At 33.8% G+C, this 72089-nt stretch overlaps 1 non-coding gene across 1 annotated transcript; it reads left to right on the forward strand.

Annotated features, from left to right (window-relative positions):
- Positions 1-30330: 30330 nt before the first annotated feature.
- On the forward strand, positions 30331-30403 carry LOC118152611 (small nucleolar RNA SNORD65). Its single transcript, XR_004741351.1, has one exon. It is a non-coding gene; the product is annotated as a small nucleolar RNA SNORD65 (small nucleolar RNA).
- The last annotated feature ends 41686 nt before the right edge of the window (positions 30404-72089 follow it).

Here is a 72089-nt window from a genome sequence, read left to right on the forward strand (position 1 = left end):
TTCTGATTCCTTTTTTGCTTTTTTAATATACCTTTTTCCTCTGATATATGTGTTGATCTTTCTTTGTTAATATCCCTTATTCACTCTATTATTTTTTTTCTCCTAAGGTGTTTTTGATACACCTCTCAATTTCAATAATTTTTTCAGTGTTATATTTTGATGTGCAAGGAGTGAAAATGCCTGCCCCCTTTAATATTATGATTATAAAATATAATCAGACTTTATGCAAATTTTAAGTGTTTTGCAATGACTTTGATTCTTTTAAATTGGTTTATACTGTATCAGTCCATTTTCTATGTAATGTTAATTGGTGGGAAAATAAGTTTGGTTTAATGTCATCCAGGTTAGTTGAAAATTTGAGAGAAAAACAGACTTCAATATTTAGGTAATCAAAATACTGGTTATTTTTCTGTCTCTAGTATGCCTTTTGAACAGTAGTAATCAAAAAAGTTCTGTTTCATTTCATGTAAATTATTTTATTATGTTCATTGTCTTAATCAATAAATGCTTATTTAACACCTAATTTGTGTCAGCATACACAGTACACACTGTTTCACTTTAAGGAGTGTGAGGACTATGGTATGATAGGGGGACATTAAGAAAAAATTGTAGGATAGTAGAGTCTGAAATATGGTTTATCTCAATTAATCCTTACCAAAAACATATTTGACTGGAAGGAGGATTATTATGATCAATTTTTTAAAATTTCATTAAGACAGAATGTTAGATAATTTATGAATTTCCACTAGAGCAAGAAATCAATGCAGCAATTTCTATATTAGATCAAATTATCGTTATTCCACTTGAAAAATAGTAGAAACAATTCATATTTATGGTCTGTCATCTTCAAATGTCACCCAGTACTCTAAGAGGTTTTAAATAAAATGTTAAAATCAGAATTGATAGTATATTAATAGAGGTTAACTGTATTATTCTAGTACATCTTGGAAGGGCATTTACTTCTTTAAATATATGTATAATGCATTAACTTTATTGTGTGATGAGGCTTGTAACAAAAATCTTAAAAATTTGGCTATTTTTATGATTAAAGAAGTAACTTTAAATTTAATTTCAAATGTCATATGAATACATGTTTTAATATACAATTTACATTTTGGAAATTAAATAATCTTAATTGATACTTTTTGTGGATAGAGTGTTGGTTGCTATTTCAGGAATATTCAATAAGTTAAATGCTAAACCTTTAATCAAAATTGGAATGGACTCATTATGTAAGATCATACACCTTCATAAATTTAAAAATAGCAGTTTAATAATTTGAACTGTTGATTTTAAAATAGAATGAAAATGTAAGTTTCATAGACTTACCAATATTTTCATTGATTTTTTTTTTCTTTCTTTATGTAGTCTTTTTAGCCTAATACATCTCATTTCACATGACAGGTGCTCAGGAAATATTTCTTAAATATAAGAAAGAGAAGAACAGCCCCTTACATTCAAGAGTTGTCCTGATCATAGCAGCCAGGCCTTGATTTGAGCTGGCACAGCTCTCACAGTTAGGCCTTTGTGTTCCCCTGCTGAACATAAACTATTGTCCAGAATATCAGTATCAGATAAGGCCACTTTGTTGCTATGAAGAATTAAGGCAAAATCAAGATAATGTAGTCATGTGTGAACTCAGAAAAGAAAACATTAAAACCACAAATATAACCAAGTGAACCCCTTGCTGGATAATATGAGTGATTCATGCTTCTTTACCATTTACAGCTTTCCCTTTATTCTACTCTTCCTTCCTTCTAGATAAGATTAATTAAGACAGCCAATTGTACTGTTTTCTTTGCTTTCTGACAAAATCCAATTTAGAGCAAAGCCTAGTTCCTCAAATCATTAGTAAAATCACCCACTAGAAGCACAAATCACATAGTATGTCCTTTCTAACACACTTTTACTGAGACATACCCTTTTCCGCCATATTGTATGGTATCCCTTTGCATAAGAAGCAAGAAATTCCACTTGTTAAGCTACAGATGTGTTCTGGGTGTTTTTTGGCTTAGCTAGAGAAGAATAATAAAATGTGCTTTTAGGTGTTAGACACTGCTATATATTTATGGATGCTCTTATTTTCTCTTCATTTTCTTCTCTCCATTTCTCCTTGTTTCTCTCTTGCAGTCTCCCTGGACATACCTATGTAAACAAACAATGCAACCACATAAAAATTCGCATGAAAAATAGACTTCTAAAAATGTTCATCAACTTCACCCACTCTATCATAGAGCTACCACTTTTAAATATAACTATGTGCTCCAAGAGAAAGATCAATAGTATTAAATTGTAAACAGTGATGTGTTGTTAGCAACAACACATGCCTTCAGTTTGATTAACTATTGCCACTTGTAACTCATTTCTAAAAAGTAAATGGTAACTTAGGGAACATCTGGCTCCAAAGGGCAGTCACAGCAAGTGCTCATGAGCAGATACATGAAGTCAATCAGGAACTATGCTTCAGAGTGTGAAATAAGCATGCAATTACTCATTTAAAAGCGATGGCAAGAAGATGAAAGGGATGCCACCTCACATTACATATGTCCTGAGGAGGAAAATGAGAATAGTTTATGAGAGTTGTCACTTTTTACTACGATATCATGTGTGGTGATTATTGTAATTTGTGAAGACAATTTATAGAGCTGTTTTTTTTTTCTCACCTCTGCACTTTTTCGTGCCACCGCCCTGCCATCCTACTTTCAAATTTGTTTCTTGTGTAATGTTTTTTGGTATATATGGCAAAAGTTGAGAGTAAAATATGCTGAAGTGTCTACCCAAGCATTTTGATAATTTTTAGAAAATAGGAGAAATATTTCTAACTGAAGTATTTCACAATGCAACCAAAAATAAATCTGAAAGTATTTCATAAAAAGAAAGTTGTTGTAAATAGTTTTTCCCCCACATATGTTAATTGGATAACAAATAAATCTTACTACTTCCCACAGTCACACCATTTTATTAAAGTTAATTTGAAAATGAAAAGCAGCCTTTGGTGATAAATCATTCATTACATATGATGAATGCTCTCTGATGTGGAATCTTCCTTCTTGTTCAATTTAAATATAAACAATCATGTTAGTGTACACTTTTACCTAATGTCTTACTTGAAGTTATTTCTCCTTTTTTTTTTCATAACTGAGAAAACGAGTTGCAGGTAAAAACCCAGGGTGAAATGTGCCACAGTGGAAAATAATCTATTTTATTTATGCATTTTTCTTAAAAGCCCATGTCTGTCTGGACATTTTCTGTGGAAGAATGTGCTATTTTTTTTCTCGTGATTTCTATTTATCATCGAGCTGTGGGACACCACCGGCAATTTAGAGAAGACTAATGTCCTACAGGTTAGAGACCCACAGCAGGAGTTGCTCCCATAAAGATAAATGTTCTAAAGATTTATCTGTTTACCTACATAATTTTTCCCTCTTTAAGATGCCTAGGGATTTTTGTGCATCATTTGGCACTGATTTGTAAGATACTGTTGTCAGGATAGAAAAAAAAAGAATGTTAAATTTTTCTCATAGAAAAGACCTCATTTTCTAGACATTTAAAGAGGAGTAGAACATTTTTATTTCTTGCTTCTGAATTCCAAATTGATACCACTAAAAGCTAATTATCTTTGAGAATCTAAGCAAATACATTAATAACTTTGTTCTAGATTTGCCACTGAGAAAACATCAGGTTTGATATTGATAGAGGCAAGAGACAGAGAAATTCTAGGCCTACAAGGGCAGGTCTTTGGCGATGTCTCATCTTCCAGCCAAAAGTGGCCTGAAACCCGCAGCCCAAAGTGAGAACTTTTATTCTTGTTTGTCCACTCTCTCCTAGTTGGTTATTTCAGAATAATGTCTTTTTACCAATTGAATGTTGTATTTTCCAAAACCACCTACGATCGATCTGCCCTGCCCTACCATCCCAAGCCTATAAAGACCTCAGATTCAGCTGTTAATGAGCAGAAATGGCTGGATATTGGTAGAGGCAACTTGACTTTAGAGGTGAAGGGGCTGGATGTAGGAGAAGGGCAATTTGACTTTGGAAGGGAGAGAGACAACTTGACTTCAGGGGAGAGTGGCCTGTCTTTCCTGTCCCCTTTTCAGCTCTCCTCTTCAATGAGAGCACTTTCATGGCTCAATAGTATTCTCCACATTCACCATCCTTCAATTTGTTCATGTGACTTCATTCTTCTTGAGAACTGGACAATTTGAGACTCACCATGTGTGAGTACCCAAAAAGGCTGTCACACTGGCTCTTTGCCCTTACTGGGGTTGGGCAGCCGCCACACACAGAGTCAAGGTGCCCACTGAGCTGATAACACACTGCTGTCTGCAGATGGTAGAGCTAGGAAAGCGTCGTAACACACCCTCTGGGGCCTTGGGATTGCAGGCACCACAACCTGGATGCCGCCACAGGGCCTGCGGGAAGTTTGCTCCTGCTGGTGTCAAAGCGGCTGGCTGGTTCCGGTATTCACTGGCCTGCATGCTCCCTCCCATGAGGGGTGGGGTGTGGCAGGCCTGAGCAAATGGAGTTTGCTCCTGCTGGACAAACTAGAAGCAGCTCTCTAATTCCCACACTCATTCCCTCATGTGCTCCCTCACCCAAAAGGTCAAGCACCACAGGCTACGTACTGGGACACCCCTGTCACGAATCTCACGAAGCGGTCAAGAAAACATATTGCATCAATATCATTTCAGTATTAATTCAAAATTTGAAAATCCTTTACATTTTTTATGTATAAATGACAAATCATATTGAAATAGATACTATATAAATTTGCAGTTTTTGAAAATCAGTTATATGAATTGACATGAAATACACTAGACTTTTTTTAAAATCATGGTATAAATAATTGGCACAAATTATAAATAATTTACCCTCTCACTTCCGAAGAAAACACATAATTATCAAAATGATTTAAATAATTTCTGCCATCACATGTACTTAAATACATGAAGTGTGTCATACTGCAACATCAATACTTGCATTTAAAAAATAATCACATTGAATTAATTGAATTTAATACTGAAATACATAGTGATGTTCCAGGAATAGTGGTTATGGCCCATTAACTCCTCATAGGAATAACGTTGGCTGGGCGTGGTAGCTCACACCTGTAATCCCAGTACTTTGAGAGATTGAGGCAGGCAGATCACTTGAGGTCAGGAGTTCAAGAACAGCCTGACAAACATGGTAAAACCGTATCTTTGCTAAAAATTCAAAAAATAGCCAGGACTGGTGGCACATGTCTGCAGTCCCAGCTACTTGGGAGACTGAGGCAGGATAATTGCTTGGACCCGGGAGTCAGAGGTTTCAGCGAGCCAAGATCATGCCACTGCACTCCAGCCTGGGTGACAGAGCAAGATCCTGTCCCAAAACAAACAAGCAAACAAACAAACAAAAACAAAACAACAACAAAAACAGTAATGTGCATAAGAATCTTGAACTAAGACATGGAAAATTGTTTTTATTTATAGTAAATGTAGTTCTTTAAAAATAGTATTATAAAACCTACAGTAATCCTTCCCTTCTAAAAAAGTAGGACAATAGAGCCTTTACATTGATTTAGTGTAAGAACTTCTCTAGTTCCATGTGTATATCTATTTTTGAGGCAATTAGCTATTATCTCCCTAATAAAAAGTTATCTATTTGATTGTTCTTATTTGGAAGATTTCAATGAAAAATAGAGAAAATGTCTTCATAAAGAAATAATTTTTCTCTCTCTGCTCTCTTTTATTCTCACCTCTGACTATTTTATTATGGAAGAGATGATCTTTCCATAGTTGGATGGCATCTCGACCAAGTGGGAAGGTACTTACAAGTCCACATTCCTACCTTTAATGGCATATATGAAGCTTTTTATGCTCCATGGAAGAAAGGCCTGCTGTGCACTGAAGGTAGCATGATTGTTATTACACCCAGGGCACTTGTTTAAAGATCTGTCTTTAAGCAACTATAAGGCCCATTGAAAACTCACTTTAGTTATGAACATACTTACAATTTAATTTGGGATTACCCAAATCACCAGTGTACTATTTGTATGATATAGTTCCAATCTACACAGATAATTATTGACATCTAAAAATAGTTCAAAGAGATGTGAACTTTGGTCAGTATATGGTTAAATGAATCAAAAGATACAGTCATCAAGTAAAGAAGGAAACACTTTAATTCAATCAGACCCTTAAATATCAAGAAAAATAAAGATGAAACTATTTGCCTTGTATACTACAGTTACAACAATTGTAAACAGTATAAAAATAGTTCCTTGCACTCTAAAATAAAGGTTTTAAGTTGAAATCCATCACAAAGATTCAAGGAGTTCATGAAGTGAAATATAAGAAATAAACCTTTGTGCTTTTATAAAATGTTCATTTTGTTTTCTGCTGGAGGGGATCTAGAGTTTTAATCAAATCTCAAAGGTAACTATAGCTCTGAAATGTTTATATTCATGAATATAAATGGAGAATGTCCTCGTGACAATCATTACAATTTACTAGAATAGTAATTGAAATTTAACATCCTTATAGCTATAGATCAAAAATATTTTTTGCAACTCTAGACTGTTAAAAAGTTACCACATCTCTAACCCCAACTTACCTATGTAAAATCACAACTGGAAATGGAAGCACATATTAATATTTAACATGTTTTCATGTGTTCCTGTAAAACTCAGGTTGTGACCTACTTGACAATATGATTTGCAATTTCTTTTGGCTACATCTAACTCCCCCTATCTCTACCTAGAACACTGTATAATAACTGTGCATTATCTATTATATGTCAGACATCAAGGGCACGGTTATGAAGTAGCAACACAGACCCTGTTCACATTGAACACAGAGCCTAGCGCAAAAAAAAATTAAACAATTTCCAAATAATATTAAATAGGTTGTAAAAAATGACATAAAGAAGAAATATAAAATTTTATACCAGTACATAATAGAGTCTTACTATGCTAAGAGTGGAATGATCTCAGCATATGGGAATAAGTTTAGGTAAGAAAGAACATGGTTTAATGACATTATGTGTAAGCTCAAGTAAGCTGAAAAATTGTTCAAATTCTCACCTAATTAATTTAAAATATATTTTCATTTATACAATTACTATGTCAAAGTACCATCCAATGTCACCTTCCCACTGGCTGATGGACTCATTCATGATGTCTTTGTCAGACAGTGCATTTCTTTCTGTTTGATTTCTAGAATATTGGCATTATGATTACTATAATACCTTCTATATCCTTCAATAGTCATCTGTAACTATATGTATCTTCTTATTTTTCCTTCTTAATCTAATTTACATTTTATACTGTTGCTAAGAGACTGTAGTCAAGAGTACTTTTTAATTAAGAAGTCTCAAACTCCTTGACCTACTGCCTTGAAATAAAAAGTTATGTAAAAATATCTAGAAATGTAATGATTGTTATTCCATATTTTGAAATATTTAGATTTAATATTTATGCAACTGTTCAGTGTTGAAAAGTTAATGGAGACCGTATTGTCTTTATGAGTAAATTCCATGCTACAAAGGCCACAAAATGACATTATCTATCTGAAATGCACCTTTATCTTGTTTGCACTTAAAGGACTATGTTGGCCCCAATAGCTTTTCTAAAAGCCTGGGGTATACTGTACAATATACCAAGACATTGTGCATTTTTTATCAATACATTGTACATTTTTTGTGGCTTTGATATTTATAAATGATGCAGACACTGAGACAGTTTTTGTGTTTCCAAATGCAATATACTAAATGAGTAATTTGGACACTGAAAAGAAATGGTCATGCCAAAAACCGCTAAATAGAACAAAACCATAATCTTACAATGTATAGCTTTTCCAAAAATGTTGAAATTATTAACAAAGACCAGCATGGTGGCTCACACCTGTAATCCCACTACTTTGGGAGGCTCAGGCCAAGAGATCGAGACCAGCCTGGCCAACAGGGTGAACCCCCGTCTCCATTAAATATATCAAAATTGGCCGGGCGCGGTGGCTCACGCCTGTAATCCCAGCACTTTGGGAAGCCAAGGCGGGTGGATCACTAGGTCAAGTGATCGAGAACATCCTGGTCAACATGGTGAAACCCCGTCTCTACTAAAAATACAAAAAATTAGCTGGGCATGGTGGCGCGTGCCTGTAATCCCAGCTACTTGGGAGGCTGAGGCAGGAGAATTGCCTGAACCCAGGAGGCAGAGGTTCCGGTGAGCCGAGATTGCACCATTGCACCAGCCTGGGTAACAAGAGTGAAACTCCATCTCAAAAAAAAAAATCTAAATTATCCAGACTTGTTGGTGGCCACCTGTAATCTCAGCTACTTGGGAAGCTGAGGTGCCAGATTTGCTTGAACCCAGGAGGCAAAGTTTGCAATGAGCTGAGATTGTGTCACGATATTCCAGCCTGGGTGACAGAGGGAGACTCTGTCTCAAAAAAAGGGGGGGGGGGGAAGAAAAGAAATTCTTAACAGATATAAATCCTTTTAAATAATAGTTATAAAATTTTTCTAAAGAAACAACCAACCAATGTTAGCATTTCTGAGACTTTAATTACAACTTGTGATCATATGCATACATTTTTCACTCAAATTTTGACTGGCTAGTCACCTTTGCTTAAAGAAAACAAGCATAGTTTTAATTTTAATCCAATGAAAGATAGAAGCTTGAATGTTGAGGAATCCTGCTTGTCTAAGTACTTTATCAAATGCACATTGTGCTTCAAATGAATGAAATAACATGGTATTTCTCAAGGGCAATGAACTTAAGAAAGTTGAGAACATAAGAAATGACAAGATTTTTTTTTTCTCTCTCCTTTTCTAGCATTTTTTTGTGGGAGCTTTCTTCTTCGAAGTATAGTGTGAAATAATTGATGTCTTACCGATTTGTGCCAGGGATTCTGCACATTCTATGACCTAGATTCACAGATGTCTCAGGAGACAATCTCTCCTCAGAATTGTTGAAAACCCTATTGTGCAATTATCTGGAGGGTGAGTGACAGAACTAAAATAATGCTTTATTAAACATTCCTATCATATCTCACAGTTACTCAGACTCCCATCAGCTTTTTCTGCAAAATGGGAATAAAAATTGTGTTTATTTCCTAGAGTAGATATGAGGTTAAATAAAGGAATCTGTGTAAAACAATTGGCATAATGATTGGTGAAGAAGTCTAATAAATCACCTATTTATATTATCGTCCATGTTGTCACTTTTTCTACATTGATGCCACCCCACTTTGAAATTCATGTAACTTTGTTTATAAAAAATCAGCAAAATCTCATTTTAAGCTATCGTGTATATTAAAGATAAATCAAATACTTTAGATCTGTTATGTAAATATAAAAATGGTATTAAGTTGTACAAAACTCACTTTGCAAAGGGAAATAGTTTTGATCTACCAGGTTTATTTACCTAATATTCTTTAAGCACCTGGTATGAAAACAAGATTAGTGTGTTAAGAAAACTAGAGTGAATATTAGATACTGTTTTTTATCAAAGATTCTCACACAAAGCTTTGTGTTACCTTCTCATCCAAGTTTTCAGACAATGTCTGCTCATATATTTAACTCTCACTTTTTATACATTTCTGGACATTGAAAAGAAACTCAAGATTTCTGGATCCTTGTCTTTATTTCAGTTTTTTTTTTTTCCTTTTTTTTTAAATTTTCTTGAGAGTGGGCCTTGCTCTGTTGTCCAAGTTAGAGAGCAGTGACTCAATTAACGCTCACCTCAGCCTTGACATCCTGTGCTAAAGGAATCCTCCCATCTCAGCCTCCCAAGTAGCTGGGAACACAGGCATACGCCACCATGCCTGGCCTATTTCAATTCTTCATATGGATATACTTTAGTAATCTGAGATGCCTGATATTAATTTTCTTTTAATGTAATGTATTAATTTTGAATGAGTGATTTTTCCTACTGAAGTATCATTATATGTGCACATATATGTAAGCATATATATTATTATTAACTATTACTTGTCAATTGTGCAGAATAATAGGTAAATTTTGCTTTGAAAAGGAATTTCAACTTATGAAAAACCACCATATCTGTTATTAAGACACTAGACTAACAAACCATAAACATAATAATCATTTAAGATTGCAAATGAATTTTAAAAGCCTGTTTTGTTTATTTATTTATTTTTTGAGTGGAAGAACCATATTGCAGTTAACTCATTCAACCTTGCACTGCACAGCACAGGGATTGTACATAGCAATTTCCTAGTAAAATTAAATAAACAAATCTCTGTTCTCCACACCATTGCCTGCCTCTACCATAGGACAAGTCTTAGCATTGTTTTACTTCATATTCTCTTTCTTCCTATCTTGTTTCTTTCTGCCAACATAATATTTATGACCCTATTTTAGACAGCATTCTAAAACATTATTCTGATTATAGCAGTTCAGTAATTAAAAATCCTTCATGTCTCCAAAATTTCTCAGCATGTTGTGATAGATTACTTATATTATTGGCATAATTATAAATACTTTTCTTGTTACTCTCCCTCTGTAATTCAGAATTCCATTCTCTCAGAATGCCTTAGATTCTACTCTTCACCAGGCATTCTCCATTTGAGAAATAAAAAACTTATATTCCAGTTGTTCATATCAGAAAGGTGGAATTAATTTCAATTCCTCTCCTTCCTTCACACCTGAAAAGCCAATCTATCTTCATGTACCGTGGGCTTGATTTCAATATGTATTATAAATTAAAATACTTTACCACCTTTGTTGCCACCATTTTATTCCAAAACCTCATCATTTTAACTTTTGATGTAAACTACTATGATAACCTTTCCTAGGTAGGAAGCAGGAACCTCCTACTTCCATTCTTCCTCTTTTGAAATATATTTTCCATACAGAGTCCAAGTAATCCTTGCTCTACACAAATTCGATGCCATTCCAATGTGCTTGCTCTAACATCCAAGGCCTTGTTTTGGCTTGCTCTGTTACGTCTTCTCTGATATCACTTCCTCTGCTCCATGGCACTCCAATAATACTACCTTTTATCAGTTAAATAGAGCAAAGATCTTCCTGCCTCAAAACCATTGCCCTAGTGTCCCCATAGCTGGAACAATCATCTCTCAGATAGAGATTCATTTTTTCTCTTAAGTTTCTGCTTAATTATCACCATCTTAAAGATTATATATGTATATATATATAGTGATATATATAGATGTATAGATGGTCTCTTTGTATGTTTATAATATATGAGTGTATAAAACACATATATTAGCACATATATATGTATGTGTATGGACACATATATACAGAAACATATATAAATATATTTAAATTATGGTGTATAACTCTTAAAATAGATTTAATTTGTATTGTCTAGTTTTGTGCTTCTAAAACCCAGCACAGTGAATTGGTAAAGTTTAAATGTTTCATAAAGGAATGGGTGACAGAAATTTTAAAATGTAAAGAAAGGAAAGTCGACAAAAAGAAAGATTATATTTATTATGTGCATGTGTGTTCACTGAATTTCTAAAAATTTGTAATCTCCCTTGGACCAGAAATTCCTTTGCTTATTTTCCTACCTGACTCCTGGCTAACTTCCACGCACCTTTCATGGCCCCAGTCTAATGTTAGTTCCTTTGAAAAGCAATTTCTAACATGAATCGTCACAATCTAAGTGTCCTTGTATCTGTTTTCCCACCGCACTTGTTTATTTTTTTATTTTTATTTTTGAGACAGAGTCTTGCTTTGTCACCCAGGTTGGAGTGCAGTGACACGATCATGGCTCACTGCAACCTCCACTTCTGGGGTTCAAGCGATCTTCTGCCTCAGCTTCCTGAGTAGCTGGGACTACAGGTATACACCACCACCCCCAGCTAATTTTTAGTAGAGAGGAGGTTTCAACATATTGGCCAGGCTGGTCTCGAACTCTTGACCTTTTGATCCACCCGTCTCGGCCTCTCAACGTGCTGGGATTACAGGTATGAGCAACCGTGCCAGGCCTTGTTTATATTTATATTGCACTGAATTACATATATGTCTGAGTTCTGGTTCCTTTCCCTCTAGAAAGTTGACTTTTGAAAATTTAGGATGCCATGTTCTCTTTATCACCTTCCTGCCGGATGGCACCTCTCACAATGAAAGTGATCAATTATCGGTCAGAGAGATTATGAGAATTGAGGTCCTTGCTTATCTTTTTTAAAGATAAAATCAAAATATATTCTGGTTGTTTTCCTTGTGACTCTTTTTTATTTAACTACTTCTGCACACAGGAGAACAGAAAAGCACAGTAAAATGAAAATCAAATCAACCTCAAATATGTAATTTGTTGTTTTTCCAACCAAGAAGATGTAAAAACCTTGAATAAATTTTCAAGGACACAAACAGATTTATATAAATACATAAACATTTAAACTCACATATTTAGAAATATTGCTTTTCTCTAATTTTCCTTAATGAAACATATTTTCCAAGCTTTTAAGATGTACTTTAGTATCGGCGTCCATTGTCTCTAGTGCCACTCCTTGAGTCATCTAACACCATTTATGGGAACATTATATTTGTCAGGAGTTCCGCTGGGCAGGGAAGAGCTGAGCTGCCAGGTGTTGGGCGGTTTGTTAAGAAAACACCTAACATGCAAAGGAAAGGTCAGGCTTTTGTCACTCAGTGTGACAAAGGCCAAGCTGAAGAAAGCATCAACCCCTGACACCCACTCCACTCCATTTTCTCCTCAGACAACGGTACCAATGGAGAGCCACGTGGGTTCTCAGGACTAAAAGTAAAGAAAGTGTTTATTTTTCCAACGAAATAGGTCTATCAAAATGTGAAACCAGATTCACCTTTTTGAGTTTTGGTTTTTGATTTCTGATCATGAGTCATTATTGTGAATCATCTACCCTGTCTACAATTTGAATGTTCTATAAATATATTTTACTGAAATAGAACAGTGGTTCCTGAGCTAGTCGTAATAGTAGGTTTTATTCATGAGGTTTTTTTTTTTTATTGCATTTTAGGTTTTGGGGTACATGTGCAGAACGTGCAAGACATTTGCATAGGTACACACATGGCAGTGTGTTTTGCTTCCTTTCTCCCCTTCACCCACATTTGTCATTTTTCCCCAGGCTATCCCTCCCCAGCTGGCCCTCCCCTTTCCCCCTCAATAGACCCCAGTGTTTAGTACTCCCCTCCCTGTGTCCATGTGTTCTTTTTTTTTTTTTTTTAATATTTACGAGCAGCATGTTTGGTATTTTTACAAACACTGGATTAACTCATTAGATATTATAATAACCACATCTGATAGGTACAATTTTTATTGACAGTTTCAGACAAGAAAAAGCCAAAGAGTTAATAGTTACCTGTTTTACAAAGATTATTGACTAATGCTAGTTTTAGTAAGTGTTCAAATGCTAATGTTAAGTTGTCTGTATATTTGTCTACTATGAAATAATAATTTAAAGTAATGTCTATCTGCAGTGACAGAAACTGTTCAATAGTATATAAATTCAAATTTCCCCACAAAGCTCTACAATAATGCATACCAATTTTTGTCCCCTTACTCCTATCCCATTTAGTGAAATGAATAAAAGTCAGATTTAATTTTTTAAATCTTCCATTCCCTAGAGTATTTGATTCTGTCCCCGCTCCCCTCCACCACAGCAGAAACTTTTTTTTCAAATAGTAAGGATGCCATAAATATTGTAGAGTATTTATGTCAAGTACAGCCAAGCATTCTGTGCTGACATCTCTATCTGCCATAGAGTGTTTAAAAAGATTTACACAGAGTTACCTATTTTCTATAAATGTCAAAAGATAATGTCCACTATTGGTTTTCAAAATATTGAAGTCTGTAATGTAAAATAATGGTTTCTCTATAATTTTTGACAAATAGTAACATTTCTTGATCTAGTTGAAGCCCTAGTGCTCTGTTTTAGAAGCGATTGATAATCTACATTTTCTGGTCAGACTGAACACTAGATTGCATACGATTTTCTGGCTATTTAGCTAATGGGAGAATGGAATAAACTATGTAGCAGGTAATTTAAGTCCTCTTTCTTGTTGGGAAAAATGATAAATTTTGAGAATTGAATTCTTGTTATTGTAGTATTTCATTATTTTGATACTATTAAGTTGTAGTGAGTGTTTTGAAATATTTCCAGAAGATACTTAGTGATATTACAAACACTACTGGTAATAGACCATGATACTAAGAAAATAGAAGAGAAGGTGGCTGAAAGTCATAGAACTGTAAATAACATGGTCTTACCAGAAAAGTCATCCATCCATCCACTTTCTCATTTGTAAAGTGCCTGATGCCACTATAATATATTACTATAATGGGATGCCATACCAGAATTCTTAAAGAATGTGGGTCCCAAGGTTTTGCAGAGGCATCTCAGTAATGCAAAGAACAGGGGTAGCAGTGTAGACACCAGGCATATATTGAAAATCAAGTAATTTTCAGACACTATAATCTTTTAGAAATACCCCAGTCTTTGAACTCATTGCCCCGTGGTAAATGGATAAAAATATTTCAACAATACTATGAGTAAGAGGTCAGATAAAGTGTTTTGAGAATTTCAAGGATAAGATTTAGAAGAAATGCCTAGAACAGGAATCCTTTATCCAAGGTTCTATTCATAGAAACAAGGTCTAATTATTTCATGTCTCTCAGTATTCATTGTTAAGATTGATATGTGAGATGTCAAATAAAGAAAATATAGAATCTAATTTATGTTTTTTCGGATTGTCAGCTTATACCAGAATACATAGATCTATGTTAAGAAAACTCAAAAAGAAAAAAAAAAGTTATTCATGAAGGTCGTCTAAGTACTTATTAATAGGCAACATTTCTTTTTTTTGAGACAAAGTTTCGCTCTTGCTACCCAGGATGGAGTGCAATGGCGCGATCTCGGCTTACCGCAACCTCCACCTCCTGGGTTCAGGCAGTTCTCCTGCCTCAGCCTCCTGAGTAGCTGGGATTACAGGCACGTGCCACCGTGCTCAGCTAATTTTTTGTATTTTTAGTAGAAACGGGGTTTCACCATGTTGACCAGGATGGTCTCGATCTCTTGACCTCATGATCCACCTGCCTCAGCCTCCCAAAGTGCTGGGATTACAGGCGTGAGCCACCGCGCCCGGCCAATAGGCAACATTTCTATATGATATCTGACTACTGATCCTTTCAGTACATTTTGGTTTTTCAATTTCCATTCATAGAAACAGACAAAAGAGGACAAAAAATAGAATTACACGAAGTGGAATTGAATAAAAAAATAGATATACAAAAGATGATGATAGATGTACTCAGTATCAGAGACTATTAATGGTAGCATCAATTTTCTAAAAGCCAGTAAAGAAAAACAAAACAAAAGAAAAAACATGCTTTCTGTGATCAGATGGAGGAAAATGTACTCTTCCCTTTTGTTAAATATATTTTTAATTCAAGTATAACATAAACATAGAAAAGTTAACAGATCTTTGACTTTTCATTGAAGGTACACGCATGTGTAACTCGCTAAGAATCAAACCCTTGAAAATCCCATGATGTCCCCTTCCTGTTACACATTCAGAGCTAATGCTCTTGCTTTTACATCATGTACTGATCTTGGAATCACATGGCAAACACCCCATGCCTAGGCCTAGATTCTTTCATTCAGCATTGTATTTGTAAGAAGAATCCATGTCAAGGCATGCAGTTCTATTGACATTGTTTTCATTGCTGGAGCACTGGCTCTTTCTGAAGCACAAACTCGTCTCTGTTCCATCATTATGTGGATGGGTCACATGGGCAGGAGAGCCAGACTAGCCCAGCCATGAAGAGCACAGGCTCTGCTGAGTGTGTTTGCCCTGCTCCTTACCATCTACATGTTCCTGAACAAATTAATTTTTTGTGGTTAAGATTTTCTTCTCTAGAATGGGAATAGTACTGTTAGCACATTGGTTTTAGGGGAACTGATTGACAAAAAAATCACAATGAAAGCATGTTTCTATTCAAGGCAGTCTGCCAAAGATGACTAGCCGCATCAGGGTAAGGACAAACCCCATTAATAGCTGTGTGTAAAAATTAGGTGGTCTATTCCATTAACTGGTACTTCAGCACAAACTTATGTCACAGCTTCATTTTCTATCACATTTTTATAGAGACATAGAAAGTGAAATGTGTGCTATTAATAATGAAATTAATTTTCTTCTTTTAAAATTCCTTAATGATTTCCCAAAGTAAAATAAGCTGAAATCCTTTGCCCAATTCTTTAAAATAAACCATAGAGCCATTGAGATATTTAGAATTATTTTCTTTTTAACTTGATTTTTCTCTTTAATTTCAATATACAATTAATACTGACTGCCTTTATCATCAATTTTTTTAACAACAAAAATAATTCAAATATTATGTCTAGTCGTCATTTCCTGTTCCCACTCTGAATCATCCCATGAAAGCTATTCATTTATCCATATAGACCTTCAGTGTGTTTATATATGTGTGTGGATATATACACACAATACTTAGCATTAACAAATACATTTTTATCCATTGTATATATTTTTAGTATATATGACATGGAGAGTCAAATTTCCCTTTTTTAAAATTTTATCAATGAAAGAGAGACAGGGAGAAAGAGAAACAAAAAGATCAAAATTTTGTGCTAGGCAAAAATCTGCTATGGCCCCCAAATTCTTGCTCTCTAGTGTACATATACCTTCTATTTATTCTGTCAAATAGTGATTGGGTTGTTCTATGTGTGTGAAAAGCTGTTAAAACATAATCAATCTGTGGTAATTTTGTATGCAGAAATAGAAAAATAATACAATCTATGTCTAGGTAATTTCTTTTCATTTCAAAATGTAGAAAATGTAAAAGCGTATTTAAATGAAAAGCTGTTCTCCATCCAGGTCTTTGTCCCACATGATAACTCTTCCCCAGACTATGTCCAGACAAAAACTATGTACACACACTACCCATTACCATTGAAACAACAGGTACCAGTAGAACACATTTTGCAATTTTAAGAAGTTTTATTTATGCATTGGCAATAACTGCATAGCAAAATATAATCAACCTCTCTATTGTGGAGGTTATATTTGCTTCCAGATTTTTACTGTCGCAACAAGTATGCAATCATAAACTTTCTGTTGCTACAATTTAATTGTGAGATAATCCTTTTATAGTTTTCGGGAATTAGCAGTCATTTGCTCTACAGTTGTTTTCCCTAACCATGATTTCACTTTGTACTGTTTCAGTTACCTGTGGTTAACTGTGTTCTGAAAACATTAAATAAAAAATTCCAGAAGTAAACAACTCATAATTTATAAATTGTGTACAATGCTCAGTAGAGAGGTGAAATCTTGTGTTTTCCAACTCTGTTCGGAGACATGAATCATCCCTTTCTCCAGAGATTCCATACTGCAGATGCTCCCTTCTGATTAGCCATTTAGAAACCCAAGCACAAGAGTTGTGATGCTGGCAAGAAAGATATAATAAAGAGAAGCTATAAGGGGTTCCCCCTAAGTAAAAAGTGGAACATTGCTTTTTGCTTGTTTGTTTCCTTTCTTTCCTTTTCTGAGACAGGGTCTTCCTTTGTCACCCAGGCTGGAGTATAGTGGTTCATTCACAGCTCATTGCAGCCTCAATCTCCCAGGCTCAAATGATTGTCCTGCCTCAGCCTCCGGGGTATCTGGGACTACAGTAGTGCACTCTCTGGCCCAGCTAATATTCTGTAGAGATGGGGTTTTGCCATGTTGCCCAGGCTGGTCTCCAACTCCTGGACTCACCCAATCCACCCACATCAGCCTCCCAAAGTGCTAGGATTAAAAGTATGTGCTGTTGTGTCAAGCTGAAAGTTCTTGATTTAACAAGAAAAGAAAAAAAGTTGTATGCCAGGTTGCTAAAACCTACTGTAAGAACAAATCTATCCATGATGGTGTGAAAAAAAAGAAAAAAGGTGTGCTAGTTCTGCTGTTGTACAACAAACTGCAAAAGTTACAGCTACAGTGCATGATAAGTGCATGGTTAACATGGAATGGGCATTAAATTTGTGAGTGGAAGACATGATGATTTAATTGACAGCATTCAGATTCGGTATCTAAACATATCTAAACACAGAAAAAGTTCAGTAAAAATACAGTATTAAGACTAAAAAATGTTACACCTATATAGGGTAGCTCTAATTATAGCAAAATAAATGTATATCCAGTGCATATTTGACAGAGGCATCATTATGTGATGCATGTCTGTATTTTTTTTAATCTAAAATGGGGATACTTAATGTCAAATTGATTTGTCTCACATAAATTAATCTAAAAATGTTATCTCTGCTTAAACCCAGGAGTCCCAGGCTGAAGTAAGCAATGATTGCGATACCGCACTCTAGCCTGGACAACAGGTAGACCTTGTCTCTAAATACTGTATTTAAAATGTCTCATTGATGAAGTAAATAAAAAATGGTAAAGCATCTGATTGGGAAAATAGCGAACAGAAATAAAAAGTGATAGAATGGTCTTCCTTAGCCATTTGAAATACGTTCCAAAATCCCTAGTGAGTGACAGTGCTGGGGATGGTAGAATGAACCTGACTGCCTCCTATCAGAATGTATTTCTGTTCATGTCTTTCACCCACAAATTGAAGCCTTTTCAACTGATCATGTAACATGCACCATGACCATAACATTTGCAGTTTGAGGTGCAACAGCAGAACTAGCACAGATTTTTTTCTCCTTATTCACAATTTCATGGATAGAAGATTTGTTCTTAGGGTAAATTTTGGCAAGCTCGGTATACATTTTTTCTTTATTTCTTATTAAATGGAGAACTTTCACCTTTTCACCTAAAGGAATCACTTTATACTTTCTCTTTAACCACTTTTTGTTTCATATCTCAACTGCCAGTATCATTATTCTTGTGCTTTGGGCCATTATTAAGTAAAATACGAGTTCCTTTAACACATGTGCTTGATTCTGGGACAATGGATCTGATAACCAAGAGGGTTACTGAGTGGCTAATGGACAGGCAGAGTGGAGATGCTGGACAAAGAGAGAATTCATGTTCTGAGCGGGACTAAGTGAGATTTCCTCATGCTACTTAGAACATTTATCAATTTAAAATTTATCCGTTGCTTATTTTTGGAACTTCCCATTCAGTATTTTCTAACTGTGGTTGACCTCAGGTAACTGAAAACCCAGAAAATGAAACTGTGGAAAAGAGAGGACTACTGTACACTTTATATAAAGTTTTGTCTCCTTTATTTCTAAAGCTGCTTATAGAGCTAGAAGAGTGACTGTGTAGCCCTCATGTTATTCTGATAGCCAAATGAGAAAATCCAGGCCAAGATATGTGACCTCGTGACGGTTTTGTACTGTGTTTTTGTTGTTAATCTTCTTTATAAAGCTAGAGGGCTCTTAGGCACTATGGTTAGTAGCTTATATTTTCAAAATATTATGTCTGTTACAGTTGTGTAGATATTAACATATATCAATTTAATAAAGTAATTTGATTTAGATTTAAAATTGTAGTCACATTTTAATATCAAATAATTTAACCAGTAATAATAAACTAATCTTGTTAATATTTTAATTTTTTTAAATTATACTTTTAAGTTCTGGGGTACATAGGCAGAACATGCAGATTTGTTACACAGGTATACACATGCCATGGTGGTTAGCTGCATCCATCAACCCATCATTTACATTGTGTTTTTCTCCTAATGCTATCCCTCCGCTATTCACCTACCTCAGCTATCCCTCCCCTAGCCCCCTGCCTCCCCGACAGACCCCACTGTGATGTTACCCTCACTGTGTCCATGTGTTCTCATTGTTCATTACCCACTTATGAGTGAGAACATGCAGTGTTTGGTTTTCTGTTCTTGTGTCAGCTTGCTGAGAATTATGGTTTCCAGCTTCATCCATGTCCCTGCAAAGGACATGAACTCATCTTTTTTATGGCTGCATAGTATTCCATGGTGTATATGTGCCACATTTTTTTATCCAGTCTATCATTGATGGACATTTGGATTTGTTCCAAGTCTTTGTTATTGTGAACAGTGCCACAGTAAACACACATGTGCATGTGTCATTATAATAGGATGATTTAAACTCTTTTGGGTATATTCCCATTAATGGGATTGCTGGGTCAAATGATATTTCTATCTCTAGATCCTTGAGGAATTGCCACACTGTCTTCCACAATGTTTGAACTAATTTACACTCCTATGAACAGTGTAGAAGCATTTCTATTTCTCTGCATCCTCTCCAGCATCTGTTGTCTCCTGACTTTTTAATGATTGCCATTGTAACTGGCGTAAGATGGTATCTCAATGTGGTTTTGATTTGCATTTCTCTAATCACTAGTGATGATGAGCTGTTTTTCATATGTTTGTTGGCTGCATAAATGTTTTCTTTTGAGAAGTGTATGATTATATCCCTTGCCCACTTTTTGATTTTCCTTTTTTTTGTAAATTTGTTTAAGTTCTTTGTAGATTCTGGATATTAGCGCTTCGTCAGATGGGTAGATTGCAAAACTGTTTTCCCATTCTATTGGTTGCTCATTCATTCTAATGATAGTTTCTTTTGCTGTGCAGAAAGTCTTTAGTTTGATTAGATCCATTTGTCTATCTTGGCTTTTGTTGCCATTGCTTTTGGTATTTTAGTTATAAAGTCTTTGCCCATCCATGCCTATGTCCTGAATGGTATTTCCTAGGTTTTCATGGTGTTAGGTCTTTTGTTTAAATTCTTAATCTGTCTGGAGTTAGTTTTTGTATAAGGTGTAAGGAAGGGATCCAGTTTCAGCTTTCTTCATATAGCTAGCCAATTTTCCCAACACCATTTATTAAATAGGGAATCCATTCTCCATTGCTTGTTTTTGTCAGGTTTGTCAAAGATCAGATGGTTGTAGAAATGTGGCTTGATTTCTGAGGAGATATGTTCTGTTCCATTGGTCTATATCTCTGTTTTGGTACTGGTATCAGGCTGTTCTGATTACTGTAGCCTTGCATAATTTGAAGTTGGGTAGCATGATGTCTCCAGCTTTTTTTTTTTTTTTTTTTGCTTAGGATTGTCTTGACTATGCAAGCTCTTTTTTGGTTCCTTATTAAGTTTAAGGTGTTTTTTTTCCAATCCTGTGAAGAAAGTCAATGGGAGCTTGATGGAGATAGCATTCAGGAGCAGGTTGTTCAGTGTCCATGTAGTGTGGTTTTGAGTGAGTTTCTTAATCCTGAGTTCTAATTTGATTGCACTGTGGTCTGAGAGATTGTTATGATTTCTGTTCTTTTGCATTTGCTGAGGAGTGATTTACTTTCAATTATGTGGACAATTTTAGAATGACAGCAGTGTGGTGCTTAGAAGAATGCATATTCTATGGATTTGGGGTGAAGTGTGGTGCTTAGAAGAATGCATATTCTATGGATTTGGGGTGAAGTGTGGTGCTTAGAAGAATGCATATTCTATGGATTTGGGGTGAAGAGTTCTGTAAATGTCTATTAGGTCCACTTGGTCCAGATCTGAGTTCAAGGCCTGGATATCTGTTAATTTTCTGTCTTGCTTATCTGTCTAATATTGACAATGGGGTGTTAAAGTCTCCACTATTATTGTGTGGGAGTATAAATCTTTTTGTAGGTCATTAAGAAGTTTCTTTATGCATCTGGGTGCTCCTGTATTGGGTGCATATATATTTAGGATAGTTAGCTCTTCCTGTTTCTTTGATCTCTTTATCATTATGTAATGTCCTTCTTTGTTTCTTTTGTGTTGTAATCCTAGTCTCTGATAAAGCAGACTTTAAACTAACAAAACTTTTGGTTTAAAGTCTGCTTTATCAGAGACTAGTATTACAATCCTTGCTTTTTTTTTTTTTTTTTTTTTTTTTTTTTTTGCTCTTCATGTGATTGGTAAATCTTTTTCCATCCCCATGTTTTGAGCCTATGTATGTGGACCTAATAGACATCTACAGAAATCTTCATTCCAAATCCACAGAATATACATTTTTCTCAGCACTACATCACACTTATTCTAAAATTGACATAATTGGAAGTAAAACATTCCTCAGCAAATGTGCAACAGTCTCAGACCACAGTGCAATCAAATTAGAATTCACAATTAAGAAAACCACTGAAAATTGCACAACTACACGGAAACTGAATAATCTGCTCCTGAATGACTAATGGATAAATAATGAAATGAAGACAGAAATAAATATGTTCTTTGAAACCAATGAGAATGAAGACACAAACTACAACAATTTCTGAGACACATTTAAAGCAGTGCATAGAAGGAATTTTATAGCACTTAATGCCCACAAAAGAAACGAGGAAAGATCTAAAATCAACACCCTGTGACAATGAAAAGAACCAGACAAGCAAGATCTGTGTTCATTTTTTTAAATTGTAAATTTTTTACTTATCTTCTAATGTTCTTTTTAAAGCAAGATAATTTTAAGAGTTTGTCTTTCACTCCATTACTATACAATGAGGTAGTGAATGATAAGACAGATGATAGAATGAACTTTTTCAGAATTGGGATCCAATCCCATATCTATCACCAAGGCTTCACTCTACCATCTTTAAAGAGATGTAATGTCAATATGTCAATACAGAAATACTGTATCAATATATTGATAATAATCATATTAATACTTAGTATCAGCAAATACTGTTGTATTTGACCCCACAGAATGTTAAATAAGGTTGACTGATAGACCACATTGGCTTTCTGTTGTCACACATTTTGAAGACAGACAAGGATTTAAATAGGTTACCAAGTGAATGTTCAAAAAAAAATTCTTGAGTTTTGAGAAACATGGCTTATGAATCAGCAGTTTGCTATTTTCTGTTATTTTCTCATGGTTTTCTAAATCTAATGGCTCATAAGGCAGGAACAGCTGTAAGAAATTATTCAGACCTGCTGAAATGTGGAAGGGAGAACCACATGCCCTTCATTATTTGTAGGGACATCATGTATTTCTTTCTTCCAATGCATCCTAGCTCCCTTTAACTTAACACTGATGCCTCTTGCCTTGAAGAAAAGCATCCATCTCTGTTCTGAGAAAAAGTTAAATATTAATACTATATTTTTCTCTCAAACTAAACGCTAGGTGAGCATGATTTCTCCATTACTTCTTTCTGAGGCATGAAGGCAAAGGCTCAATATTTTCTCTATCAATTCCCTTAGATGTCTGTTTGACAAAGTTGGATGAGGAATTTACCACCTCCCTCAGGCTTATAGGTTGTACAATTCTCAGAGATTTTCACTCAATAGCATTCAACAAATCCTTTTAAGGAGGAAAAAAAAAAAGTTAAACGTAAGCAATAAGCCAGGCACAGTGACTCATTCCTGTCTAACAGTTTGTGGTGCAGAAGTGAGAGGATTGTTTGAGCCCAAGAGTTTGAGACCAGCCTGTGCAGTACAGTGATATCCCATCTTTACAAAAAATAAAAAAAATTAGCTGGACATGGTGGTGCACACCTGTGGTTTCAGCTACATGGGCTGAGACAGGAGAACGCCTTGAGCTGAGGAGGTAGTGGCAGCAGTGAGCCATGTTTATGCCACTGCGTTGTAGCCTGGATGACAGAGGGAAACACTTAAAAAAAAAAAAAGTAAGCAATGTTAAGTGTTAGCAAAAAATATGACTTCATCAATGCCATAATTTGTTTCAGCAAGTCGCATTCTGTTGTGTGTGAACACTGAACTGATGTGCGTCTCTAAATACCACAATTGCCTGGAATACCTAACAGTGTTTACACATGGAACTGAATAAAATAAAATTTCTAGATCCATCTACATCTAGATCCGACTCACTCATGCCTGTAGGTATTTAGCATGTTTTTCTTAAATAATGTTTAAAGAAATTTGTTAAATTTGGTTGTTAATTTTATAAACATCCTTATTTGTAGGGATAACCATTATTTTGCAAAAAAAATTATTTTTAAACATTATAAAACATTTTTATTTAAACAACTTCAATTTAACACTAAAGTTATTTAATTATTATTTAATCAACCTATTGAGAATAGACATTTTTCTGACATATAAATTTGTATTAATTCAAAATTGTCCCAGGATATATGAGAACTATACATTAATTTCAATCGTCATTACATTTGTTCTTTCTTTTACCTCCTCTTTTTCTATTTTCTCTAATTTTAATTGAATATATTATACTAGTTAAATTTACTTTCTATGATTATTATTTCTGTGTGTAATTTATACTTAACACAAATGTTTTAAGTAGTTGCCCTAGGGTTTACAACATATATGTTTAAATAATCCAAATACAATATCAAATAAAAACTTATCACCATGTGTGTAGTGTGGATACTTCATAACATAGAATTACTAGTACATCTGTCTTATTTCTTGTGAATTTACTGCCATTTATTTATTTAGTTTGAGATGGAGTCTTGCTCTGTCGTCCAGGCTTGAGTGCAGTGGCACAATCTTGCCTCACTGCAAACTCTACCTCCCGGGTTCAAATAATTCTCCCGCCTTAGCCTCCCAAGTAGCTGGGATTATAGGTGCCTGCCACCACGCCAGGCTAATTTTTGTATTTTTAGTAGAGATGAGGTTACACCATGTTGGCCAGGCTGGTCACAATCTCCTGACCTCAAGTGGTCCAACCATCTCAGCCTCCCAAAGTGCTGGGATTATAGGCATGAGGATTTTACTGCCACTTATCTAACATCTCTGAGCAATGATGAATCAATTATTGTTGCTATTATGGCTGTCAATATTTATCTTTTAGATCAATTAAGATAAGAAAAACTTTAAAAATTACACATCAGTCCAAGTGTCTCATATACGTTACTTTTTTAACCTAAAGAATTCCTATTAATATTTTTTACAGGGTAGATCTTCCAGTAATAAATTCCTTCAATTGTTCAGCTGAAAAAGTCTTTAGTGCTCCTCCACTTTTGAAGGATAATTTTGCTAGGTATGTTATTCTACGTTGGCAGTTTTCTTCTCTCAACATTTAAAACCGTTACTCTGCTCTTTATTTGGTTGCATGATTTCTGATGAGAGGTCCATTGTCATTCTTACACTTGCTTCTCTATAGTTAAGATGTACTCAACTTTCTTTAAGATTTTCCTCCATTTTTAAAAAATTTTTGCAGCTTGATGATTTTATGCTTAGATACATGTGAGTGTCTTTGTATGTGTATGTGCATGTATGTGTTTTATATTCATCTGGCTGGCATTTTCTGAGCATCCTGGATGTGTGGTTTGATGTCTCATTAATTTTGGAGAGTTCTCAATCATTATTGATTTAAATATTTCTTCTGATTTATTCTTATTCTCTTCTTTTCCTGGTATTTAATTATAAATAGAACTTTTGATATTATTCCACAGTTCTTGGATGTCCTAATCTGTGCCTTCATTCATTTGTTCCATCTGCGTTTCAGGTTATACTAGCCTACATTCAAGCTCACTAATTCTTTCCTGAGTTTTCTTGAAAGTCTTCATGAGCTTCGTCTTAGTTTTTTGCTGCTGTTGCAACAAAATGCTTGAGACTAGGTAATGGATCAAGAATAGAAATGTGTTCCTCACAATTCTAGAAACTGAAAGTTAAGATTAAGGCACTGGTAGTTTCGACATCTAGTAAGAGCTAAGTCTGCGCTTCAAAGATGTCACCTTGTTGCTGTGTCCTCCAGAGAGGATGCACACTGTTTCTTCATATGACAGAAGGGTGAAAGGCAAAAAAGCACCCAGAAAGATATCCTCAGCCCTTTTTGGTTACGAATCTCAATCATGAGGATGGAACCCTCATATAGTAATAACCCACTAATGTCCTAACTCTTAAATACTGTTGCTTTGGTAATTAAATTTTAAAATGGATTTTAAAGGGGACAGAAATAATCAAGCCATAACAAACTCATTAATAGCATTCTTAGTTTCCATTTCAGTGCTTTTGACTTCAGGATTTTCTTTTGATGTTTGTTTTCCACCTTATAGTTGTTATCTTTCTGCTGAAATTAATGTAAGAAAAGTAAATATTCCGTTAGAAATTATAATACAGAAAAAATGTTTTCCATTAGATCTCTTAATATATTGAGCACATCATTTTAAGTATCTTTTCTGATAAATACAAAATGTGTATTTTTCTATTTTGGTCTTAATACTTGCTTGTCTATTCAAAATGCTATTCTTTCCTTTTCGTTTCTTTATTTTTTTTTTTTCTTGGACTGCGGTATGCCTTGTAATTTTCTGTTGTCAGCTGGACATGTTGTATCAAGTAATATGAATTGTGGTAAATAGGCCCCTAGTGTAAGGACTTACGTAAGTTAATCTGGCTAAGTGTGGACTATATTTTATGTTTATTGAAGCTGTAGTTAGGAAATAATTTAAACTTTGCGAGTGTGCCTGTTTTTGTCTCCAGTCTTGCCTGTGAGATTTCCCTTTATACTGCTCGCTAGCAGGAGTCTTTGTCTTACAGCTATTTCTTCTGTAATCCAGTGTAATTAAACTGGCTTTTGTTAGAGTGTTGGTGGAGCTTAGCAAGGGATATGTTCTGTAATCCTCTAATTAAATCTCAGTCTCTAACTGGAACCGTGTTTTGGGAACATGACCTTTACAAGTGTTTCTTGTCCTCTGTTTGGGTATACATTTTTTAAAAATTAATTAATTAATTACTGTTGTTATTGTTACCTCCACTCCCTTCTCTGGACAAACATTCCTTGTCAGTTTCTTTAGCACTCTCTCCCCTATTGACCATGCTTTGTACTTTGGTTTTTATTTACTTTTCCTTTCTTAGGTGAGGCAGAAAGGCTAAAGGTGTTGAAGTGAGGAGCACATATATTCCCACTGGGAATAAACTTTAATATTGTTCTTTTGCTATGTCTTGCCTCCTGGACAGTAGACGTGTCAAAGAAGTATCTTAAGGGCTTTATAATGACTAATTTTTCCCCATTCCTTGTCAGCACTACTAGGAGATCTTTCTCAGATCCTTACCAAGAGAACCTGGGGAGGTTTCTGGAGGGAAAGTACATGAAGTATAGTCTCCACAGCCATCATTGTAACTAATTATAAAGTGATGTCTTTTTGCATTTTTATATTCTATTATTTTGGCTCACAATGAATTGTATTCTCAGTTTTGACCAACTATATTTATTTCTCATGACTACATTTTAATCTTCTATATAGTTGATTAGAATGCAATCTCATGTATAGTTTGTCCTAAACCTATTTCTGCTTATTGTGTAACCTTTGCTTTTTCAGAGAAAGACAAATTGAATCAAAAGTTTTACTATAAATGCATGCAGTTTCAGGTTCTGGTAATACTTCTGTGTGCTCACACCTTAAAGTTTGTAATTTTGTTTTCTTATTGGTATTACTGACCTGCTGGTATTTGATTGTATAAATAAATATAAAGCACTTTGTAGAAAATGAAAACACACACTTAAAAAGCATTTTAAAAACCACACAAAAAGTCTATACAACTTTTGCTATGTTATTATTTATTATTGTTCATTACATATTTATGTATTTCCAAAATTTTTTCCCAGATCATTTCTCTGGAGAAATTTTTAAAAAATGAGACATTAAATATACACTCAAGTAAAACATAAACTTTTTTGTTTTTGTTTTTGTTTTTTGGATGAAAGACAATAAGTAAAAGATCTAGAAGCCAGAATAAAGACAGAGAAAAATGACCACTATTAAAATTAAACAAAGAATATTACTACTGATTCCAAAACCACTAAAAGAATAAAAGTGGGATACCACAAACCATGCCATGTAACACATTTGAAAACTTAGATGAAATGTAATCATTCTTAAAATAAAGGAGATTACTGAAGCTCATACAAGAAAAGATAGATAACATAAATAGTCTCAAATTTAAAGTTAAAAGCATTAGCAAAATATAACCTTACCAAATATAAAATTTACAAAATATAAAGTTTCAGACCCAGATAATTTTACAGGACAATACTTAAGATGCATTTAAAGAAGAGAAAACAACCATTACATATAATCTCTTCTATAAATGGAAGAGGACTTTGCAAATCTTGTATGAAGTCAACATTATGTTGATAGAAATACCAGACAAAGAAATGATTAGAAAAATAAAACATACATCAACATACTTTATGAAACTGGACACAAAATTCCAGTAATATGTTACATAAGCAAACTGATTGCAAAAATTAAATAAAGATAAAATGTGCTTTTATTATTCTCTCCTCTACAATTTTTTGGAAGAGCTTGAGAAGAATTGTGTTAGTTCTTTTCTAATTGTTTGGTAGAATTCAATATGAAAGTTTTGGGCTTTACTTTGATGAGAGCTTTTTATTACTGATTCAATTTTTTTTACTCATTACTGGTCTGTTCAGATCTTCTATGTCTTCATGATTCAGTCTTGGTAGGTTGTATGTTCCCAGGAATTTATCTATTTCTTCCAAGTTATCCAACCTTTAGTGTATAATTGTTCATATTAGACTCTTGGAATCTTTTGTACTCCTGTGATTTCACAGTAGTTATAATTTCAAAGTTATAATATCTTTGCTTTCATTTATGATTTTATTTATTTGTGCCTTCTCTCTTTTAATTCTTAGTCTATCAACATCCTAATACCAAAGCTAGACAAAGACACTACAAAAAAAGAAACTATAGGCAAATATCCCTAATAAAAATAGATGCAACAGTTCTCAACAAAATACTAGTAAATCAAATTAAGCAGCACATTAGAAGAATCATTCATCAGGACTAAGTGTCACTTATTCTTGAAATGCAAAGATAATTCAACAGATACAAATTAATAAAAGTAATATACCACAACAGATTGAAAGATAAAAATTGTATCTATCATCTTAATAGATATGAGGAAAGCATTTGACACAGTTCAACATTCTTTCATGCTAAAAACTCTCAATAACATAGTTATAGAAGGACTGTATCCTATCCCAGAAACAGTTATATATGACAAGCCCACAGATAACATCATATTCAACAGTGAAAAGTCAAAAACCTTTTCTGTAAGATCATGAATAAGACCATGATGTCCACTCTCACCACTTCTATTGAACGTAGTGCTGGGGGGTCCTAGACAAAGCAATTAGGCAAGAGAAATATATAAAAACATCCAAATAGGAAAGGAAAAAGTTAAATTGACCTTGTTTGCAGATGGCATGATCTTACAAATAGAAAACTCTAAAGATTTCAACAAAAAACTGTTAAATATAATTAAAAAATTATTAAATTTCCAGAATACAAAGTCAACATACAGACATCAGTAGTATTTCTATATAGTACAATGAACGATCTTTAAATATGTTTTAAATTCCATTTACAATAGTTATAAGACAAAAGTCCACTCAGAAGTAAATTTAACCAAGGAGGTGAAAGATATGTACACTGAAAACTATGAAATACTGATAAAAGAAATTGAAGAAGATACAAATAAATAGAATGATGACCCTTTTCATGCATTAGAAGAATTTCTATTGTTAAAATGTCTATACTATTAAATAAATCAACACATCCAATGTAATTCTTATTAAATCTACAATAATATATTTGACAGAAATGAAAAAAATGTTTTGAACTCTTTAGTTTTATTTATTTATTTAGATTTCAAATAGTCAAAGCAATCTTGAGCCAAAAAAAAAAAAAAAAAAAAAACAAAGCTGGAAGCATCGCAATACCTGAATTCAAAATGGACCACAAATCTATAGTGACCAAGACAGCATGGTACTAGCATAAAAAGAGACACACAGACCAGTGGACACACAGAATAGAGGACCCAGAAATAGGTTTATGTATTTACTGTCCATTGATTTTTTGACAACGATGTCAAGAACATACATGTGGAAAAGAACAATCTCTTTCACAAATGCTGTTGGGAAAACTGCATATCTACATGCAGAAGAATAGAAATATACACCTATCTCACACCATATACAAAAATTATCTCAAAATGGATTAAATACTTAAATTAAATACTTAACCTAGAACTATAAAGCTCATAGGAGAAAATACAAACAGAAAATTTTATAAAACTGGTTTGGGCAATAAAATTTTGGACATTACTCCAAAAACACAAGTAAAAAAACAAAATACACAAATGAGATTATAGCAAAATGAGGGCTCTTGCACAGCGTAAAAACAACCAATGTAATTAAGAAACAACCTATGGGATAGGGGAAAATATTCACAAGCCATTCAACCGATAAGGGGTTAATATTCAAAATATGCAAGATACTCAACTCAATAGAAAGAAAACAACCTGATTAAAAATGTGCCTATCAGAATAGGCACAATTATCAAAAGAAGATATGTCAATGGCCAAGAGGTATTTGAAAAAATGCTCAACATCACTGATCACTGGGGAAATGCAAATTAAAACCACAATGAATTATAATCTCACACCTGTTAATATGGCTATTTTAAAAAGACTGAAGATTAACTAATGAAATAACTCCAAATAGCCATAGTCACTAGCAAATTGTTTAGTGCCAAACATATGGTATTCTGAAGGAAAAAGAGACCAAAGATATTAAGTATTAGCAATTATCTGGAGAAAAGGAAACCCTTGCCCATTGTTGGTGAAAATGTGCAAGGAAGAAAATTAGTACAGCTATTTCATAGAACAACACAGAGGATTATTAAAAAAATAAAAATAGAACTGTCATTATGAATCAGCAATTCTGCATCTGGGAATATAGTCAAAGGAAATCAGAATGTCAAAGAGATATCAGTATTTCTTTGTTCATTGCAGCGTTATTTAAAATAGCCAAGAAATGGAATTAACCTAAGTGTCTATTAATGTATGAGTCAATCTAAGAATCTAAGTATGGATAAATACAATGTTATATAGACACATGAATACTATTTAGCATTATAAAGAAGGAAATTCTATCATTGCTGGCATAATAGATGAACATAGATGACATTATGTTAAGTGAAATAAGCCAGGAACAGAAAGACAAATACAGCATGATTTCACTTATTTGTGCAATATTAAAATGTGAAACTCAGAAGCAAAGTGTAGAATGGTAGTTACTGGGGTCAGGGGAGTTTGGGCAGATTTTTGTCAAAGGATACAAAATTTCACTTAGATAAGAGCAAAAATTTTAAGAGATCTATTGTACAGTAAGGTGGATATTAATAATATATCGTATATTGAAAACTGTTAAAAGGGTAGATTTTAAGTGTTATCGCTATAAGAAAGTATTTGACATAACATATATGTTAATTAGGTTAACAATTTATTCATTTCACATTGTATACATATTTTAAAACATCATGTTGTACACCATAACTTTAAAAACAATTTTATGTTGTCAGTTAAAAACACATATTTAAAAATATTATAAAAACAGCACATATTCAATGATTAGCTTTCATCCTGGACATTCGACAATGGTTCAATATTGAAAATTAAATCAATGTCGTTTACTATAGTAATAGACTATGTAAGAAAAACCACAATCACCTTGACAAGTTCCGCAGAAACATCCATTTGTAGCACTTGGAATCAAGCGTATTCACTATAGAGGTGGGGAAAATACACAGCTATCACTTGTCATCCTGATAATTTATGAGCCATCAGTTTGATTCCACTATAGTGTTGCAGGTACATACATCATAGTACACCTTTCTACACCTGATTTTAACTTATGTCTCACATAGCCCAAAAGCCACTTACAATTTACAATCAGTAGTCCACTAAAGAGCCTGAAATCACTATTTTACCCTCTCAAACACCAAATTCTCTATGTATTCATATTCTAATAACTTTCTAGGTAGCAAAAACTGTGTTCTTTCATTAATTAAACTTATCTGAAGGTTAAAACATATTTCTGACACAGTGCTAGGTATTGCTATAACATTTTTTGAAAGTCAAAGCAAAGCCAAATATATACAAAGTCAGTGACTATGTCCTTGGAATATTCCAGATTGAGGCACAGGTGACAAACCGGAGTCCTAGGATATACTCAGTTTAATTTTCAACATGTCTGTATTCCACTAAGGGGAAAAATGTTCATGTTTTTCAAAACAGCGTCATGCATTCCTCCCTTAGATATTACGTGCCTGCTTACTTTTATTCTACAAACTGTCCAACTCAGTGATTTGATGCATGAACTTCCTGGGGTTGTAATTTTTGATTTTATGATCCATTGTCTCGTAGAAGATGAAAAATTCAAACAAATAATAAATTAATGGGAAATTCCAACCATTTTGAGCATCTCAAAGGAAAAGTCATTGGTACTATGAAGATGATACCAGATGTGTCAGAGAAGATTTCTGTTAGCATGAATATAAGTTTTTACCTGAAAATATGTTTGAGATTTCTTGGACATGCTGGGAGATTGTAGAGCAATAGAAACAGTAAACATGTAAAAATTATTCTTATGCAGATATTCTGAGACAGAGATCTATGGACCCCTGAAAGGTCTCTGAGATTTTGTTTAGGGTACTTGGGAGGTCAAAATTATGGCATTTCACTGTCTTGAGATTTGCAATGATAATGCAAAGGCAATCATGGGAAACACTGCTGGAACCCTAGAACATGTTAAAACAGGGCACCTGGCCAGGTGTGGCAGCTCACACCCATAAGTAATCCTAGCACTTTGGGAGGCAGAGGCAGGTGGATCACCTGAGGTCAGGAGTTAGTTTCAGACCAGCCTAACCAACATGGTGAAACCCCATCTCTACTGAAAATACAAAAATTAGCCTGGCGTGGTGGCTGGTGCCTGTTATTTCAGCTACTCAGGAAGTTGAGGCAGAAGAATCGCTTGAATCTGGGAGGTGGAGGTTGCAGTGCCCTTCAGCCTGGGCAACAGAGCAAGACTTCATCAAAACAAAACAACAACAATAAAAACACAGGGCACCAAACTGTAGTAGGAGGTGTTTTACTTTTCTCTATTATTCACTCGCAAAGAATAAAAATGCAGATTTCGATTAAGAATGTCCCTAATGAAAAAATAAAACTTAAAAATTTTATTATATAATGACGCTTCAGTACATGTCTTTTGTTATTTTATGCAACAAACTGGAACTACTCATAAAGCCACTCTATTGAAAGTATAATGCTTTTGTTGAAGAATATGTCCAAGATTATTTGTGTTGTGAGTGAAGCGAGGTATTCCTACTTACAAGCATCAGTATGGTTAAACTAACATAGAAGTAGTTGGTGATAGACAGATCATCAAGGACCTCTAGGACTGCAGTAAAGATTGTGCTCTTATTTTAGTAACAAACCAAATCCATTTAAGGAATTTGAGCATATTGGGAAAAAATGTCAATATTTAATTTACCAATTTTACTGAATTGTTTCAAAATTATGACTATACCTCTGTAAAACCCCAAATTCAGCCATATTTCTCTATTAAGTTTACTCCCCAACTCTATCAGCTAAAATTTGCTGTATCACTTGATGTCTTCATTTTTCCCATTCACCTTCCTCTATTCAAATCGGAAACTAATAACCTCACTTGTACCTCACGCAGTTAAAAAAAAAAAAAACATCAGATGCATGATGACAACTTCTTCATCACACTGAGAATATAATTATGAATCCTAAGAGTTAATCTTTACAATCCTTCCTGGTGAGGAAACTATAAATTTTTTAGTTGTAATTCTAAGAGATATATCTACTGTCTGCTAGCTTAACAGTTACTTGTGTCTGATATATATGAAAATGTATTTTTTAATCCAGATTTTTAATCCATAATTAACAACGTTTATGGCTAAACATTGTGAACTAGCAGAAATACATAACTACTGTAGTTTCAAAATTCTGAAGCTGAAATGTCTTTTTCTTCTTTGGAGCAATTTTACCTTAGATGCCATTCCTAGCCTGGAGCTCTGTGAAAACTTGGAGATAGATGGCACCTGACCAGGTCATTTAAAAAACAGACCCTCTAATAAAGAGTTTTTCTCACTTCAAAATTCTATAGAGGGCCACTTTATTATTTTTTACAGCAATTTCTGTCAACAGCTAGAGGAAACAGTCTCCAATTCCCCAGGCAGGTCAAGTTAGAATTATTCTTCTTTGCCATCAATTATTATTATTGACTGCTATTCTTAACTTTCTTTTGAAATTTCTTGAAGGTTTTATTTTGCTCATCTAATGACTTCCCTTATTAAAATGGGTTTGATGGCCCTGAAAACATCCCTCCAACGTTTTCCTTCAAGAAACCACGCAGTCATCAAATAAATGCCCATTTCATGTCTAGGTAGAAGATAAAAAGCATAAACGATGGATGGAATCAGTGTCCATCACAAAGAGGCCAAAAGAAACATTTATAAGGTACTTAGAGTTCAGACTTAGATCAAGCTCCTTTCCTTACACTATACATCCAACCACAGAGGTAAACTGAATTGAAAGAAGCCCTTCATCAAGAGGCTTCACACTGAAATTCAGAATAATTACTCTGCCTCTGTGCTCCACAAATTCATAATTTCATACATTCTGAAATCATAGCTAGAATAACTATGTATGTATGTTTACTGTATTTTTGTGTTAAAAATGCTTATTTGCTATATAGAAACACATCTACAATAACCTAACTTTGGTGTCACCTGTTTTTTAAATTCTTCATTTACTAATGCACTCAAAGCCTTTATAAACAGAAGTTGCTCAGAGTCTTTCAATCCCTGAGAATTCCAGGTTTATGGAAACACAAGAAAAATAAAGTGCCCGTCCCAATTATTCTGCTAAAGATCAATTAGGTCAATTAGAAATGAGCATATTTAGAGAATTCACAGCAGCATAAAATCAGGAAGCTTATTTTGGGGGGGCTGAGAAATGTGGTTTTAATGTCCTATTGCTATGTTTATTTTCCCTAACTATGTGATTTATTCATGAGTAATTGACAGATAAAAGATATCCAGCTAAAACTTCAATAGCAATTTTCCACTTATAGGAATAAAAGTAAAGGAAAAATAAAATATGATACTCACTTAATCAGATTCATTGAACTTCAAGAGAAAAAGATGTAGTGGGAAAAGCAAGAAAGCACAATTAAAACAAAAAACGTTAGACCTTAACCTGTGTCTGTAATATAACTAAACAACCATACAAGCTTACCTGCATTTTAAAGCAGCACTTCCAGTGGTGTGTGAATACGCATATGGATGTGTGAGTTGCAACACTGGAGACACTGGGATAGATTTCGATGTATAGCCATATTAATTGTTTGATTAATTATAGAGAAATCTAAGAACAAATCACTGTTTTCAATTTAAACTTACTGTTTTTTCGCAAACACCGGGTACGTCTTCTAAAAGTTGTATTCTCCCATATGTTCTAATTATAACTATTTTCTTTTCAATATAAACATTTGATTTTCTTCTGAAGGAAGTTGCAAAAAGGGCATCCATTTTGCTTCTTTCTTATGAATACGCTTTACAATGTCACCGTGCCGTTCCTCCCATTAAGAAGTGGCACATTTTTTTCTCCTCCCCCTGAATCTGGTATACCCTTGTGATATCCTTTGTCTAAAGAACGTAACGGAAATGATGATGTTCCTATTCCAAGCCTTGTAGGAATTCCTTCCTCTGTGTCTCTGGATTCCTTTCTCCCATGTGTCTAAGTCTGCTGTAGAAGAACACTGTGTAAACTTGAGCCTCACATTACCCAACTGGATGCAGCCACACCCTCAGTCATAGAAGAGAGGTGAGTCAAGATCAGGAACGCCAAGTTACAACTGACATGCAACTGAGAACAGATAAGTGAGAAAACCCAGTTTCTACTAAAGAACAACCCAGATTAACCCGAACTACATTGGCAATCCACGAAAACGAAAGCTAGAATGTTAAATATGTCTTAGCCACAACATTTTGAAATGCTGCGTTATCGAGCAATGAGTAACTTATAAGAAAAAACCCATATTGACATACTTAAAGACTGAATATTCTGCAAATCATATTTTTTAATGAGCAAAGCTGATTGTCTTTTTATTTCACTTCAAGGGAAATACATAAGATAGATACCATTGGAAGATCTGCAAATTATTATTTCATTTTTCGTTTTTTGTGTTTTAATTTGTATAAGATGCTTTTAATTACAGAAAAAAATATTCACATAGCTAAGCATAAAATTATTCCATTATCTTAGAAATAAATAAAGCATTACTAATTTTATACATATTATTAGGTGAACAAAATAATTTATGTGAATAGTGAAGAGTTTGTAATTATTTTGCATATTCATCATAAACTATTTTATAAGTTATACAATTTATCTTTACCTACTTTTAAATAGAATATAGAAATAAATCATACAAGCGTAATAAAACATTGAAAACTCAGTGTTGCCAATTAAGGTACATATTGTGTAATTATTAAATAATTAATTTCTAGAAAGCTGTATTGTCTGCTCTAAAATTAAATACTGAAATATGGTTAAAAATATAACTTTGGGTGTTGCCTATTACTTCATTAATTCATAGGACCTTGGAAAAACTAACCTTCCACAACTGAATAAAGTGATTCTTATTTTGAAAACTTGGATTTTACTATAGAACTGTTTCAGTGACATGGATCTTATGTAGCAGTCATGCTATTTAAGTTTCTGGTGCCATATACAAACATTATATTTTTAATTTTTAATAAAAATGCTTTATATTATAGCATTTAGATAATTAAGTGGTGAATTGTATGCATGCTTCTGTATGTGTACACAGAATTTGTGCAATTTTTAAAAAGTGTATGATATAGGCACTAACGATGAATTATCTTTAAAATTGCATAGAAACATTGAATTCATACAGATTTTATAAAAGTAATTTTATTTGGCATTATGTTTATAAGTCATCTCTAGTATAAGGTGTATCGAATATAATGAATTCAAATAATACGGAAAGATGTTTCCTTGTGCTTCATCTTATTATAAAGTTTTTATTGTAGATTCCTTTGAGTAGAAAGATTTCATGGTATACACTATTTGTATTATTGTTTCCCTTTTCAATAACTTTCTGGATTTGTAACGTGCATTTCAGTTAGTGAAATATTTAATGTCACAATATGATGCTTGACTTAGCATGAAGTGGGAAATTATAGCATATAATTGAAATCCATGGGATCTTGAATTTCAGCCCATACTTCAAAAAACTTGTGTCAGTTTTAAAATTAAGTATTAATTCACTTTGCTTTGAAACATACAATTTATACAATTATCTGTTTTACGAATAACTTACAGATTTTTTAAAGCTGTTAGAATTTTGTTACACTTTACTGATGTATACAAACAATCCAAGATGATTATTAGGGTGGTAGAAAGATACTAATAGAGAAACAGCACAACTTTTTTTTTTCCCCAGGAAGGAGTCTCGCTTGTTCTGTCGTCCAGGCTAGAGTGCAGCAGTACAATCTCAGCGTACTGCAACCTCTACCTCCCAGGTTCAAGCGAAATCAAGCGATACTCCTGCCTTAGCTTCCCAAGTAGCTGAGATTACAGGCATGCAACCCCATGCCTGGCTAATTTTTTTATTTTTGGTAGACACAGGGTTTCACCATTTTGGCCAGGCTGGTCTGGAACTCCAGACCTCAGGCAATCTGCCCACCTTGGCTATTCAAAGTACTGTGTTTACAGGCAGGAGTCACCATTCCTGACCTCATTTTAATTTGAATAAATCTAGAAATTTTATGTCAGAAAAACCACTGATAAAGAGTTTGCAATTTAATAACTAGAACATTGACTATATTGTATATATTTGTGGATTATGTGGATACAATATGGGAAGTTATATTTAAAATGTACATGACCACTAGTACTTCCCCCAAAATGTGCTAACTAAAATGCTGAGAGCCTTGATGATTGTAATAATTAAATAAAATTAATTAATTAGGAATAATTGAATACAAAAAACTACAGGTTGCACTGGAAAGAATATTTTATGGTACATAAAAAGCACTTTTTCTAGTCCTGGACCTTATTTTTAGTGATTATCTTCTAATGTCAAATATATTTCAGGTACATGTTAGAAAAAAATGCATATCTATATAGAGATATGTAGACATAAATATACATTATATGTTAATCTAAATTCAATTTAAATTATAAAATAGTAACAAGAAAATATTAAAACATTACATAGTTACGTATATTTTTTAGAAAAATTTCTAACCAGGGATATGTTTTAAGTTGACAGCTGAATCATACCATGGTGGTCATTTTGTTAAAGCTATCATTTTTCAAAATAAGATATGGTAATTTAATGGAACGACAAAATCATTATCTAAAGTTCTATGTTGAGATCAGAATATAGATACAAGCATTATTTTAGAAAAAAAAGGCTGTTGATGGTTTGCTTTAAGTAAATTTAAAATAAAATTTTAATTAACTGCATAAACATTTGGACATTTATATATTGTTATATTTGTGTACATATGTTGGTAAATTTCAGTATTTAGAAACACACATAATTAATATATATGTAATCTAATGATTAAAATATTAAATATGAAATGAAACATGTTTCTATAAAACCCAGCATCACTCATCTATATCTGTCAACTACAAAAGCATCATGAAAAGTTAAGAAATTCAAAGGGTTGCTACAAGTAGGGAAACAATATTAGTAACAATGAAGAAGCAAAGCCAATGAATATCGTAATTAAGCTGCTAACACTGTGAAAATACTTCAGGCACTAATACATAAACAGTTGCTTGTTATGATAGTCATACATTCAATTCAGTTAAGTCATATTATATATAAATCATTGTTGCCATTTTTTTACTGCCAGAATCGATCAAATTTCTGGTATTACTTAATATTTTAACAGTGTAAAAGAATTAATCTTAATGATGTAGGAGTCTCAATGTTTTGCAATAACAGTTAACATTTGAGAAGCATATTTTAGCTGGGTCTGAAGTCTAGATTTGTAATTCTCAGCTTTGAGACTGCCAGTATTAATGCTGTATGTGGTGACTAATTTATCTAATAAATAAACTGATTTGTGTCAATCCACAAACATATTAAAGAGCAGTAGATACAAAAGGACCAAGTTGCTGCTCTTAAGAAGATTATATTTTAATGGGAGTTACAATTTACAAACACACCTGCTGTAAAATTGGATGTAATGACATGTTATGAAGACAATGAGTAATATAAAGTGATAGAAAGTGGCAAGGTGGTGCTACTACAGACATGACAGGCTCTCCAAGGACAGGTTTTTTAGGTAGAGATGTGACTGAAGGAATGGAATGAACCACATAAATATTTCAGTAGAGGACATTCCAGAAAGAGCATCCATGAGGTGCAAATGTCTGAGGCAAGAGAGCATTCCAAGGTGGTTGAAGCAGATTGATTGATAGGTCAGAGCAAGGCTACTAGATTTTGTCAAATCTTGTAAACTAAGACAAGGACTTTTGATTTTGTTATGAGCGACATAGGAAGACATCGGAGGAGCTGACAATGTGACACAGTTATGTTAATTACAAGGCTCCACCTGGCTGCTCTAGAGGGGAATAACAATGGAAGAAATTTTGACAGTTAAAGGGGCATTGTAGTGGGTTGATTTGATAGATTGGTTTGAACTCTAGCGCAAACAGAGAAAGTGTTGAAACAAAGTTGCTCCTAGATATAATTTGAAGACAGAGAATACAAGCTATGCTGAGAGATTTGATGTAGGGTATGAGAAGATAAAAGAATTATGAAAAATAATTCTAAGAATTTTGAGCTAAGAAACTAGAAAAATGAATTTACCATTGATGAAGAGCTTCAATATTACAAGAGTTGAAAATCTGGAAAAAGCATATCTCTGAATATTTGAAGTTAGAGATTCCTTTGGAAACTCCTAGGGGAGAAATCAGGCAGAAAGTTTGATACACAAATTTTTACTTCAAGGATGAGATTAGGATAAGAGATAAAAATTAAGGAGTCCAAATAACATGTACCTTTTAATAGTTTTATTGGATTATCAATAAATAGCACATATTTTAAGTGTTTAGTTTCTATGTTTTCCTATATGCATAGTTTCATAAACTTATTGCTGCAGTTAAGATGATGAGCTTATCACTCATCGCCAGGTTTCTTCTTGAAACCTTGTAATTCCTCCCTCCCACACACGCTATACTTTCTGTCACCAAAATAAGGGTGCGAGTGCATAAGAACCATATATAAATATAATCAAAGAGTAAATATTCTTTATTGTTTGGCTTCTTTCATGCAGCAAATGATTTTGGGGTTCATCTTTGTTGGTTCTTGAATCAGCAGTTCAGTCTTTGAGTGTCAAGTCGGATTCTATTGCATGAATATATCACAACTTAATTGTCTGTTTATCTGGTGATGAATATTCCAGCAGTGTCCAGGTTTTGGATATTACAAAGAAAGCTGCTAGGAACATTCATGCCTAAGAATCTACAAATACATGCTTTTGGTTCTCCAGGGTGAACATTTAACTGTGTAATGGCTAGGACAAATGATAGGTATATATATATATATATATATATCTTTATATGAAACTGTTTTTCAAGGTGATCATAACACTTTACATGCCCAGCAGCCATATATGATATTGCTACTTACTCCACACATTCACTAGCAATGCTATGATCAATCTTTTAAATTTTAGGTATTTTCATAGGTGCATGTGGTACACACCTACTGGAGTTTTAATTTGCATTTTTTCAGTGATAAATGATGTTTAGCAAAATTGCATTTTCTTATTTGATTCATGCATCATCTGTGGTAAAGCGTGTTTAAATCTTTTGCTCATTTATAAATTGGGCTAATTTGTCTCTGTATAATTGATATTTCAGGGTTTTAAAAATACTTTGGATACAAAAGTTTGGGAAAGTTCTTTGTCAGATGCATTGTAAATATTTCCCCTAGTATGTGAAATGTCTTTTGATTCACTTCAGGATATCTTTTGAAGCAATGAAGTTCCTCCCTTTGACGATGTGCTACACATCACATCTAGGAAACAGTTGTCTAATTGATGTCACCAAGATGTTCTTATAGATTTAGTTTCATAATTTACACAATCATAGGTTTTGACATGTAGGCTACTACTTTTAATTTCAATAGCTTTATATGTATAACTGACCAAAAATAAACAATGTATATTTAAAGTGTACAATTCATATTCTCATATACATATACACCCGTGACATCACCCCAATTGTAAGTGAATATATCTGTTACTACAAAGAGTTTCCACCCTCTCATTATAATATCTCACTCCTTCTTCTTTCCACTTCTCACCATTCAGGCAACCATTGATTAAGTCCTTGTCCTATGGTTTCATTTGTATATTCTAGAGATTTTTGTTTTTCTTAATTTATAATTCCTTCATTTCTCTATTTTATTAAAAACCTTTATATGCTATGTATTTACTATGTCTGCCATCTTTTATCCAGCATACTTTGGGTTTCATTTATTTTGTGGCAAATCTCAGTATTTCAACACTTCTTATATCTCTATATAATGCCATTATATGAAAGCTCAATAGTATGTCATTACATGAATACACCATAATTTTCTTTATCTTGCATTTCCTCCTCCCAGTTTGAGTCCACCAGTTTATATACTCAAGTTATTTTCAGGTTTTGGCTATTTATAAATAAAGTTGCTGTAAAAAGTCATGCTCAAATCTTTGTGTGGACATGTGTTTTCTTTAATCTTGGACAAATATTTAGAAGTAGAATGACTATATCACATGAGAGATGAATACTTACCTTTTAAGGAAACTGCAAAACTATTTTTCAAGATGAATGTTACATTTTGCATTTACACTAGCATTGTATGGGAGTACAATTTTCTTAACATTCTCTCTAAAACTTTCCCTTCTTTTAAATATTAACCATTCTATTAGATGTTGTGTTTGTTCATTTTCACTTTAATTTGCACTTACCTAATAACTGATTAGATTGAACATCTTTTATGTTCCCATTTGTTTACCATATATTTTACTTGGTGTTATATGTGGTTAAATCATTTTCATAATACATCAAGGATTGCTTGTTTCCTTAAAATTGAGTTTGGGGAGTACTTTATATACAATTCTTTATCTGAATCAATGTTTTCTCACAGTCTTTGACTTGTCTTTTTCACTCCCTTAGCAGTGATTTTTAATGAGTAACTATTTTTAATTTTGAAAAAATCAAATTTATCATTTTTGTGTTTTATGGTTCAGGTGTGTGGTATTAATTCTAGGAAATCTGGCTTTACCTAAGATTTTTTTTGCCTATATTTTTGCCTATATATATTTTTAAAGTTTTTTAGTTTTAGATATGTGGTTCATCTTCAGTTTATGTTGTTTATGGTATCAGGTATAAACTGAGTTTTCTTGTTTATTTGGATATCAAATTACCATAATTCCTTGAAGAGAATCCTTTTTTTTTCCTACTGTACTTTCATTGAAAAACCAGTTGTCCATATATGCATCGTTCTATTTCTGAAATTTTGATTCTACTACATTGATCTATGTGATCTCCATTGATGAGCTCTCCTCCATTGATGTATTTGTATGTGTCTCTGTTTTGTACATTATTGAATGCACTGTCTTAATTATTGTAGCATTTTTGAAAATCAGGTAGCATTGCTCCATCTCACAATTACTTGGATATTTTGACCCTTTGTATTTTAAAATGAATTTTTAAACAGCTTGTTAACAAAAAAAAAAACACCTTCTGGGATTCTGAGACAATTGGTATCTTAACAATGAGTTTTTCAACTCCATGAAAGAATGTATATCTCTAGTTATAAGGTTTTTAATTTCTTACAGAACTTTTTTTCAGTTTTATCTGAACATCTCTTACATATGTTTTGTCAGATTTTCTCCAAATGTTTTCTAAATTTGTATTTTTTTGGTAATTGCTTTTTAAATTCAATCTGTTTGGTAGTATATAAAAATACAATTGTTTTGTTTATATTAATTTTGATCTTTGAAAACTTCATAAACTATCTATAATTTCCAGTAGCTCTTTCATAGATTCAATTGTATTTTCTGTGTAATCATGCCATCTGCAAACAAGACATTATTATTTCTTTATTTACAAACTGAATGTCCTTAAAAAATTCTTTTTTTTTTTTTTTAATTTTTTATTGGATTATAGGTTTTGGGGTACATGAGCAGAGCATGCAAGACAGTTGCGTAGGTACACACATGGCAGTGTGCTTTGCTTTTCTTCTCCCCTTCACCCACATTTGGCATTTCTCCCCAGGCTATCCCTCCCCACCTCCCCCTCCCACTGGCCCTCCCCTTTTCCCCCCAATAGACCCCAGTGTTTAGTACTCCCCTTTCTGTGTCCATGTGTTCTCATTTTTCATCACCCACCTATGAGTGAGAATATGCGGTGTTTCATTTTCTGTTCTTGTGTCAGTTTGCTGAGGATGATGGATAAAAAGTTCTTATGTCATTGCCATGGCTAGAGCCTCTAGTGAAATATTGATGAAAACAGATATCCTTCTTTTGTTATTGAAATTCAGGGAAAGCATTCAGTATTCACCATTGTGTATAGTACTACCTGAAGGCCAGTATTTCCTTACAAGACATTTGGCAATACCTGGAAATATTTTTGGCTGTCACAACCTGGAGGATGGCATGTAGTTGGTAGAAACTAGGTATGTAGCTATATTTCTTTTGATACACAGGACACCAACCTTCTATGCCAAGAAAAAGAGTTGTTTGGTCCAAAATATCAATAGTGCTGAGATTAAGAAATTCTGTTCTATAATCAAAGTGAGACTACATTATGTGATCTATAGTACAGGAACCTTGTTAAGGTATGCTTGCATTTCCTCCACCTAGTCTTTGCATTATTACCATATGTTTTACACACACACACGCACAGCTAAGGTCAGGCTCAATGAGCTCAGTAAGCCTGGCCTTAGCTAACTAGTATTTTTGCTTTAAAATTTTAATTATTTGTTGAGAGAGAAAAATCTTTAATATTTACCTAGTTAACAGTTTTCAGTAATACTCATTCCTTTGCTGACATCGTTTATCTCTTGCTGGTTTTAAGATTATTTCTTCATTACTCTTTTTGGTAATATGATTATGTTGTGGTACCACATAATTGCATTTCTTTTTATGTTTATCTTACTTGGAGAGTTTTGTTTCTTTTTGTTTTGTTTTATGTTTTTCTTCATTTTTTATTCAAAAGAATTTCAACTCTTGGTTACTACTTTTCACTTGTATAAAGAGTTTGGTCATTATACTAAAGTACTCTTTTCTTTCTCTCTCTTGTGCCAATTTTTGGGGATGTCAATTATATGTATGGTGCATTGCTTGATATCAACCTACAAGTAACTGAATTACTACTTTTTAAAAAACTGTTTTCTCTACACTAATGTTTTAACCATTTCTATTGCATATACTATGAGTTCCCTAATTTATTAGGCTTTAGTCCCTAATTGCTATCAGTCTCATATTTTCGTTTCAGGTATAGTCAATTTTATCTCTAAAATCTCTCATCTCATTTGGCTCTCTACAATATAATTCTCTTGCATTCTGAAGATCATGTTGAATATTGGAGCATATTACAAATATTTGCCATACCTCTTAAATTATTTTAGTGGTAATTTATTAACTGTGTCATTTTGTCATTTCTGTTTATGTTTATATTGATGAACACTTTTAGCTTTGTAAAGATGGTTTAGATTAGCCATTATTTATAATGTGTATATATATATATACACATTATATATATATATATATATATATATATATATATATATATATATAACCACTAAGTTATATATATATATAACCACTAAGTTATAATACTTGGAATTCTCTATTGAACGCTATCTTTGTGGGGTGCAAACTCTCCACCCTGACAAGTCATGTCCTATCAGGAGTATGTCATGGGAGGAGTATGTCTTTCTCGAAAGTGAAGCACAAGTCGCTGCTCCTTCAGTTGCCCATCTTTGAGAAACTTTGTCCTTCAGCAGAGGTCTAAATATACCCCCCATTCCGTGAAACACTATTCAGTGATCCAAGAGATGAGCTGTTGAGTCATGCACATGCACCAACCACATCAATGGATTTTAAATGCATTTGACTAGGTGAATAAGACAGAAAAAGATGCAACATGAGCCTAGAGCATCATGTAGTGCTATAAAATAAGGATGTGCTGGGAGGCTGAGGTAGGTGGATCATAAAATCAAGAGATCAGTCTGGCCAACATGGTGAAACAAGGTCACTACTAAAAATACAAAAATCAGCTGGGTGTGGTGGTGTGCACCTGTAGTCCCAGCTACTCAGGAGGCTGAGGCAGTAGAATTACTTGAATCCGGGAGGTGGAGGTTGCAGTGAGCCAAGGTCATGCCACTGCTTTCCAGTTTGGTGACAGAATGAGACTCCATCTCAAAAAAAAAATAATAAATAATAAGGATATGTTCACAAAATAATATAAAGAAAATACGTTAAAGTGACACAGGGATCAATCTGAAAGAACACACAGAGATCAAAGTTAGGGTAATTTGAACAACACTGTAGAAAATGTGGTGTTGGAATTGTAATCCAAATTAAACAAATATATATTGATCAGTTTATACTGACAAAAGTAAATGATTTAATACATAAACAAATGAAGAAGATGAGAGAAACTTTTTTACAATATATTTTCAAATGATATATTAACGTGTTTCTCCCCATTCCAAGAGTTAGAGTTTATTTGCCCCTTCCTAAGAATGAGCTGGAATTAGTGACTTGATTCAGAAAATAGAATATGAAAATGAGAAAATAGTAACTTACAATGGGGAAACCATACAAACACTGAAATTATCAAGGTCGACATGATTAGTGATAAAGCATTTTGATATACTCTAGTCCTCTTCCTCAAAATCGATAACCCAATACAGTAATGAGAAAAAATAAATATATATACACCCAAGTTGAGGGTATTTCCACAGCTTCTAAAAACTGTCAAAATCATTGAAAAAAAAACAAGGAAAGGCTTAACATTTGTTATTGAACAGTGGAAATTTAAAACACATGAAAATTAAATGCAAATACAATTACCATTTGTGACTGGACTCTGAAACAAAAAAGAGACATTAGTAAAAAAATTCTAGATCCAATAAAACCTGAAGTTTATTAATACTATTAATTAATTTTTATTTTTGATGAGTGTACCATAGTGTGTAAGATGATGACATTACAGTAGGTAAGTGTATATCAGATCTCTCTGTACTACCTGTAAATCTTTTCTGTAAAGCTAAAATTATCCTCATTAAACACTCAATAATTACAGGCCATTAGATATTTTAAAGTTGAAGAAAAGATGATTTCCATGACTGCACCAGAAGAACTCTATCTAACCAACATGATGGCAGGTGCAATGGAAGATAAATGACAAGAATGCTGTAAAAAGGAAGCTATGATTAGCGGGTTAAGTTTCATGAGAATTTGAGAAATGCTATGCTTGTAGCTGTGTTTTATGTGAATTAAAATTCATTTTCATAATCTCTCTTTACTCATATACATTATTTGGAGTTCATGTCTATTTTCAAATGAGAAAATAACTGTATTAAACTCATGCTTCACAATACCATGGCTGATGAAAGCTTGTGATTTTTCTGTGATGGAGAGAGAGTTTTTCATTCAAACGACAAAGAGTAAAGAGGTGGACTGTAGTGAACGTGTTGTCTCTTTACAGCTGCTGCTCTCTCTACCCCTTTCCACCTTGTTCTATCTGCTCAGAGTATGACATTCATGTACTGTGATGATTAGATTCCCCTGTCACTTCTGTTTCACTTCAGCTAGAAAATAAGAGAGAGAAAGAGTAAAACATGTTGGCAGTGGCTATATCCTCTACACAAGGCTCCTGTGAGGCAATTTTCTCCTACAGTTTTAGCTGTCTGTAGTTTCCAGTGATTACTCCCTGTGATGGACTAAATTGTGCACATCTTCTCACCCTTCATATATTGAAGTCCCAACTCCCAGTACCTCAGAAGGTAATAATTTTTGAAGATAGCATCTTTAAAGAGGTAATTCAAGTTAAATGAGGTTATTGGGATGGGTTCTAATCTAACGTGACTGGTGCCCTTATAAGAGAGGATATAAAGACAGAGACACGCACAGGGGAAAATACCATGTGAAGATACTTGGAGAAGACAGTATCTATAAGCCAAGGGGAGAAACTTCAAATGAAACCAACCCTGCTGACACCTTGATCGTGGATTTGCAGCCTCTAGAATCATGAGAAAATAATTCTGTTGTTTCTGCCACTCAGTCTGTGATAGTTTGTTGTGGCATTGCTAGCAAACAAATACTTCCACAGCTTTTCCTTTCAGGCATAGCTTATTTTTATTTGCTAGTACTGAGATACTGTACCATCTTTATTGGTTTCCCTGATTCCTGAAAAAATGTATGAACTATTTTAATCACTTATGTTTACTATATTATTTGTTTTCTGTTAAGACCCTATTGGTTGTATTGCTCTGATCAAGTGAATGAAGTAGCAATCCTTTTCTCCTTAGATATTCTAACTAAAACACCTGTCAGTTTTCTCTATCATGTGAAGTAACTCAGGAATAGAAAACCAAATATTGTGTGCTCTCACTTGTAAGTGGATGCAAAAGCATATAAACGATCTAATGTACTTTGGGGAATCAGGGAGTGGGCAGAAGTGTGGGAGGAGGATGATGGATGAAAGATTGGTTACAACGTACAGTGCTCTGGTGATGGTGAAACAAAATCTCAGAAATGACTACAAAATAACTTATTCATGTAACCAAAAACCACTGTTTCCCCAAAAACTATTAAAATAAAATTTTTAAAAATATATAAATGAATGTGTTCAATAATAAATCACAGGAATTTTGAAGTATGTATTCCACTAATGATCATTTTCATATACTTCATCATCTTCCAGAAACTTGAATGTATACTAATGAGATTAATTTATATATTTAAGTAGCTGGCCTCTTCAAATTATGTTTCTTGAAAGAGTGAGACAATCTTTTTTGTTTTTTAAATATGTCACCTTCATTTTGAAGCTCATTTGGAATCATTTCATGGCACAGATAAGATTTTCAGTCCTATTAGTTTATATTACATTTTAATTTGATAAAATTTGTATTATTCATCTAGATTACTCCATTTAAAAAAATAAATCTTACTAAGTTCCAACAATGATGAAGATAGTCATCAGAGAATACTGTAAAAAACTCCTCTAGGAATGTCTAAAAGGAAATGTGCTCAAACTGACTATATTCATAAAAATGATTTTTACTGAAGAGTTTCCATAGCCTAATGACTACTTTCAAAGTACTACTTGTTTAAGTGTGGATGTTCTGAGTTAATTTCTACAATTTTTGTAGTATTTTACTCTACGATATATATACTTTCAGTAAGAAGGGTTTACTGCTTCCTAGCAGAGCATGGGTCAAATAAAGTTGTTTATATAATATTTAACAAGAGAAAATAAAACCAGAATAAATTGTTAATAAATTTCAAATGTTGAGGGTCTTTGTATTGCTTTATATAGGCAGTTTCACATTTATTTGCATAAAGCATTTCTGATATTTAGCATCTTTGACATTTTCAAAGAAATCACTACCGTTTTTTCACTGGATATCACTAAGTAGGATGGTTATAAGAGCCAGGCTTTGTAAAATAAAGTGACTGAAATGGATTTATATGCATAGACTATATATTTTTCCTATGGATCCAAATTTAGGTAAGAATGCAAACCCCTTGAATTTTACATAAATATTCACAAGACATTGCTCCTTTCAATTTTTAGAGAGAGAAAGATAAAAATGATTTCTTGTCTTTTGTGAAAGCATTGTCCATCATGCTTGCATTTCGAATGGTACAGAAAAATTTACCAGAAGAGAAATTCATGTCTGTCAATCAAACTAAAATGGATACATTGGATTTCATAGAGAATCCAAATGAAACAATTGCCCTGCTGATTGTAGCACAAATCAGTGGCTCTTTTTGCAACATCTGCTGGAAGTTGTAAGTGTTTGTTGATAAGAAGCCGGCATTCTATTCAGTCATCACTCAAAGAAGTTCTGACCAGTATAAAAGCTGTAGAATTGAAAAGCTAACAGAAAATAAAGTAAAAAGAGTGAGAGTGAGGAAACCATCTTTGACTGAAAATTTCAATCTGGTTGTCTTTGGGTAAAGTGGACAACAATGAACAGTTAGCTTTCAGCTTCTGCTAACTCTATCTTTAATCCTCTCTAGTCTTTATTTCACTTCGATAAAAGGGCTTGTTCTGTCGCATAGCAGAAAAAGGCATATTTGGGGAGGTTATAAAACCATCTTTAATATTTATACATACTAACAAAATATTTCTTAATGAAGTACATATCTTAAATGTAGGATTAAATTAGTTATTGAAATGCTCTTGGGACAGTGTCTGGTGTGTTTTAAAGATGCAGATGAATGCTGACTGCCTACCATCATCACCGTCATTATTATTATTACAAGGAAAGTTTGGTTAGCAAAAGCTAATTATAGTTATCTACACTAGACCAACAGAAATTTTACTGAAATAACATAAATCTAATTTTTATGAAATTAATCTCCTACCTTCTTCCTCCAATAGATACTTTTAGTCCTAGAAGCAGGAAGACATATTTTTAAAATGTGTGCCATAATAGCCTGTGGAATGCTAGACAGTTAAAGCCCTTTTATTCTAGTTTATGTCATGGAGCCAAAGGGTTGGCTAAACCTCAATGTGATGAAATACACATGACGTTCTCTCGACCTTCTTCCAGTGTTCTGTAGTCATGGAGTAAGGGGGAAAGTACCCCACGTTTGACAGCTTAATAGTTGTTTATCAATAGTGCTGGGTTGGTTACTCTAGCAGAGAAGACATATCAGAAAAAAAAATCATTAAATTTGGAGTCGGCAATTCCAAATTTATCTTATGATAGGATATGTATTACAGGATATAATATTTCTCTCAGAGCCAACCAACTTATTCAGAGTTAAAAACAGAGAGTTATATTTTATGTCTTTGATGGTAACACTAATCTCTATGATTCTCCATATGAGAGTATTGACTTTGATTTATTATTTTGTAAGAAAGATGCTTCAGTTTGACCTCTTATGCTCTAATGATTATACAATGATTAAAACTAATATGAGAATTCTGTCAGTTGTTGTTATAAATATATATTTAAAACCAAGAAAATAATTTTAGGTGAGATTAAAAGACTCCCAGGTAATAATATGTATCACCTGACAAAGTAGTTCTACTCTGAGCAGTGAACCACGGAGGTGGTTAGTTTACTAGGATTTCATTATTTCCTCAGAGCCAGTTTCTAATATTTTCTGTCATGTTAATGTGTGAGTATTCTAGTTGTCTAGGACATAGTCACTCTAAGAAAGATGGCGGCAGTTCCATCTGAGGCACTTGAGAAGCAAGTTTATATGCCTGCAAAGTTTTATGAAATATTTTCTCAGCTTTTGGTATCCTGGGGATCCTGGATTTCAGTTGAAATCAGAAAGATTACTTAACTGAAGTATCTCCCTACAGAGAATAGTTAATCAATAAACAATTTTTGAAGACTACAAGGATCCTCTCTGGTAGATTTCTTAATGATTTGATGAATAAATTGACCTCTAGGTTCCTCAGAGGACGTAATTCGTAATAAGTGAGTGTCTTAAACCTGATAATTCTATGCAAAATTTTTATTTCTCTATATTTTTGAATTTTTAAAACACATTTGATTGGGAATTTCTGGCATATTAAATTTAGTTTTCATGACCCACTGCTGATCCCAAATGTGTCAGCTAACCAAGAAGGGTGATGATAAACATTTCCATCTGCTTAACCTAGCACATCGAATGCAGAGTATCAGGAAAATGCACTCTTACTCAAATTCAACCCAAATGACAATCATGTCCACCCCTAATTTTTTACAGTTTTCAGAAGCCATTCACAGATACATTTCTCTTCATTTTTTCCTAAATTATAAATTTTACCTCAATTTTTTACTTCTATGTGCACCTTTTCAGTTCCCAGGTTTAACATTGTAGTTGATCCACAAAGAATGCTCTCTAATCCGGTTTAGTTTAGAGAAATAACAGACAGTGAACGTGTGACATGAGGTTATTTTGTTAGAAAAGTTTGGTAAAGAATCTTCAAAAAGAAGAAGAAGAAATAATTCTGCTAGCGAGGGAAACTCTTCATTACAAGATACATTTCAGGAAATAGGAGCTATGTCTTCTTCAGCATCTAGAATAGAGTATAGCACATAATAAACACTCAATTAATGCTCACTGAATGAACAAATACATATAAACCTTCAAAACCCACTCACTCGTTTTCTCAATTAATTCCCAATGTTTAAACAAGAAGTGTACAAAGATAATGAATTTAAGTGCTAGTAAGATTTGACAACAGAATGAAATGTCAATTTTTTGTTAGCTGTGTGGCTGAAAAAGTTAGGACAGTATTTTAGTATAATCATAGAATTTATCTGGAACTTAATACAAAAAACTTAGAAGTGTACAGCTTACATGTTCTTTATTTAAGCAGAGCATTTGAAAGGATCATCTTTCCCCCACAGTCTTTGAAATAATTATTCCCTAAATTGTGCACTGTAAATGTAATAATCACTCAGTATCCATTGTATTTGTTTATCTATTCAATGCAAACTAATTGTTGAGCATTCTTTCTGTTTCCTGCATTGTTCTAGGATAAAGGAACATGGCAATAAACAAAAGAGATTACATCTGTCTCCTATGGAGGTAATATTTTAATGAAATGAGATAAGCAATAAATCAGTTGAGTGAATATATGACATGTCCAATGATGGGGGGTAGTATGGGAGGAAAGTACTTAAAGGGGGAAAGAAAGTACTGGTAACGAGATTGGGTGGCTATTTGTGTCACTTGATCTTTCCTACAAGAAAAAAGATCAAAAGTAAACTGGTAGATCTCTGAAGTGAAAGAAAGGTAAAAAGTGATTATGGAATTTAGGTAAATAAGAAAGCTGTACACTTTTAATGTACTGTTAATGTAACACTGTTAATAAAATGAGAATCATAAAATAGTATGATGAAGAGTAGTTAGAGAAAGGAAATGAAAAGTAATGAAAGGTTAGATAAATTCTTAGTGAAATAATTGACGTAGAAGACAGGAAAGGACATCCAACTTCTTGTACTTGGGTGGTATCTCTGAGGGGAGAAAATTAAAACAATAGATGAAAAAAATAGAAATTTACAAGAAAAAAATCCAGAAAATAAAAATTAATATCTATGCATGCACGTTAAATCGACATATCTTTTCTAAAGAGATAAAGATGATTTTGTTATAGTTAATGAACATGGAGTTATATTTTGTTAAAGGTAATAAAAATCTAATATAAATGAGTAATTCTTGATGGAGAGAGGTAAATTATTATAATCAATATATATCAAAAAGTGAGGTTTATATCCCACTTCTACATTAAAATATTCAATGACAAGAAATACTGACACAATGAGATGTTTTTCCAAGAAATTTTGCAGTAAACGAACTATTATTCAAGAAAATCATAGCAGAAACTTTATTATCACTTGTAACGACTAGTTCCCATAAGTCCTTCTTTTAAAAAGCGTGAAAAACTGATGTTCAATCAAGCAGAAAATTACTCAGGTGGTTTTGCCAAAAAGCCTGGTGCTGACTATTGAATCTATACCTGTAGCAATAATACCAAAATAAATATTGTTACAAACAAGCATATTAATAAAATAAAATTGGCCTATGTAGGTAGAAATGATGTAAGGATATATGAATAAAGGAACTGCATGCAGGAAACAATAAAACAATGATGGAAAACATCAGAGAAAAATATTCCATGTGCATGGATTGGGAACCTCAATATTGTTAGGGTATTTGTTCCACACACATTTATCAATAGATTCAATACAATCCAAATCAAAATCCTGGATAGGTGTATTAGAATATCAATAACCTAATTCCAAAGTATATATGGAAAGTGAAATAATACCTAGATTATCCAACAGGATACCAAAGAAGAAGAAAAATACTCAAGAATTCACACTACCATTTGAGCTTTACTCGAAGGCAGTAGTAATTAAGACATTGTGACTTGGCAAAAGAAGAGAAACATAGATCAATGGAACAGAATAGAGAACCCAGAAATAGATTCATAAAATTATAGTCAAGTAATCTTTTACAAAAAGAAAATTAGGGGGGCAATTATATTTGTAATAACATTCAAAAGTTCTAGGTCAGCCTACAGAAATTTTTAGACTTCTCATGTAAAATCCACAGAGAGAAAATATATTTTTAAAGCACATTTACAAAGTTCAACACTGAACAAATTTCTAAATAGAAACATAACATAAAATAAGCTTGACATATATGAAAAAAATTTTTAAATATTACCAAAATACCTAAATATGGTGTAAATAATATAACAAATATCATATTCTGTAGGCAAGATTTAAGATAACAAAAAAACACTTTTCTTTATGTTGATCCATAAGTATAATGAAAAATTTTGAAAAATGAAAATAGCATTTGGCATGAAGAAGATGAAACAGATGAATAATTATGTGTCAATGTAGGCTCATCAACTGTAGCAAATGTGCCACTCTGGAAGTGGGTGTTGATATTGGGGAAGGTTATGTATGTGCGGAGGTAAGGAAAATATAGAAAAATCTCTCTACCTTCTGTTCAATTTTTCTGTAAACCTAAAACCATCTTAAAAAATAAATTCCATTTTAAAAAAAAGAAGGAGTAAGTAACTATGATCTGCTAAAAAAGTTCTAAAACAGAGTGACAACAGGCAGGCAGATGAGATTATGCCCACTAGATATTAAACTATAAAATAACAATGCATAGATTTTTTAAAAAAAATTATTTATTTTACTTCAGGTGCATACTATATCTGGCATTTCTCCCCATGTTATCCCTCCCCACTCCCCTCCATCCCCACCCTCCATCTCTCTCTTACCCCCCCAACTGCCCCCAGTGTGTGATGCTCCTCTCTGAGTCCACATGTTCTTGTTGTTCAACACCCACCTGTGAGTGAAAACATACAGTGTTTGGCTTTCTGTGATTTTTTTTTTTTTAAGACAGAGTTTCGCTCTTGTTGTCCAGGCTGGAGTGCAGTGGTGCGATCTCAGCTCACTGCAACCTCCACCTCCTGGGTTCAAGTGATCCTCCTGCCTCAGCCTCCCAAGTAGCTGAGATTTCAGGCATGAACCACCATGCCCAGCTAATTTTGTATTTTTAGGAAAGAGGATTTCATCACGTTGTTCAGGCTGATCTCAAATCCTGACCTCAGGTGATTTGCCCACTACGGCCTCCCAAAGAGCTAAAATTACAGATGTGAGCCACTGTGCCTGGCCAAAAATGCATAGATTTAAAGAAAAAAGTCAAAACTCTACAAATATGTAAAATTCTGAGATAAAGTATATTCATAATGATACACTTAAAACCAGTGTAAAGAAAAGAGTGATTACTTCATCATTTATGATGAGAAAATCGGAATGTCAAATGGGGAGGGTTTGATTTTTAATAGAGATACTTTTTTTTAACTTCTTTTTTGGAAAAATATTTGCTGTGTATAATTTATATAGGTTTTAAGAATACATTAAGGCATCATAATACATTATAATTCTCCTGGAAACTAGAAATATTTTAAAGTTTGCATAGAAATGTACACTATACTGCAGCCCTGAAAATTGAGCAAACTCCTTCTATGAACTAAATTTTAGATTTTGTTTTTTATTTTTTACTTTATAAATCTATCAACCTGATTGTTCACAGAATTTCCATTTTATTGGTAAATGTTGCAGTCAAAAAACAAATGTATGACTTCTATTTGCAAGGTTTTCTTAAGAAATGAAACTTTATAATACAGAAATTATTATTTGTAATAAATAAAAAGTCTTATTGAATATGATAGTTACTATATATTCTTAATCAATTATTTTCAAAGTTGTTGAAACATTTAATGCACTACATAAATAGAATGATTAGGAAAATGGAGGTTATGTACCTTCAAATGTTAAGACAAATATTTAATAGTTAAATACTGGTTTCTTACATTAACATGTACTTCAACATTACTATCATATATGATTAATTTCTGGTTTATATATACATTAATTTTGGACACAAATAATATACAATAAATAATAAAAAATGTGACAGAAAAAATTACATATAAATCAGTGATCTCATCATCTGCCAACAGAGATCATTTTACTCTTTTCTTTCTGACTAGTATGCCTTTTATATATGTAGTATAGAAGTGTCAAAAGTAAGCATCTTAGACTTTTCCTCATCTTACAGAAAAGTCTTTAAATTTCTCACCATTATCTTTGACTATGCTATCAACTATAAGCTTGTCATATATGGTCTTTATTATTTTTAAGTACATTCCTGTGTTTCTATTTTATTGAGAGATTTTATCATGAAAAGGTGTTAAATTTTTTCTAATACTTTTTGTGTATCTACTAAGATAATTATGTGCTTTTATATTTCAATTTGTTAATGTGATGTATCACCTTAATTGATTTTTCTAAGTTGAACTATCCTTACATACCAGGACTAAATACCATTTGATCGTAATGTACAATCTTTTTAATGTACTAGTGAACTATATTTTCTACTACTTCATTGAAGATTTTTGCATCTGTTATTACCAGAGATATAAAAGACGGTATAGTTTTCTTTTCCTATACCGTCTTTGTTTGGCTTTGGTAATAGGATAATACTAATCTGAAAAACTGAGTTTGGAGAGTTTCTTCCTCTTTGCATTTTTGGAAGAGTTTCGGAAGGATTGACAATGCTAAAAAAAAAAAAAAAATTGGTAGAACTCAGCAGTGAAGCCTCGATATTTCTTGGTTGCAAATATTTTTTTTGATTATTGATTCAATTTTCTAATTAGTTATATATGTGTTTTGGTTTTCTATTTCTTCATGGTTTAGTTTTCTTTTTTTTTTTGAGGGAAGGAAAGAAAAAAAGGAGTGAAGGAGAGGAAGAAAGAGGAAGAAAAAGAGGGAGAGAAAATGGAAATGTTGCTTTATTCTAAAAAATGGGTATTAATAATGGCCAATCAATATTTCATTTAAACCTATGAGTAGGTGTGATGTGGTATTGACAAGAATATATATATGGTGTATTTAAAGTGGAGAGCTCTATAAATATTTGTTAAGTTTACTTGTTCCGGATCTGAGTTAGAGTCCTGGATATCCTTATTAATTTTCTGTCTCATGGAGTCTAAGTCTCTATGTATCTGGGTGTTAGGATCGTTAGCTCTTATTGTTGCACTGATCCTTTTACCACTATATCTTTGTTGCTTTAAAATCTATTTTATCAGATGCGAGAATTGCAACTCCTGCTTTTAATTAATTAATTTATTTATTTATTTTTGCTCTCCATTTGGTTGGTAAATCTTTCTCCATCCCATTGTTTTGAGTCTTTGTGTATCCTTGCATGTGAAATGGGTCTGGATGTAGCATACAGTTGGGTTTTGGCTGCATCTTTTGATTGGGGATTTAGTATTGGGGGATTTAGTCGATTTAAATTTAGGATTATTGCCATTTGATGTTAACTGGATGTTTTATCCATTCATTGATGTAAATTCTTCTTTATACCGATGCTCTTTACTTTTTGGTATATTTTTAGAAAGGCTAATACTGGTTGTTTCTTTCTGTGTGTAATGCTTCTTTCAGAAGCTCTTGTAAAGCACCCTGGTGGTAATAAAATCTCTGAATACTTGCTTGTACATAAAAGATTTTATTTTTCCTTCAGTTGTGAAGCTTAGTTTGGCTGGATATGAAATTCTGGGCTGAAAGTTCTGTTCTTTAAGGATGTTGAATATCGGCCCCCACTCTCTTCTGGCTTGTAGAGTTTCTGCTGAGAGATCTGCTGTAAGTCTGATAGGCTTCCCTTTGTGGGTAACCTGACCTTTCTCTCTGGCTGCCCTTAGTATATTCTCCTTCATTTCAACCCTGGTGAATATGAAGATTATGTGCCTTGTGTTTGCTCTTCTTGAGGAATATCTTTGTGGTGTTCTCTGTATTACCTGGAGTTGAATATTGTCCTGCTTTTCTAGGTTAGGAAAATCTTCCTGAATAATATCCTGAATAATATTTTCCAGCTTGGATTCATTCTCTCTGTCGCATTCAGGTACACCTATCAAACGTAAATTAAGTCTTTTCACATAGTCCCACATTTCTTGGAGACTTTGCTCATTCCTTTTTATCCTTTTTTCTCTAATCTTGTCTTCTCATTTTATTTCATTAAGTTGGACTTCGACCTCTGATATCCTTTCTTCTGCTTGAACAATTTGAGTGTTTAAACCTGTGCATACTTCTCGGAGTTCCCATATTGTATTCTTCAGTTCCATTCATTCACTTATATTCCTCTAAATTGTCTATTCTCATTAGGATTTCGTCAAACCTTTTTGCAAAGTTCATAGTTTCTTTACATTGGGCTACAACATGTTCTTTTAACTCATAGAAGTTTCTTATTGTTCATCTTCTGAAACCTGATTCTGTTAATGGGATGCACTCATTCTCCATCAAGCCTTATTCCCTTGTTGATGAGGAACTGTGATCCTCTTTAGAGGGAGAGGCATTCTGATTTTGAGTATTCTCAGCCTTTTTATGCTGGCTTCTTCCCATCATTGTAAATTTATCCACCTGTCGTAAAGTTGTAATTACCAACTTTCAAATTAGGTCTCTGAGTGGATGTCCAAGTTGTTAATTCCCAGGGCTGAAATATGAGCAACCCACTGCGCTGGCCAAAGCAGCGGCGTTAAGACTGATGGTGCTTTTCTGCCCAGGAATCTCCAGTCTGGCTTCCTTCTTGAGTCCATAATAGGCGACTCTACCTCCCCAGAGTTCAAAACATTGGTCAGAAGGGGAACTAGTCCCGTTTACTCTGCACCAAGAGCTGCCACGCCGAGGTGCCAGCAAAACCTCTGCGCCAGCCACAAGAGTCGCGCTGGCGATGCGTGGGGCTCCTCTACTGGGAATCTTGTGCTCTGTGAGAAACAAAAATTTGTCTGAAAGTGTGGTGTCCTCTTGTTCTCTGTGCTTTCACTGGGAGTTGCAATCCTGAGATGTTAGCGATCAGCCATCTTGGATCGTGAGTTTTCGTGAGTTGTATGTTTTTAAGAATTTACTTATTTCTTCTAGGTTTTCCAATTTGTTGCTATATATATGTATTTATTGCAGTTTCTTATCATCCATTGTATTTCTGTGGTATCAGTGATAATGCTTCCTCTTTTATTTCTGATTTTACTTGAACCTGCTCTTTTTTTATTTAGTCCAGCTGATGTTTTGCCAAAATTTTGTCTTTGTATATGCCATGATTTTATATTTGGGAAGCCACAGAAACAACACACACACACACACACACACACACACACGCACTGTTAGAACTGGGCCAGTCATGGTGGCTCATGTCTGTAATTTCAACACTTTAGGAGGCAGAAGGATTACTTGAGCCCTGTATTTCGAGACCAGCTGTGGCAATATAGTAAAATCCTCTCTCTACAAAATAAAATAAAATTAACTGGGCATAGTGGCATGTCCCTTTAGTCCCAGCTACTTGGCAGGCTGAAGTGGAAGGATCACTGGAGCATGGGAGATTGAGGTTGCAGTGAATCCTGATTGCACCTCTGCACTCCAATCGTGGAGACAGAGTGAGAATGTGTTGAAATAAGTAAGTAAGGAAGGAAGGAAGGAAGGAAGGAAGGAAGGAAGGACAGAAGGAAGAAAGGAAAAGGGAGGGAGAGAGGGAGGGAGGGAGGGAAAAAGAAAGAAAGAAAGAAAGAAAGAAAGAAAGAAAGAAAGAAAGAAAGAAAGAAAGAAAGAAAGAAAGAGAGAGAGAGAAAGAGAGAGAGAGAAAGAAAAAAAGAACAAAGGATTCTGAACTAATAAATCCAGTGAAGCTGAAGGATACAAAATCAACATAAAAATAACACACTTTCATACACACTAATACTAAACAGTTCAGAAAGAAAAGAAAATTATTTCATTTATAATAACATCAAAAAAAATAAATTACTCAGTAACTAACTTAACGAAGAAGGTTAAAGATTTATACACTGACCACTACAAAACATTGATTAAAAAAATTAAACTAAGGAAGGAACATATACATAGAAACATGTCCCTTGTTCATGGAGTAGAATAATAATATTGTTATAATGTCCATACAACCAGAGCCAAACTTGGTTTGACTTAATATAAAATTTAAATGGCATTTTTTACATAAGTAGAAAAAATAATCCTAAAATACATATGGAAACACAAATGACCCTAAATAAACAGTGAATTCTTGGAGGATAGAACAAAACTGGAGGCATCATGCTCCTGATTTCAAAATATATTACCAAGCTACAAGAATTAAAATAATATGGTATTGGCACAAGCAGACACATCAACCAACAAAATAGAATAGAGAACCTAGAAATAAACTCTTGAATACGTAGTCAATATCTTCAATAAGGTGCCAAATATACACAATAAAGAAAGAATAGTCTCTTCAATAAATTGTGTTTGGAGAACTGGATATCTACATGCAAATGCATAAAATGAGACCTTTATCTTGCCTATAGATGTAATCGAAAGACTTGCAACTGTAAAATGTGTAGACAAAAACATGTAGAAAAGCTTCAGACGTCATACTTGGCAATGATTTCTTGGATGTAAGACCAAAAACACAAGCGGCAAAATAAAAAATAAAAAAGTAGGACTACAACAACAACCAAAAGAATGAAAGACAATCTATGGAAGGGGATAAAATATTTGCAATTCAGATTTCTGATAAAGAATGCCTACAACTAGATAGTAAAAAAAAAAAAATTAAAAATCCAAATAATCCAAAGGAAAAAGATTGTTCATGTATAGACATTTCTCTGCAAAAGACATACAAATGGTCACCTTTTGGCCAACAAATGGCTAAGTAATATGGTTTGCCTATTTTCCCACCCAAATCTCATCTTGAATTTTAGTTCCCCAAATCCGCACATGTTGTGGGAGGAACTCAGTGGAAGGTAATTTAATAATGGGGGTTGTTATACTCATGCTGCTTGTGCAGTTCTCATGATAGCGAATTGGTTCTCACGAGATCTGATGGTTTCATAAGGGCTTCTTCCTTCACTCAGCTCTTATTCTTCTCACTCCTGCCACCATGTGAAGAAGGATGTGCTTATTTCTTCTTCTGCCATGATTGTAAGTTTTCTGAGGCCTCCCCAGCCATGTGAAACTGTGAGCCAATTAAACATTTCCTTTATAAATTATCCAGCCTAGGGTATTTCTTCATAGTAGTGCAAAAATGAACTAATACACTAAATGAAATAAGCTAGTCACAGAAGGACAAATAATGCATGATTTTATTTATATGATGTATGTAAAATAGCGAAATTTATAAAAACAGAAAACAAAATGGTAAGGCCTGAAGAGAGAGGAAAATGAGGAGTTGCTAAAAAATAGAGGTATAAAATTTCTGGAGACAACAGGTGCTGGAGAGGATATGGAGAAATAGGAACACTTTTACACTGCTGGTGGGAGTGTAAATTAGTTCAACCATTGTGAAAGACAGTGTGGCGATTCCTCAAGGGCCTAGAAATAGAAATTCCATTTGACCCAGCAATCCCATTACTGGGTATATATCCAGAGGATTATAAATCTTTCTACTATAAAGACATGTGCACACGAATGTTCATTGCAGCACTGTTTACAATAGCAAAGACCTGGAATCAACCCAAATGCCCATCGATGATAGACTGGACAGGGAAAACCTGGCACATATACACCATGGAATATTATGCAGCCATCAAAAACGATAAATTCCTGTCCTTTGTAGGGACAAGGATGAACCTGGAAGCCATCATTCTCAGCAAACTGACACAAGAACAGAAAATGAAGTACCACATGTTCTCACTCATAGGTGGGTGTTGAACAATGAGAACACATGGACACAGGGAGGGGAGCATCACCCACTGGGGTCTGTTGGGGGGATTAGGGGAGGGACAGAGCAGAGTGGGGAGTTGGGGAGAGATAGCATGGGGAGAAATGCCAGATATAGGTGAAGGGGAAGAAGGCAGCAAATCACACTGCCACGTGTGTACCTATGCAACTATCTTGCATGTTCTTCACATGTACCCCAAAACCTAAAATGCAAAAAAAATAAAAATAAAAAATAAAATAAAATTTCAATATGCAAGATATATTAGTACCAGAGATCCATTGTACAATATTGTGCTTGTAGTAAGCAATACTGTACATTATACTCAAATTATTTTTACAGAGTAGATCCCATGTTATCCCTTGCTGTGACAATTAAAAAGACAACAATGTATCAATAATTGTCTTACATACAAATCAATACCTGTTAATAAGACCCAAATATATCAACTTATCAAATCATGAACAAGCTTAATCCATACATGCTCAGAGGTTATTAAACGGTTTTATTTTAAAGAATATTTGTACACTACTATCTCACTAATGAAAGAAATTTTTAGACTAGGATACTTGTACCTTTAACAAAATAATTCCTTGCAATGTACTAATAATGAAACCCTAAAAAATTCACAAGCCAAAGGTTAGCAAATGTTTCACCAGACTCTACATAACTACATATTTTGCTCACTTCTGTGTTTCTAGAACTTAGCATAGAACATCATACCTTTCAGGCACTGAATAAATGCATTAAAAAATACAATAATTGAAGGATAGAATAAAGGAAAGAAGCCTCAACAATATAACTTTGCACAAAATAAGCTCCAATTATTTACATGATAAATGTCCTAACAAATGCGAAGTTTTCCTAAGAAGAATTTTATTTTCAGTTATAGAATTTTGCATCCTAACACATTCATAAGTATTCTCCTCATAAGTCCTAGTTTCTCAGTGTAATAATGAAGCAAATGGTGTCCAGAGATTTTAGGAATTTTTCTGAATGGTATAAAGTTTATGTGTGACAATAACAGAACTGAGACCCACGTTTTCATAAGATATTTTTTATTTAAAACCTTTATAAATTTTAATGACAGTTACTAAAAAAATACTTTGAAAAGAAATATATTTCATGTAGATACAGGTTATGTTAAAGTAAAATTTCAATTCATATCTGTTTCTATTATTGTCCCAATCATTATCTGTCTTTTCTGTTTCCTGTTGTTATTCAAGACAATAAGGTTAAAATGTAGACCAACACAGTAACAAATTTCGTCCAATCATTGATAAATAATATTGATTATGTTTCAGTCTTTATACGCAAAGGAACTAAAAAGTAGGAAAAGAGTTTTGCATTGTTTTTCCAATATTCCCAGTTTTCCTGCATGATGGATACAGTATCGTCTTCTATTGATTAATGAAAGTCTTAACAAGAATTTATATTATGGTTTGTAAATGTTTATTTTAAATACACAGCCTGAAGTTATACGGTATTTGTCTTCAAGTTATTTACCAAGCATTGTTTTCATTGTCAGGGGAAAACTGTGTTTCTGTTTTTGATAACACACAGGTTAGTCTAAAGAAAAGAAGTTTGATATAGATACCCCTTTTAAAAAGCTAACATTCAGAAATAGCATGAATTAATGATTAGATATTTTTGAATGGTATTCTGTATTTTTCTATTGGGAACTTATTAACAGATGTAGTGTAGACTTTGTGATAACAATGATATCTCAAAAAAGTCTCCAGAATTTAGGCATCAAAGAAGGATTAATATAGTGACAAATTTTTTAAAAAATGATATAAAATGACTTCCAAATTGTTCATAATATTCCTCAAGGACTTAGAAATAGAAATTCCATTTGACCCAGCAATCCCATTACTGGGTATATATCCAAAGGATTACAAATCATTCTACTATAAGGACACCTGCACACGAATGTTCATTGCAGCACTGTTTACAATAGCAAAGACCTGGAACCAACCCAAATGCCCATCGATGTTAGACTGGTCAGGGAAAATGTGGCACATATACACCATGGAATACTATGCAACCATAAAAAAGATGAGTTCGTGTCCTTTGTAGGGACATGGATGAACTTGGAAACCATCATTCTCAGCAAACTGACACAAGAACAGAAAATCAAGCACCACATGTTCTCACTCATAGGTGGGTGTTGAACAATGAGAACACATGGACACAGGGAGGGGAGCATCACACACTGGAATCTGTGAGGGGGAGCTAGGGGAGAGACAGTGGGGGGTGGGGAGTTGGGGAGGCATAACATGGGGAGAAATGCCAGATATAGGTGATAGGGAGGAGGGCAGCAAACCACATTGCCATGTATGTACATATGCAACAATCTTGCATGATCTTCACATGTACCCCAAAACCTAAAATGCAATAAATATATATCAAAAAAAGAAAGAAGAGAAAAGAACAAAAAAAATAATAAATAGAAAAAGAGATGTAAAAGATATTTCATGCCATTGGAAACTGTAAAAGAACAGGAGTAGCTGTACTTATATCAGAAAAAAAATAGATTGCAAGAAAAAACTATAATAAGAGACAAAGTCGCAATATAATGATAGAGGGGTCAATTCAGCAAGAGAATGTAACAATTGTATGTATATATACACTCAGCACTGGAGCACTCAGATATGTAAAGCAAGTATTATTGGAGCTAAAGGTACAGATAGACCTCAATACAAATAACAGCTGGAGAATTTCACACGTCATTTTCAGCATTGGACAGTTATTATAGACAGAATATCAGCAAAGATACACTGGACTTGATCTGCACTATAAACAAAATAAACCTAATAGTTATTTACAGAACATTTTATTCGGCAGCTGTAGAATACACATTTTTCTCCTCAGACATGAATCACTCTCAAGGAGACAACATATGTTAGGTCACAAGTCTTAAAACATTCAAAATATAGAATAATATCAAGCATCTTCTCTGACTACAATGGTACAAAACTAGAAATCAATGGCAAGAGACATTTTGAAAACTATGCAATCACAGAAAATTAGGCAACGCTCTTTTGAATTACCAGTGGGTCAATAAAGAAATTAAAAACAAAATTGAAAAATTTATTGAAACAAATGATAATTCAAACACAACAGATTAAAAACCTCTTGGTTACAGCAAAAGCAGTATTAAGAGAGAAGTTTAAGCACATACATTAAAAAAGAACAAAAAGTGTAAATAAACAACTTAATAATGCATCTTAAACAAGTATAAAAGCAAGAGGAAACCGAACCCAAATTTAGTAGAAGAAAGGATATAATAAAGTTCAGAGTAGAGATACATGAAATTGAAACAAACAAAAAATAAAGCAAAAGATCAATAAAATAAAAATTTATGGTTTTTGGGGAAATGAACAAAATTAGCAAATAGCCAGAATAACTAAGGGAATAAGAGAGGAGACCTAAATAAATAGAGTTGGAGATGAAAAAGGAGACATTGCAACTGACACTGCAGAAATTCAAAGAATGCCTAGTGGCTACTTTGAGTAACTATATGCCAGTAAATTTGAAAATCTAGAAGAAATAGATAAATTCATAGATACATACAACCTACTAAGATTGAACCACAAAAAAATCTAAAACCTGAACAGACCACAATAACAAATAATGAAATTGGAGCTGTAATAAAAATTCTCCCAGCAAAGAAAAGCCCACTGATGGTTTCACTGCTCAATTCTACCAAAGTTTAAAAAAATAAATAAATAAAAACTAATGTCAATGCTAGTTAAACCATTCTGAAAAATAGAGGAGATGGAAATACTTTCAAACTCCTTCTGTAATGCAAATATACACTGATACCAAAAACAGAGAAAGACACATCAAAAAGGAAAACACTCTATGTGCCATGATTACTGGTGAATGTTGATTCAAAAGTCCCCAACAACATACTAGCAAACCAAATTCAACAACATATTGAAAAGAAATATCCAGGGTCTGATGCCTTCACTGCTGAATTCTACCCATTTATTTTAACATTGTCAATCCTTCCCAAACTCTTCCAAAAATGCGAAGAGAAAGAAACTCTCCAAACTCATTTTTTCAGATTAGTATTATCCTGTTACCAAAGCCAAACAAAGACGGTATAGAAAAAGAAAACTACAGGCTAATATCTCTGGTAATAACAGATGCAAAAATCTTCAATGAAGTAATAGAATATATAATTCACTAGTACGTTAAAAAGATTATACATCATGATCAAATGGTATTTAGTCCTTGTGTGTAAAGATAGTTCAACTTAGAAAAACCAATGAAGGTGATCACATTAACAAATTGAAATATAAAAACCACATGATTATCTTAGCAGATACAGAAAGAGTATTAGAAAATATTTAACACCTTTTCATGATAAAATCTCTCAATAAAATAGAAACATCAGAATGTACTTCAAAATAATAAAAATCATGTATGACAAGCTTATAGTTGATAGCATACTCAATGATAATGGTGAGAAATAGAAAGATTTTTCTGTAAGATGAGGAACAAGTCTAAGATGCTTACTTTTGACACTTCTATACTACATATATAAAAGACATACTAGCCGGGCGCGGTGGCTCATGTCTGTAATCCCAGCACTTTGGGAGGCTGAGGTGGGTGGATCACGAGGTCCAGAGATCGAGACCATCCTGGTCAACATGGTGAAACCCCGTCTCTACTAAAAATACAAAAAAATTAGCTGGGCATGGTGGCGCACGCCTGTAATCCCAGCTACTAGGGAGGCTGAGGCAGGAGAATTGCCTGAACCCAGGAGGCGGAGGTTGCGGTGAGCCAAGATTGCGCCATTGCACTCCACCCTGGGTAACAAGAGCGAAACTCCGTCTGGAAAAAAAAAAAGACATAGTAGTCAGAAAGAAAAGATTAAAACAATTTCTGTTGGCAGGTGAGGTGATCACTGATTTATATGTAATTTTTTTTCTCAGTCATATTTTTTGTTTTTATTATTTATCCAAGAGGTTTTTATTCCAGTGATGTAAGAATGACTCCACATATACAAATCAATCAATGCAATACATCATATTAACAGAATGAAGGACAAAATTCATATGATCATGTCAACTGATGCTGAAAAAGCATTTGGTAAAATTCAACATCCCTTCATGATAAAAATCTTCAGGGAACTGGATGTAGAAGGAAGACACCTCAATATAATAAAAAACACGTATGACAATCTCACCAGTAGTAGCTTAATGAATGGGGAAAAGTAAAAGACTTTCCTCTATAATTGGAAACCCAACAAGGATACCCACATTTCCCACTGATATTCAACATAGTCCTGGAAATTCTAGCTAGAGCAATCAGACAAGAAAACAAAATAAAAGGCATCCAAATTGGAAAGAAAGAAGTCAAATTATCCTTGTTTGCAGATGTTATGATCTTATATTTGGAGAAACCTAAAGAATTCACCAAAAATCTGTTAGAGCTGATAAATTCAGTAAAGCTGCAGGATACACAATCAACATACCCCAAAATCAGTAGCATTTCTGTATACAAAGAGCAAACAACTGAAAAACAAATTAAGAAAGCAATCCCATTTACAATAGTTTCAAATGATCAAATATCTAGGGATAAACTTAACCAAAGACCTGAAAAAACTCTACGAAAACAACTATGAAACATTGATACAAGAAATTGAAGAACACAAAAAAAATGAAAATATATTCTATGTTCATAGATTGGAAGAATTAATATTGTTAGAAGGTCCACACTACCTGAATCAATCTACAGATTTAATGCAATCCCTATCAAAATATCAATGACATTCTTCACAGGAATTGAAAAAAAAATCTAAAATATATATAGAACCGCAAAAGGCTCAGAAAAGCCATAACTATCTTAAAGAAAAAGAACTAAACTGGAGGAATCAGATTACTTGACATCAAATTATACTACAGGGCAACAGTAAACGAAACAGCACAATATTGGCATAAAATAAACACATAGATCAGTGGAACAGGATAGAGAACACTGACATAAAGCCGTACATCTACACTGAACTTATTTTTCAGAAAGTGTGAAGAATATATATTGTAAAAACAGACCATCTCTTTGATAAATAGGACTGAGAAAACTGGGTATCTATAAGCAAAAGAGTGAAATTAAACCCCTATCACCTGTCACATACAAAAATAAAATCAAAAAAAGACTTAAATCTAAGACTTCAAATTATGAAACTACTAAAAGAAAACATTGGAGAAACTCTCCAGGACATTGGAATGGGCAAAATTTTTTTGAATGATATCCCTCAAACACAGGCAACCAAAGCAACAATTAACCAATGAGATCCCATCAAGTTAAGAAACAACCCACAGAAGGAGGGAAAACATTTGCAAACTTTGATTAATAGCTAGAATATATACGGAGCTCAATCAGTTCTATAGGAGAATGTCTGATAATCTAATTTAAAAAGGGCAAAAGGTCTGAATAAATATTTCTCAAAAGGAGACATACAAACAGCAAACAGATATATGAAAAGATGCTCAGCATCACAGATCATTACAGAAATGCAAATCACAACTACTATTATATATAATTTAATCACAGTCAAAATGGCTTATATCTAAAAAGCAGGTGACAACAAATGCTGGCGAGGATGTGGAGAAAAGGGAACCCCTGTACACTGTTGATGGGAACGTATGTTAGTACAACCAGTGTGGAGACCATTTGGAGCTTCCTCAAAAATCCAGAAATAGAGCTACCATGCAATCCAGTCATCTCCCTTTTGGTATATACCCAAAAGCAAGAAAGTTAGTGTACTGAAGAGGTATATGCACTCCCACACTTATTGCAGCAATATTAACAATAATCAAGAATTGGAAGCAACCTAAGTATCCAGCAACAGATTAATGAATAAAGAAAATATGGTATATATACACAATGAAATGCTATTTGCCCATAGAATGGGATTCTGTCATTTGCAATAACATGGATGGAACTGGAGGTCATTATGTTAAGTGAAATAAATGAGGCACAAAAAATAATAATTGCATGCTCTCATTTATTTTGGGGAGCTAAAAACTAAAATAATTCATCTTACGGTGATAGGGAGTAGAAGGATGATTACTTCACACTGGAAAAGATATTGGGTGCTGGGGGAAAGTTGGAGTAGTTAATGGGTTCAAAAACTAGTTAGGAAGAATAAATAAGATCTAGCATTTGATAGCAAAACAGGGTGACTATAGTCACAAATAATTTATTTGTACATTTAAAAATAACTAAAAGAGCATAATTGCATTGTCTGTAACGCAAAAGGATAAATGCTTGAGGTGATGAATATCTCATTTACCTTGATGTGATTATTACACATTGCATGCCTATTTCAAATTATCTTATGTAACTCATAAATACATATGTCTATCCGGCACCCACAAAAATTAAAAATTTTTAAAAAAGAAAATAAAAACTTTAGTATTTTGTAGTTATTTTATGAATAACATTATTCTGTAATTTACTGGAAAAGTTTTCTTTCAAGGAATTAGAAATGAAATTACTATAACTAAAATAGTAATATATAATTTTCTAATAAATTATATTTTATAGTTATATAGGTATATTTTTATTAGAAAATTATATATACATAATATTAAAATATATAATTAAAATACCAGGTAAGCCATAACTCAAACAACAATAAAATCATTAGGTTTAAAGTGTGAATATATTCTATTGACTTAAAATTTTCTCATAGTTTTATTTTTAAAAATAAAAGATACTTTATTAAGGAATTGCTCTTAAGTAACAGGTTGCAATGGCAATATTAAAATCATTTGGCATTTTGTTATGTCTTCCAGGTATATTAAAAAGAGAAAATATTGGATTTCGTGGATGAATCTGAGCTATGCATAATCCTATCCAAAAGATCCTTTAGTTCCCTCATGTATCATGGTCCACCTGCCTCCTCAAACTCAGTAGGAAGACTTACAGAATACACTTAAATTAGCAATGAATACCAGGGAGGCTTCTTCCTTCTTGGAAAGGAAAGCACAGTTAGGTAAATCATAAATTCCATCAGTGCCTTATTACAGGTTGCAAAGTTTGAATCATTCAGATTTACCCAGCTTAGTCTCCTGGGTTTTCCAGGAATCTTGAAAAAGCAATAGTGAACTGACTGAGTTGATTAAACTAGAGGTTTTGAAAACTCACTGAGATTTTGAGTAAACCTGAAAATAATATGACATCCTCCTTTTAGATCAGTGCTATTCAGACTTTAATGTGCATTCAAATCTTTGGGGATCTTGTCAACATGTAGATTCTGATATAGTAGACGTCGGATGGGATCTCAGGTGCTGCACTTCTAATAAGCTTCCAGGCAATGCTGATACTGATGCTGTGTGAGTCAGTAGACCACACTTGTGTAGAAGGGCTTTAATAAAAGCGAGACAGATACAAACATTGGCTGACATATAGAGCTCATTATGTGGGTCTTTAGAGCTTACGTTAGTTTAAATTTTGCTAAAATTTTAGTCCAGGCGTAGTGGTTCATGCCTATAATCCCAGCACTTTGGGAGGCCAAGGCCGGTGGATCACCTGCAGTCAGGAGTTCAAGACCAGCTTGGCCAACATGGTAAAACCCCGTGTTAGTAAAAATACAAAACTTAGCCAGGCGTGATGGCAGGTGCCTGTAATCCCAGCTATTTGAGAGTCTGAGGTGGGAGAATTGCTGGAACTCAAGAGGAGCAGGTTGCTGGGAGCCACGGTCAGGCCACTACACTCCAGCCTAGGGGATAGAGCAAAACTCCATCTCAAAAAAAAAAAAAAAAGCATTTTATTTTTAGATAATTAATGATTTTTTAAATCTTGTTTTGAGATAATTATATACACAGTAGGCTGCCAAGGTACTACAGAGAGAACCCATATACCCTTCCAATGATTTAACGTTAATAATTTTAGTAAAATGTCAAAACCAGGAACTTGACATTGGCACAATGTGTAAGTATAGATATGTGTCATTTTATTACATGTTCAAATTTTTGTAATGACCACTGCAACCATGAGACAGAACTATTTTATTATCACCAGTATCTCCCTTCTGTTACCCATTTACATCCACTTTCCACCATCCCTAACTCCCAACAATCCTAATCTGTTACTCATCTCTATAATTTTGTCATTTAAAAATGTAATATAAATGAATTCCTTCACTATGTAACCTTTTGAAATTGGATTGCTTTTACTCAAAATACTTCACTGGAGATTCATGGCATGAATGTACTACAGGTTGTTTTGTTGTGCTTTGATTTAAGCCATTTATGTATTGAGGGGCATTTTTGGTTATTTTCAGCCCTGAGCAATTACAAATAAAGCTGCTATGAATAAATGTGTACAAAAAATTTTTGTTTAGACAAAAGTTTTCATTTATTTGAGGCAAATGGCCAGAGGTGCATTTACAGGGTGATGTGGCTTAAGCATATATTTTGTTTATTTTACAAACTTCTAAGCTATTTTCCAGAGTGACTGTATCATTTTATATTCTCCATCAGCAATGTTCAAGTGATCTACTTTCTTGGCATCCTAAAGGGTATTTCATGTCACAATCTTTTTAGTTGGCTTGTAGGTTTGTAGTGATATCTCATAGTAGTTTCAGTTTGCATTCCCCTAATGCCAATGATGTTTAACATCTTTTCATGTGTTTATTTGCCATCTCTGTCTTTTTAGATGAAATACATTTTCATGTATTTTATTCATATTTTACTTGGCTGTTTTTTAAAATAGTTGAATGTTGAGAGTTTTTACATATGCTACTTGCCAGTTCTTTATTAGATACAGAGTTTGTAAATATTTTCCCCAGTGTGAAGCTTGTCTTTACATCATGTAGGATATTTTACTAAGCCAATATTTTAAAATTTGAATTGAGTCCCAATTCCGTGCTCTCATGCTGTGTTTTTCACCTCCATCAGGTCATTTATGCTCTTCACTAAACTGATTATTCTAGTTAGCAGTTACTATAACCTTTGATCAAGCTTCTTAGCTTCCTTGAATTGGGTTAAAACATGCTACTTTAGCTCAGAGGTGTTTGTTATGACCCACCTTCTGAAGTCTACTCCTGTCAATTCGTCAAACTCATTCTCCATCCAGTTTTGTTTTCTTGCTGGTGAGGAGTTGTGATCCTTTGGAAGAGAAGAGGCATTCTGATTTTTGGAATTTCAGCCCTTTTGCACTGGTTTTTCCTCATCTTCATGGATTTATGTACCTTCGGTCTTTGATGTTGGTGAACTTCACATGGGGTTTTTACATGGTTGTCCTTTTGGTGATGTTGATGCTATTCCTTTCTGTTAGCTTTCCTTCTAACAGTCAGTCCCCTCTCTGCAGGTCTGCTGGAGTTTGCTGGAGGTCCACTCCACACCCTGTTTGCTGGGTATCACCAGCAAAGTCTGCAGAACAGCAAACACTGCTGCCTCCCTTTTCCTCTGGAAACTTCATCCCAGAGGGGCACTGGCCAGATGCTCTCTTTTACGAGATGTCTGGCGACCCCTGCTGAAAAACATCTCCTTGTCAGGAGGCACAGGGCTCAGGGACCCATTTAAGGCAGCAGTCTGTCCCTCAACAGAGCTTCAGTGCTGTGCTGGGAGATCCACTGCTCTTTTCAGAGCTGGCAGGTAGGAACATTTAAGTCTGCTGAAGCTGTGCCCACAGCTGCCCCCATTCCCCACGTGCTCTGTCCCAGGGAGATGAGAGTTTTATCTATAAGCCCCTGACTGGTACTGCTGCCTTTCTTTCAGAGATGTCCTGCACAAAGAGAAGGAATGTAGGGAGGCAGTGTGGCTACAACGGCTTTGCCATGCTGTAGTGGGTTCTGCCAACTTCAAACTTCCCAGCAGCTTTGTTTACACTGTGAGGGGAAAACTACATACTCGACCCTCAGTAATGGCAGACTCCCCTCTCCCCACCAGGCTCCAGCTTCCCAGGATGACCTCAGACTGCTGGGCTGGCAGTGAGAATTTCAAGCCAGTGGATCTTAACTTGCCGGGCTCCATGGGGGTGGGATATGTTAAGCAAGAGCACTTGGCTCCCTGGCTTCAGCCCCCTTTCCAGAGAACTGAACTGTTCTGTCTCACTGGTATTCCAGGTGCCACTGAGATTAAAAAAAAAAAAAAAAATCCTGCAGCAATCTCAGTGTCTGCCTAAATGGCTGCCTAGTTTTGTGCTTAAAACCCAGGACCCAGGTGGTGTAAGCACCCAGTGGAATCTCCTGGTCTGTGGGTTGTGAAGATAGTGGGAAAAGCATAGTATCTGAGCCAGATAGCAATGTCCTTTGTGGCATAGTCCCTTATGGCTTCCCTTGGCTAGGGGAAGGAGCTCCATGACCCCTTACACTTCCCGGATGAGGTAT

This window comes from Callithrix jacchus, chromosome 3 (genome assembly GCF_049354715.1).
Source record: "Callithrix jacchus isolate 240 chromosome 3, calJac240_pri, whole genome shotgun sequence".
NCBI classification, from domain to species: Eukaryota; Metazoa; Chordata; class Mammalia; order Primates; family Cebidae; genus Callithrix; species Callithrix jacchus.